Raw genomic sequence first — 72,089 nt, forward strand, 5'->3', positions numbered from 1 at the left:
CAGACTGCAGTGAAAAATAATAGCAGAGATAGCAAAGAAGCTTGTGCTATGGCTCCCCTGCAGCAGATTTATATACTTACATACAAGGCTTTTTAGTGCAATTTATTTGTATTTAGACAGAGAGATAGATACATATATTCATTTGTAAAGCCTTTGGCTTTCACAGTATAAATTAAGCACACTTAAATGCCACAATTCCATGGACTTCAAGACCTTACTACCACTGGGAAAAGAGAAAATTCACACTGCTGCAATGTGATGTTTAACAAGGCAAATGTATTTTTTCAGATATATTGTTGATATTTTTCTGTGAAATTACTGTTTTGGCATAAGAAAGAGCAAATAAGCATTAACACAAAATACTAAGCAACATTTTTTGCAGTGGAAAAAGCAGGGAGAAAAGCAGAGGTGGCAGGACATCACAGTAGGCTAAATTATTTGGATCTGTGAATTCTGGAATTCAGTTCTGTTAATAAGTTAGTGTATAGCTATTTTAGAGGCACAGTAAAATATTTCTAAATAAAAACACCTGTATTTCATATAGAACAATAGCATATATGATCACTAATCTGTAGTTTCATAAACCATTTACAATATATTGCAGTTGGTTTTGCAAACAGGTATGTCAAAGATTGAAGACCTCCCAGATTTTTTATTTCAGCCTTTTCCAATCTTCCTACTATTATTTAGCTTTCAGGCTAAAAAATAAATAAATCAAATTATAATAATAATAAAAAAATCTAAATTTGAATATTATTAATTAGCAAATAAATTAGCATACTGAAAGTGAATGCTTTTTTGTCTGTCTTTTTTTTTTTTCTTTTGGTTTCAAGTTTGCTAAATGTGATTCTCATTTTGCACAATGCCGAACATTTCTGTGTTGGCTGATCACGACCCATCTGCACTATGTAACTGTCAAAAGCCTGTCTTGGCCTTGGAGCACGTTGAAAGCAACTATTGTACAGAGGGTCACTTGCCATTTTTATGTAATTGTCCAGAGAATGTCCTAGTTCACATTTAAATGACTCTACCATACAAAATTTCTCCCAGCATTCAATCAGGCTTTTGTCTTGCTCTGAATGGATCCTATTAAAAAGCAGAAATGTATGAATAGAGAGATACCACACTGCCTGCTTCAATGTACATCTAAAAGATGTAACGTGCTTGTGAATAAACAATATAGATACATGTCTAAAGAGGAAGTGAAAATGAAAAAGTTTGGTGTGAAAAATAACATTTATATTTGGATAGGCCAGGCTGGTGTGGCCAAGTCAGTACTGCAACACCTATTCCTGAGAAAACTGCCACGTTTCTCTGATACCTTTGTTGTTCCTCATCCCTGAAATCTGGGTTGTTTGCTCTCTTATTACGGACTTAAATAGGGCATAGCAAGCCATGAACGTTCATTACCGTTTTGTACTGCAGGCACTAGCAGAGGGTGCCTGGGTCACACAGGCACTTTCAAACAGTGCTGAGGAGCCAGATTTGCTGGGGAGCCAGTTCTGCTGTTTAGGCAGGGCACTGCAGTAAGCCTGAGTTTATAAGCCCTTTCTGAAGCATGGTAACGCAAGGTGATTTTTCTTGCCAGGCCCTATTAGCTCAGAAATGGCCGCACTCCTGTGTAAGCCCAGCTCGCTGCCGGTGCCAGCCACGGTGTCCTTCCCCTCTGCAGCTTGCACGGTCAAGTCACACATTCACGTCACATGTTCCCCCACAACGCCGTAACTGGAAAGCACTCCCTCTTCTCTCCCCAGTTTCCACTTTCGTATTTAACAATTACATATACTATCCTGCTTAGAGATCGGATGAGAGACCGAAGGGTCAGACTACTCAGCGCAATAATGTAATTACAAAGGTGATTTTTAATGCCAACGCCAGCTCCTCTTTTCTGCCAGTCACCAAGACCTGGAATTTTTGTAAAAATCAAAATTCAGCAGCCAGATCTAGTAAAAGGCTTGGTAAACCTGGTAGATAGAGCTGCACTGCATACTTATGTGCCCATACTTCTCTTTTCCAATGGCTTTTAGGTGATTTTTAATCAGTAACATAAATCAGGCTTTGTACTCTAGCTGTAAGGCCTAGCAGCCTTACAGCTCCTAGCAATGAGCTAAACAGGAGTTCAAGGGAACGCAAAAGTTGCCAGACATCTCTGCCATGTTTCATACCTAATTAAAAGGTTCTTTTTATTCAAATTACAGAATTCCATATCACAGCTATCTGCAGCAAGTCACACAGCTTTAGTTTAACTAAGGGAAAACCATGCTGTTTTGAGAATCAGCCTTACTTGTGGGATCTTTTGGAAGGTCACATTGAGGAAATCTGTAACATCTAATTAGAAGAGATTTGCTACAGTTCATTCCTAAATTATTTTACCACAGGTATGCTGACATTAAGGAAGTCTAAACAAACGGATTATCTAGTTTGATTTCCCATCTGTCACTGACACTTAAACTATGTACTTGTCATTTGGGAAAGTTTCAGCGGTGGCCTCGGTGCCTGCTCAGAAGCCATGCCTTGTCTCGGTAAAGCGCAGACGTGCCATACCTTCTGAAGAGACCGTCTGAACCCCTGCAAGATGCAGTGCAGCCAGCTCCTTCTGTTCCTGCTCCTTTTCCTTTTTATTAGGTAATTATCCCTGTGCATCTTTATGATGATTTATACGTTGACTGCAGATTTTCAACTTCCTTTTTTTGCTATGTCCACATTAGCTCTCCAAGTAGTATTTCAATACTGGTCTCATTAAAACTTGAAGAAGAGGTAAAATTGCCTCTTTATACGCTAATTCTTTGTTTAGTTATATAAACACTTTCTCCTTCCCCTCCCCCTCCAGGGTCCAGCATCACAATCGTTCTAGGTCATGCTGTATAAATGCCTTAGCCTCAATCTTACTTAATGTTTTGTTGGCCTGTGTGTCATATCAGATATGGTATGATAATTAATTCAAAGTTATCAAGCACAGAACACAAATGAGTCCTCTTTTCTGCAGAACCCTACTATAAATCCCATTCATCAGTGAAAATCTGGGCATAATATTTACATAAATGTCACAAATGGCAGAAATACATATCTATATAAAGATACAGAATTTTATATGTATTTTTAAAATCTGCCAGGTCACTTTATATAAAACCCTCTATGGTCTGAATCATGGATAAAGCATATTGCTGCATTTTCAATCTGATTGTCATGGAATACTTAGTCAAAAGCCTTACAAGTTTCCATTAAAAAAATAAAAATATTTCTTTTTTGAAAATTAAATTCAGTAATATTTTGATTCAAATTGATTTTATTCCTACTTTTTAATTCAGAAGGAAGTGAATTGTATATCTGTTCTCTGTTATTTTGACTCAGGCTGACCAGCCTACTGTAGCAGGGGATATCTCAGCAGCACTAGTTCAATGCTCATGTAATTAGTTTTTTATTATACTATTTCCATATGTATCCTCTCAGTGCTACTTTTTAATAGATAATACAATAACATCAGATCTGTCTTTCTAGGAACAGAAATTCGTTGTAGAAACCTACTGTTTGCACATTAATTGAACATATGTCAGAGTATCTCTGGAAATGAAAAAGTGTAATATAGCCAACCTAGCTTAGCAAAAAACAAGGGTTGTAATGGGATTTACTCTTACCTTTTGCTCCAATATGCAAAAGAAGCATAGATCAGTGAGAGAGCAGGTTTATTTAAGATTAAGGAAACCTACCAAATGGGTCAGTTCAGAACTTATGAGTTCTTCATGCTTTTTTGTTTATGGTTTGGATTTTTGTTTGGATGTTTTGTTTTTGTAAAAATGAAGGTTGTGCATTCCAACCTGTTTTGCTCATTACCAATCTGGTTTCAGTCTAAGACAGTTCTGGGAGAAAACTCCCATTGCTTACCAGTCTGCTCTGAAACCAGAGCCTCAGGCTCCAGCGCAGCCCAGCCTCCCAGAGGGGCTGCTGTGAGCCTCAGCAGGTAGAAACTTGTGAACTGCAGCTATTCCTTGACATAGTAACTCTTATCCACAAGCAAAAGAGCTGCTAAGAACTGTAATGGTTTCTCAGCTGACAAGTTTCAGTGATCTCTGAGACCTGCAAGCCTCTGAGTTTTTGGGTGATAAGCAGGTCTTCCAGCCCATCCGCTCAACAAGAGCCCATCTACAGCCCACCTGCCTCCCCACACCCATGGGAAGTGCAGCTCTTCAGTCACACCTTAAAGCTTACTATCATGATGGCATTTCATCTTCTGTCTTTCCAAGCCTTTCTGTCCTGCAGATAATAACTCATTCTGTGGGCAAGCACCGTACCTGCTTGTACCTCCATTCATGATCCGCTCCTGATCACTGTGCTGGCAGTGCATTACTCTGCTCCAGCTGGAGCTCACTGCTTGTCTGGACTTCAGCTTCCTTCTGACTCCTCTGACCCTAGCTCTCTTTAGAGTCCCCTAGATCTTTTTTCTATTCTTAATTCTTCTTTGAAACTTGGTCCTACTAATACAGGGGATAGCTGGGCATCCCACTCCCTTGTCTATAACTCCATTTTTAGTTTTTTTAACCAGCAAAGTACCTTGTGGACCACTTTGCACTGCTGACCTGGATTGTCTGACCTTGGACTGAGTTTCTATTAACACTCTAATCATTAGGGTAGTGGTCATTCTGCACACAACATTAGCATTCTGCAGTAACAAACAGTACTCAGCCTTTCCTGTTTAAATTCCTGACAGTTCTTTCTCATCTAAAAACATTTCCTGTTTTTGTTCCCTTAGGCAGTTTTATCAATACAGAGTTTTCTAAATCTGGGTTCCTCAAATTCTTGCAGCAAAGGCTCACAACTCAGCTTTCGAGTTCTGCTTTAGTTAGGGAAATATCTGGATCTTCCAAATGCCTCTCATGAGAGAAGCTGAAAACAGCATCTACTTTCTTGGGAATAGATATATTAGCCAAAATTCAACATAACGGAATAAACTGCACAGAATAGTTTGCCAGATTATTCATTCAGGTGATCTTGCGACAGACAAGGAAGGGCTATTTTTGCATACTGAAGAGGAGAAGAAATTATTTTGTTAAGAAAGGTTTTATTTCTAGATTCTTTCTTCACACCATATAATCCTAAATTACAACGAAGTCTTACAGATACTGATGACAGCATTCTACTTTCCTTACAGTTGATCTATGATTTGGTATTAATAAAGTTGAATGTATTTAGCTAACATATATTATTTCTGTTGCCAACCATAACCTTTTCAAGACAAAATATTACTGAAAATATTTTCCTGTTATTTTACAAACAGATTTTATGCCTGTTTCAACATTGCATTTTTATAAAAAACATTGTTTGTGTTACTTGATTTTATCTTGTTAACACAACTGATTCCACAAACTTTATTCAAGAAAAAAAATCTTGTCAGAATCCTCCTCTGGTACCTGTAGGGGTTTTTTTTGTTTGTTTGGAGGGTTTTTTGTTTGTTTTGTTTTTTGTTTTTGTGAGATTTAAACATATCAACAGAATACTCCAAAGCAAAACTTCTTAGCTTTCAAAGGCAAGATTATATTCAAAATGTAATTTATAATACCAGGCACCATTAGACATAATGTATTATTCAGCTAAACACCATAATGGTATTCAATTCACCATGAAAATTAAAAATTAATAACTTTGTGACCATTGATTCTCTGTATTCTGTGCAGATGTTGAGAAAAGTGAACTAGTCTCCTTGAAAAAAAACTGCAGCCCATTATTACTATGAGCTTTAAGGACATTGAACATGTAAACAAACAATAGAATGAATAATATTACCCAGGCAACTTGGGCTAATTTATATAAAAGTGAAGCCAATGCCATGGTAAACAAAGGAGCACTGAAATATAACCAGCTACATGCTGGGTTTACTTGTTCCTGTTTGGAAGACAAAGGATGGAGCATTAGAAACCACTATGTCCTGCAATGAGGCTAATATCTGTTTTGCCCTGAGTAATTATTCATTTCATATAAATCAACAAAACAGAACCTATCTCGCCACCACAGTAGAGAATATCCTGCATATTTATCCACATTTCTGTGATGTCAGGAAGTGTTCTGCTTTTTTTAGGCAACTTAAGGAGAAACTTAAATGAGAAAATTACTCAGTTACAGAAACACAAAATTCAGAACGGAGATGGAAATTAACTTAGATGTTATGCTTCAAAGCCTAGACGATGAGTACATCTCTCCTCCCAAATAATTTAGTATCAAATTTGAGACAAAAAGTTATAATGACTTTCTTCATTTACCCAGTAAAAACAATGCTTTTGCAACACAGTAAGTGTCAGCACAATCTGCCTAACTGCATAGGAATTTTGAAAGATGCTGAGCACCCTGGCATTAAACACACGTATAACTTTAAGCACTTGAGCAGTTCCAAAAGAGAAAAACTGGATGAGGTACGGTAAAGTAATAGTGATGGTAATATTTCCATTGATTTCAAGGTACCCAGGATTTGAACCATGAACTTAGTAGTTTCTAATAAACTGCTTAAAACTTAGGTTTGGTGGTTGATTTAGATCACCAGTGCAACTAAGGGAAAAAACCCAAGCTTTAGGGCATACAAGCCCTTCTTCAGAAGCAGCAGAATTCAAAGCTAATTACAGGACAAGAGTAAAGCAAGGACAGATGAAAGAGTAACTCTGGATTGAATCTGGGACCTTGTATGGCTGAGAATGAACAGGAACATTTTGAAGATTCAGCATACATGGAAACACAAAGCCATGACAAAGGCCTGCCTTCACACCTGCTTCATGTTGCTCTCCATAACAGTCGCTGAAAGTAGGCAGGCAGTTTTACCACTTTGTTTCTTCTCCATTTTTTGTAACCAAGGGACTCTTAGACAGTCACAGTAATAGAATCTCAAGGTCTAGTATTACACTTTATGTCATCATGCCTGGGGAAAAGAAGGAGAAACCCACCCTGATATATATTTCAAAGTCATTTTACTTGGTATTTACTGATCAGTGCTCACACATTCAGCATTCTGAAATGGAATGACTACTGCCATAACCCACACATAAATATTTGCAAAAATAGAAAGGAATACTTACTAAACAATTATTTTTCATTTACATGTAAATATCATGTACCTTTCATTTGTTAGAAAATAAATATTTATTGGATAAGATGGTCATAATCCACTCCATCCAATCAATAGACTTTACCCGCGATTTATTTTGAATTTGCAATTATTGGAAAAAACTCTGAATCACTTTAAGTAATCAGTCCTATATTTGGTTTTTTGATATGCTTTGTTAGCAAAATGGTTGCTGGATTTGTAGTATACCTACAACTAGGAATTAAAACTTTGTATTAATACATTATAGAATCTATTTATCACAATAAGTAACGTTCATATGCAATTTTCAAATGCAGTAAAAGAAAACAGATTATTCAGGGTACCTACTCGTAAGAGCTGCCTTTTAGTGTACATGTGAAGACACTATATATGACAGTCAAATATTGTTACGTTTTCTTATAGTTACTCTGTGTTTATGCGAGAGAAAACTGGAATATTCCTGCAGTTATTTTCCCGAGTATCTCATTTAGTGTAACATCTTACATAGTTGTTTCACTCACTATACTTTCACAGATTTTGAATAAAGAGGTTTATCTTAAATTCATTTAAAAAGACACCAACTCATGATGACCTAGTATTGTAAGAGTGAACATTATGCTGATGTATTTTTTTGCCTACACACTGATGTTTACTTCCTACAATTCAAAACTGAAATAGTCACTACAACAAAGATTTACAAAAGCTTTATACAAATAGAATGACATCTACTCTGTAATGGTTGCTGATGTGACAGTTGCAGATGAATGTACATATTTATGTATCTAATTTTTACCCACATGCAGTAACATTTACCAGCACAACACTTAGTGGTTCACAGTGTCATTTCACACTTACTGTGAAATAATTTCAATTTATCCATGCCTACAAAGGAACAAAGAATAATATAACTGCCCCAGACCACATCCCAAAGAGGCATGTATTTCATAACATTGCATGTTTACCTGTTTTTTTGCACTTTATTTCATGTTTAATTAGTTTCTGCTATGGGTTTACTAAAGGCACTATATTATGAAGTTCTACAGTTTGTGCTGGCTTCTTAGCACTATGGAAACAGACGTGTATCTGTGTGTGTCTCTCTCAAATTAATAGAATCTTTATTAATAACATGCTCAATTTTTCAATGAGTTCTTCCTTGGTTTATTTATACTATGAACTCCATACTATGATTAGTTCATTTGCAGCTCAGGGTTAGAAATGACAGTAGATTATGTAGCTTCTTTTGCCAGAACTATTCAGAATTAAATCTAACAAGATAAATCTTACAAAAACATGCAGACTGCACAAAAAGAAATCTGCCTTGCTGAACATTTGCTTCTGACTGTCATATTCAAGGAGAGAATTTATCTACAGTGTTTTGAACATAGAAATCATCAGCTTACAGACACACAACTTTTGGAAACCTGATCTTTTGGAAGGGTTAACATAATATGAATTAAATGTCAAATTCCCCTCTGCCCCACTACTGAGCCTTCTCCTAGCAAAATACATGCAGTCCACCTTCAAGGACCTCTGGATTACACTGTATGTATACACAAAGCTGATTCCTCTCCCACATTAGTGTAATTAGCACTGCCTTCATTAACATTAACAGAATCCTTACTGTGTATGTCAAGGCAGCAGTGAGTACTAGGTTGTGCACAGCACTCACTGGCCTACACAGCGTATGGCTCCTCTCCCTCCCAACGGTGCCATCCTTGCACAATATACACCTTGTCATCTCCCAAGGCACTGACAATAATTACTTGCATCCACAATAACAAGCACTATAGGTGTTAGTATGCTACCAAGTTACAGCTTACTCACTTCAGTATTGTTCAGCTACAGCATTAGCAAATTTTAAAACTGAACTTGTTTTGTGGGTCCAACAAAAATTTCATTTTGAATTAAGCATACAAAATCTCTTAGAAAGGTCCTGAATAGAGGTGTTGCATGTGACATCCGAGATCTGCCCTGTCATTAGGGACGTTGCTGAACAGGGACATTATAATAGCTAATTAACATCTAAAGTATCCACTATCTATTAATTAACTACACTAACGTGAGAGCAGAATCAGATTCGTGCAGCATACAGTGTAATCCAGAGGTTCTTGGAAGGTGGACTACATGTACTTTGCCAGAGGGTTCAGCAATGGGGAACAGGGGCATTTGACATTTAACTCATATAGTAGATTTGTATTTGTTTTGATGTCTATTTTACAGTTCTTCATGTGCTTATAATTTCAAATAGTGCAATACAGTTTCTTACCATTGGTAATTAGTTAGGTATGATGCCATATGGGACCATGGCATCACATGGGAGGCCCCTAGTTAATCTGGAAAAAAATGGGGTTTACTAGAACTGTGAAAAAGTCAAGAAGCTGGCTAAAGGCAACACTGCAATATATACAGTTTAAAAGTGAAGCAGCAGTATGGAAGAAGATACTTTGTACTGAATCGTGGGAACATTTTCTTTTCTTAGCACAAAAAGAAATTAAATAAATTAGATAAAATGTTATTTTAGTTTAGGTGTTGAGTTATAATTATGCATGTAGTTACATACTTTATTCAAAAGCATTTTACTTTGGTCTGTTCACTTTTCCAAAGATAGAAATTCAAATTCTTGCCCATTTTCCTCTACTTCTTTCATAACAATTATATTCAATTTCTCATACATGACTTTGCATATTGTCTGGTTAAAGATGTGAGCAAATAAGGTGGCTGAATCAGATAAATTAAAATCTGGGGAAAAAAAAAGCAAAATAGAAGGCTAAAGGATTATCATTATCCCCACAAAACTGTATATTCTACACCAAACGTGAGAAATTCTATCTATTAAGCCCATGCAGTAGCAGCTAAAGATAATCTTACAGAGAAACGAGCCCAAGAGCAGGTGACGGGGACTCAAAAGGAGGTCATACTAAACAATGGCTATTTGTTGTTAAAGCTAGCAAAACAACAAAAACTCTTGAAATAATCCTCTTGCAGGAACAAGGCCACACAACACACAGAGAGCTTCTGAGCAACCTCCCAACTTGTCAGAGGAAGGGAAAAGCTGTATAATTCTAACTATAGGGATGAAATACACTACTTCATATAACCACACTGCTGTGAAGCAACTCTAATCAATGCATTTGAGCAAAAACACTCCTGACATTTTGAAATAAAACTGATAGATGGTGTACTGCCCAAATACGGACTGTATTTAACTATTCAACTATAGTTTCTTTCCTATGCAGTAGAATATATTAGATTATGGGAAAATATTGTAAAACATCATGGATTACTATCTATATTTACATATACAGATTACATATCTATACTAGCTCCAGATATAGGTTCAGGCCTCCACTGCTCTACAACTTAACATCGTAAGACAGTATTTGCTGCAAAGCACTTCATCGACAAACTTTGTTCTGAGTATTTCAAGTTTCCTGGCCACAACAGAGTTAGCACAATCATTCTTCACCCATCTTGGGCACTGTAAAAAAGATATGCCTCATTCCATGATCCTGAGCTTCTATCGATGTGAAGTAACTCTAGAATATAATAATATATCACCTGGGCCATTATTCCATAAGTAGAACTAAACAACTGATGTCGATGAACACAGTTTAAAAGATCTTTTATTGTTTCAAAGGACAGTGCATAAGGAAGTAATATTGGTGAATCATATGTAACCTGTAACAAGTATTTCTTCTACTCCTGTAAAATTAAAAATAAAAAATTAAAACCAAAAAAATGCAAATTGGCTGAAAATTTCAACACAAGTAACACCATGTCAGAGAAAACATATGCAAGCAAGTCTTCAGGATCTAGACCCTGGTTTTGGTAATGTTGTCCGTGTACATAAAGGTACACTTTATCCACAGGACTAATAGCAAAAAGGTAGAGGAAAAAGCCCTAATTATGAAATAAAGTGTTTTTAAGATAAACAGGACTAGAAAGAGCATGAAATCTGTTTATATTTAAGACTAAATACGTAAAAAAGCAGACACTATACAGTTCTGTTTTCCTGTTACAGACTGACGTAAAAAAAAAAGGGTCTCAGGCCTATTTTAACCTTTATACCTCTGGGTGTAGTGACAGTGTTAAAAGGGCAAGAGGGCAGAGACAGAACCATAGCAGACACTCTTAGTCGAAAGTATAAACATGTGTGCACTAGGCACATGATTAAATGAAACAAAAGCCATGCAATGCTGGGGTGTCCTAGTTGGTAGCATCTACAGCCTTGTAACATCTACCTCTCTCATCACCACATTATTTTCATCTACCATAATCTGTTTACTACTTTCTTATTCGCTAATCTGCACTTTCATTTGCCGATACCCAAACCATGTGTTGTTTATCTCAGAAATCACTCTTTATTTCCAAACCAGAAAACTATCCCTTAGCTTATTAAATTTTCTGCTCCCCTAACTCCGTTCCTTCCTGAGCAGCGGTCTACATCGCTACCTCTGCTACTTTGTCACAGGAGATACCAGGAACCCTAAAACAAGACTAGCCTCCCATATGTCAGATCAATTGTTCTGTAAAAACTCTTATCCCATGGTACCAGTGTTGAAGTCTGCTCAAAAGAACACAAAATGGACTGCATACATGAACCTCTCAGGAGGGTAGATGACTGGTGGCTAAGAATCAAGTCACAGCTCACAGCTGCCCAGCCATTCTCCATAGCAGTAGCACAATGAAGATGGCCAAATAAAATGTCTTGGAGGTCTAATGAAGTCTTAAGAGTTAATGTTGTTTGAGGTTTCTTTAAGAAAGGATTTTATACCATGTTTTGCTAGGGTTCAGTGCATGCTTACCAACCAGAAAATGTTAAACTTATTTAAGTCACAGTTTAATTGAGCATTACTTACATCATTTTACTTCATTACTTATGGTTTATTCAGCATGAGCAAAGATTCCTGTAAAGAAAAATATCCAATAAAAAATGAATATTGAGTACACTTTTTCATCAAGATTAAGTATTACAGGAAAAAACTTTTAATTTTCCAAGTACAGTAATAGCTGAGTCTGACTTGAAGTCTTTGTACTCTAATGCTGAAACACCTCCTGTATGGTAAAATTCTGCTTTTTGAGCTCATTCTGAAGGCTGAAATTCCTGAGATCCTATAGAAACAAAAAATCCCAAGGACTCACTGGGGAAAATGAACTTTAATTTAACAGATTTGCCTCAGACTCTTGTGTCTTATGGTTCAACTGAAACTTTTTTCTGAGATTCAGTTTTATTTCAGGCGCAGGCTGCTTTACCTAAGAAATTCTGTGAAGCCTACTTTGCTTCAAACAGACTGTGCTCACAAGCTGGGGCATGGTGGTGGATACATCACCCAGAAGCTCAGCTGACCCTGCTTTGGGGCAGGAGGTTGGACTGGGTGATCTGAGGACCTTTCCAACCCGATTTATTTCTGTGATCCTATTATAAGGTAATAGGATCTTTCTTTTGTAATCCAAACAGTTCAACACGTGCACGGCGGGGAAAGAATTGTAGCAATTGCATCTTAGCATGTTTTCTTAGGGGGTTTATGTTAAAAGAACAGAACGAGCAAGCAACAAAATAACCCATCGGCAGATGGGATGTGGACATGCAGACAGCCCTACACTTGAGCTCTCAGAAAGCACGCAGGGCACGCGAAAACTGGCTGAGCGGTTTTGAGCCGTGGGGTGGGATCGTCTCACTCGGCTTTCTTTTAGCGAGGGAAAAAATGCTGCTGGCTGGTGAGTCCTCAGAGCAGAGAGCCCCGCTGCAGCCCCAGGCCACCCCCCGGCCACCCCCTCCTGAGGGGACAACCGCCCTGGAGCCCACCAGCACCCGGCGCCGTGGGGGCTGGACCCCGAGGCCCTCTGACGGATCTCGGCAGCGAAGCGGCGAGTAGCGAGCACAAGGCAGGCGTGGACACCGTTAGCAGACGGCGAGGCTGAGGAGAGCGCTCCCCTCCGCCGGCTCCCGCTCCCCGCCGCGCCGCAGGACACCTCAGCCTCCGGAACCGCCCCTGCGGGCGGTGGTACGGCCGCGCCCAGCGCTCCCCCGCCCCGCCGAGGGACGGAACCTCCCGCACGGAGCCGTTTAAATCCGAGCCCTCGGCGGCTGGCCCCGCCACAGGCAGGTGTGCAGCGATGGCACCTGCAGGTGACGGTGCCGCCCAGGCCCCCCGCGCGCGTTTCCAGCGCCACGCGCGTCCTGCTTGCCTTGCGCTTCCCCCCGCCCTCCGCAACGGCTCGCGGCCGCCGTGCGCACGCGCGGCCGCCCCGCCCTTCCCGCCGAGCACGCGTTCGCCGCTCTCCTTCCCCCGCGCCCCCCACATCCGCGCCGCCGTGTGGGCGGCGCGCGCGACCGAGCGCCTGCGGGGGGCGGGGGCGGTGCCGCGGGAGCGCCAGGGCCGCGGCGGCGGGAGCAGCAGCCTATCGGCCCGGCGGGCAGCGGGCCCTGCAGCGTGGCCTCCGCTAGCGGCTCTCCGCCCGCTCCCTCTCCGCGTTCCCCGGGGGACGGCTTCAGGCAAGCCTCCCCTCGCCCCCTCCCCGTTTTCTTCCTCTCCGGTTGCTTGCGTGTGAGGTAAACTCTGCGTGTGGTGCCTGCGCCGCCGTTGCGTTTCAGGTGAGGGAGGGGGGGGGAAGAGAAACAGAGCGGGAAGGCACTCACTCCCCCTCCCTCCTCAGCGCCTCTCCGGCGGCCCCGGGCGCCAAACCCCGCCGCTCCCTTGCTTCTCATCTCCCGGCGAAATAAAACACCCCCCTTCCCAAAATGGGCTGCACGCTGAGCGCCGAGGACAAGGCAGCGGTGGAGAGGAGCAAGATGATCGACAGGAACCTGCGGGAGGATGGCGAGAAGGCGGCCAGGGAGGTCAAGCTGCTCCTCTTGGGTAAGGGCTCCAGTGAGGCCAGGGTCCCCCTGAAGTAATCCCCCTTTCCCGCCGAAGCCCTGGGGTGAGGTGCCCCCTCGCCTCCCAGCCCGGAGGCGAGGGCCCTTGTGTGGGCGAGGGCGGGGCAGGTGCCCACCAGTTCCAGCTAATGTGAGGAGGGGGGGCCGCTCCTCCGGCTTGGAGGGTGGTTGGGCGGTGGGATGCGTTCCTGGGATAACGTGGCTGGAGGAAAGCCGCCCGGCCGTAGTGGGGGGTGTGCTCGTGGCCCCTCGTAAGTTCTGGGGCTGAGGGGAGGCACAGCAGCCCGTTAACGCAGGTGGGCGTCTCGGCTTCTTTCGGGGTTACAGGCAGGGCCGCTCTGGGGAAGCGGCACGGCGTAGTTTGTCCCGGGGCGCTTGTTCAGACCGGGCCCTAACTCCCACATGAAGGGGATAACATCTGAAACTTAAGACGTGGATTCTGTGTATCTCTGCTTAGACGAAGGAAATTGCTGGTTGGAGGATGTTTGCTGTTAGTTTCTTGTAGACCCGGACATATAAATTGTTGCTACAAGAATAAAGTGCAGAAAGCATCAAAGGAACAAAAGGCAAAGCACCATTTAACTTCTCACAGTTTCATTTTTGTGGAATTTTCTCGTGTTGCTGAAATCTTAACGGAAAGTACAACCTTGATGGGGATTCTAAACGTATAATGACTCACATAATATGTATCGTGTGTACTTGTGAGCACAACTCAGGAACTTGAAGCTAGCTTTTTTGTATATTTTGCGATATGTTTTTGTGTAAACATAAGTAAAATCAGACTATTTTAAAAATTACAAGAAAAAAGTGAAGGTTTTAATTAGTAATACCTTTGTGCAAGACTAAAATGACTGTACAGCTTGCAGACAGCTGAATGCTAGAAGATTTGCATTGTATTAATATTGTAGGGAGTTCGGCAGTATATGCCGTATAACTAAATGAGACCGGATCCTTCTAATCCGGTTTTAGATAGCTGTTGAGTTGCAGCTTTCCCTGTTACTCCCTTCCCCTCCCAGACCTACAGTTTCAGGCAAACTTTTTAAACAATGCCCAGTTTCTCACTTTGCTCGACATCGATTATGCTAGATTCACTACAGACATTGTAGTAGACCTCTTCAGCAACAGAAAGAAGTTACTTTATTCTAAAATAGCTCCAGAAGGGTGCAGGAAACTGAAGCACTTCCATGTGTAGATGAAGAGATGAAACAAACCTAGTATGGGAAAAACAAACGTCCTAAAATGTGTTTGTAGACCTAAAATTTCACTTGGAAAAGAAGCAATTAAAGCTTTTATTTTTTGTTTTCCAGAAAGTGTTAGGCTTTGGGTTGGTACTGTTGCCTAGTCCTGTACACCTTTGGAATCCTCGGATTGTTGTATGGAAAGGTTATCCCGTTATGAGATCAGTAACACTTTCTGCAGTGCTGCTATTGTCTCTTTCAAAGATGACAAAGTAATGCTTTGTGGTTTCTGGCAACGCATTTAAAATTATTTTTTCAGTGCCTTGCTGTTCTGTATGGAACTTCTAGGACATGTAGTTTGGTGGTCGTCTTCATATCTTTCATCATACTCTCTGGGTATGGATGAAGTCCATATCTATAGAAGTATGCTTTAAACTTGAGAATGAGTTCTGTCACTGTTCTCAGTTTTTTTAATGCTCTTATGTGTAAAGTACTGTGCTATGAGTTTTGATTTTTAAATTTCACAAACTGTGTTTCTAATACTTTCCTCAAAAGCTTTTCTGTATGTTTTTTCTGCTGGAATCTCATGAAATCTTGGGATATGGAACTAATGCTCAAATACAAGTGTTTTCTCATAGTGTTCTGAGAAATAGCTCAGTTGGTTTAGTATTTCCCCCTCCCCTATTAAAAAGAGATAGGAAAACTGTCAGGCAAACTTTTACTACCAGTGTTTGAATCATTATTTAAACAAAAATTACATAATAATCTACTGAACTCACGCTGAGGTTTTGTATATATACCCTTGGATGTAATTCTGTATATCACATGTCTTGGAATTAAAGTTTTTCAGTTACTTTTCCTTGCAACTCTGTCAGATGTCTTAAATGTTATATGAATGCTTTATCTGATCGCGAAACTATTTATAAAGTTACTTCCACTAGAGTCACTTCCTTCTCACCACTCACTGTCCCAATTGCTTGTTTTGCCCATATGTCATAGTATATAATCTGCTTGCTTGTACTACATCTATTTATGGGATTTTTCTGTTAAAAAGATACTGAAATAAAAGGAAAAGTACAAATTGTGGTCTGCTGCCAGGAAAATACAGTGTGTGTGAGGCATCTAAAGTACCTTGCTTATGTAGAAAAAGAGCATGTAGCTATATACCTACTGACCCTATAAGACAGATTTCTTACAGTGTCTATAAAATTCATATTTTTGTGTGGTGACTAAAGAGTTCTACTGAAGCTTCAGCTAGAATGCTCAGTTGAGGGGAGGTGTGTTTATAAAATTAGTCTGTATCTAGCCTTTAAATTTAATTTATTCCAGTATATGCTTTTTAAAGGTTTTTCTAAAACAGGAAATAACAGTGATTTAATTGAGATAGATGTGACACAGCTGTACCTAAACCATGACTTCGTAAACAATGTCACTGATCCATGTTATATTTTGTTGTCCTGTCTTTATGAGGAAGCAGACATACTTAAGCTGTGCAAAATACTCTTGGCCTGGATTATCTAGCTTCTTTCATCGTTATCTGTAAATTGGTACATCATTTTGTACAAATTTGATGGCAGGTCATTTGGAACAAAAATACTGGGTTTTGACCATTACCCATGTATAACTATTTTATCCTTGTAATTCTATGCACTCCAATGTGCTATCCCAACAGCAGGATAACCTTTCCTGAAAAATTTCTGAGCACTATCCTCATTATTAGTAGTAAGCTGAATTTGAGCATATAGTTTGTAATCCAAATGGAAGATGCTTGTTTATACATGGAATTAGGTTATTTTAATTTAAAAAAATCAATAAATAAGCAACTTTCTTTCATTTAAAATTATTTTCAATGTGTGACCTTCCCATAAAATTTAAGTGCAGTCTAGCATATTGTCCAACACTAAAATCTAACATGCAAAAGTACTTTTCCTTAAGCACTTTAATATTTGTGTCAAGTTGACAGTTCCTAAACTTCTGTTTTCTAATTGTTTGAAGTAATTGTTTTGGGTGTGGGTTTTTTTTTAATTTTTCACATGCTTAAGTGTGAGTGAGATTTTTGAAAAGCAGTGTATATTTTGGCTAGCTTCCAAGCAGTGTAAGCAGTAGACCCATGTTGTTTTTCTCTTTCATGGTTCCTCATCTTAACTTTTAGTATTTATCAAATAAAAAATCCAGTGGTGCTTGCCAAACGAGTGTAATTCTAATCATGTTGGGAGATGGTGGTTCTTATGTACTGGGTTAATATACATGTGATCCAGATCAGGTGTGGATTTGCAAGTACATTTCTGTTGAATTAGCTAAAGCACATAAGACTGAATTTATGCCAACTGCAGGAGAACAGGCAGTTCCTCATTTAGTAGAAAGCCTTCTGGTATGAGGTTAACTCATCAGGTTTTATGAATATATTCAAACCGGCAGCATGAGTTTATAGGATTAGCCCTTTGTCTTGTGGATTATCACATTCTTAACCTAATATAGCAAATTCAGTGAAAGGAGCAATAGATATGTCTTAAACGTCTTCAGGAGTGGATCCTGGGATCCAGGAGGTCACAGGCCATATATTTGACAACTTTAATTATCTGTCTATTTTCTGGATAATTGTTTGTAGATTTAACTTCAATGGATACCTTTATTATCATGACCAACAAAGCCACTTTTCCATTCCTGAATAGATCCTTGTAATTTGTACTGGAACATTCTTAAAGATACCTGGTTTTTAATTTCAGACAGAGTACTGCTCTTAATCTTTTTCTTTCATTGCAGTTCTTCCTATTCCTTAGGGTAGCAACTAGAACAGTTCTATGAAGTTAACTCTTTTAAATCTTCACACTTCAAGCATCTTTTTCTCTACTGCTTTTCTTTTGTTATAGAGCTGCATCTTTCTGTCTGCTTAGTCAACAGACTCCCACTGCATGCGCATCTTTTCAGCAGCATGATCCTTGTAGTCCTTGGCAATACCTGCCTTCCTCAAGACCAGACTGCACATTGGACTAAAAAATAAAATCTATGCTGTTTGTACTGTTACTTCTCTTGCCTTTCCTCCAGAGTATTCTCTTTCACCATGCTTGCAGACAAAAAAGGCTATAGAAGTCTGAACTTACGGGAGATCTCAAGAAAGCCTTATTCTCACAAACAAGCATTGCACACTTAAGAGATGTTGACCTCATCTTTGTTAAGTTATGCAAGCCTAGTCTAAAACGTATCTGACAAAGTATTTCCTGTCTCGCTTTCAGAGGCAATTATCTATAGATATTTACAAAGTTTACTTCCAATTTAAAAGCTGTTTTGTGATACCTAAAAGAAGTGTTTAATGTTAGGGGTTTTTTTTGCTTGTTTGATCTTGTCTGTCTGCCCTCTGACTTTCTGCCTGTCTGGTTAGATCTAGCAGGAGTTCTGAACTGGGAGCTTTTTTTTCTCTTGCATTTTAATATGGTACAGTTGGGCTCCAGCAATCAGGATGTTATTTATGAGGACTTTTATATCTGACTTGGTAGTTAAGTCAGTGAAATCCTCAAGCCTTTGTACTAAACACAACAATAATTTCAAAGAACAGTCAAAATTACTAGATTCCCATAGTGTAATAATCCCCCTTCCTTTTGTGAAAGGAGGCTCATGGATATACAGAAAACACAGCCATTCAGTTATGGTTGTGTTTGTGTAATTGCAGTTTGTGTTCTTTTATGCTTGTCTCTTTCTATTTGAATGTTGGTGTAATAATTTACAACATTGTAATATTGGTGTCTAATGTGTATATAGACTTCATCACCGCAATACAAATTGTCTTCAGTGATTTCAGGTCAACTGTTGCATTATTTTAAATCTTCATTTTGGAAGTTTCTTCATAAAATCAGCATTTATGATATCATTATTTTAATTTCCTAATGTTCTTAGGAAAAAATGTATTTTGGTATGTGTTTTAGAAGGGGCTGAAGACAAATGGTACATTTTGTGCCATGTTGTGATAACAGTAATCGCGACTTTGCTTTTTTGTCTGTTGATGAAAAAGTGTAGTTACGGATATATACAAATTACTGTAACTTCTCTTGCATTAGGCATTAAGGCTTTTTAATATTTTAAGAGTTAGAAAACACTTTACAATTTAAAAAATATTTTCCTTTAAGTTGTCATTTAAAATCAACGTAATGCTTCTTCCCACCCTCCCACCAAAACCAGAGACCAAAAAAGCTCTGGTTAATGTACCTTTTGGTCATCCATTCACTCCCAGCATCAGTGGTGGCTCAAGGCTACACTTAAGTTCTGTAATACGCTGACTTAATTTGTTTCTTCCTACATTTTCTGGCAGCACAGTTTATTGTATTGTTATTGTGCTGCTATGACAGTTTACTTCAGCCCTATGGATTATATTGCTGAAATGATTGTGTATTTAAACTAACTTCCTCTTGTGAAGTTATTTTTAACTCACTTCACAGTATAGCTCCTTGCATAGTTGTTGGCACAACTTGAGCTCAGGCTTTGTGCTGTGAAGATTTAGGCTGTGCTGATTTATATAATCATATGGCCAAAGTGGATTGTTCTTTTGCTGCCACATTTTACCCTTTAGTTGTTTTGGTCCTCTGAAAAGGAATAATTGAGTAGTCAGCATATCCTAAAGTCTGGCTAAATATTTTGAAACCAGGCCATGAGTCTGGCTTCAGAAGGCGTGAAATTCTGAAGTCAGCTTTTGCTGCTGAGCTTGATGGATGTCTGCTTTCCTGTAATATACTATCTGGCAAATTTCAAGGTAGAAGATGAAGTAGAAAAGAGGTATTTAAGATGTTCTATTAAGTGTGAAGTTTTTCTGCCATGGAACACTAAATATATATCTGAACTGACTTGATAATTATCTATTAATAAGGTCTTTTTCCAAACTGTGTACAGGAGAGCCTGTATTGATGAAAACTCGCTATTCTGAGGTGGAGTCTTAGTCACTGTCCGGCTTTACTGAGGTCAGCTGTTCTATTTATTGCCCTTGTTTGCTCAGTGTCCTGTTACCTCAGGCTTTGTGTAAATTACTGTTTTGTTATTCTGTAAATGGAACTTAGTTGGTTTCACCTGAGAGATTCTGTATCCAAAAAGTATTTAAGTTGGTAAGGTATAGAGAGACCAGTTAGAAAAATCAGAACTTCGAACTTTTGAAAGCAGTAGGTTTTAAGTGCAGTATTCAAAAAAGGCAAGAGTTTTTGAAGTGATCAACTTGGTGACATTTCTGAGCAGAAGGATAATTAAGATACTGAAATTTATTACACAATCACAATTAAACCAAAAACTTTGGTGAGAGACTTGTGTACTAGAACGTATGCTTTTGCAATAAAAGATTTGAACTCATCTCTTAATGCTAAACTTCATTCTCCTTGTCTATGAAGTAGGAGCAGACAAGACAAAATAAGATTTCTTAATGAGAATCAAGATGGGAAATGAAGGAATGATATGATGTCATAGACTATCTTATGTTTGTGGCTGCTTATAACCCTTTCACAGTATAGCTGTAAGAAGTGTTAGGGTTGGGAATTTGGAAGATGTTTCCCATCATCATGGCTTTGCCCTTGGAATTTGCAAAGCTGTGGAGCCAGAGCCAGCTTCAAAATCTCTGGAATTATCTACAGCTTGAATATGTAACAGGAGGTAAAGTATCATGTATCTCGTCATGCTGTACCAAGCAAAATGGCCTAAAAATCACTTGGTGTCCCAGATACCTATATGTATTATTCCTTGAGCATGTTATCTGTTTAGTTCAATTTTTGTCTTCCCACATCATTTTTGTTTAATTAATGGCCAGCCCTTCCTTGAAAACTATACTTCTGTGTAATCTTTAAAATTTTCTCATGATAGTATTCTTTCAGGATCTCAGCTGATGGGGTAATTGATGTAGAGCATTTAACAACCAGTTCTTAAAGAGATTTGTTGTTAAGTATTACAGGCAAATAAATTGCTTTCCTTGCCTGGCTTTGGTAATTAAAAGGTCACTGAAGCTCTGAGTAAGAGAATTTCTTTTATGTTTAGGTAACAACATAAATCAGGTAGCAGTGTTGACATCTGTCTTTATGTTTATATGGGTGCTATGTATTTATGTTTAGGGATGCATGTAAATGCAATATTGAAATTAGAAAATACTTCCCTGAAGCTTATTTAAAGGAATCAACAGCATTCCAATATACAGTACTTCAATTAATGAAATAAACTGTACCTCATTACATTCTCATATATGCCTTTTAGAAATGTAGGATTGCATTTGAAGTGCGTAATATACTTAGTAAAGGTACCTGATTAAATCTTCAGTGAAATATAACAGTATCTAGGCAACCAGAATGGACAGGAAGTCTTTACAGAAGCAGATTGCTTCTAAAGAAACCAAATGTACTGTAATGAAAATCCCTGTGAATTTTCTGTGAAGCAGATTTATAATTCTTAGTATCTTCTACAACTTAATATGGTCTGCTTCTTTAAATGAAAATACTGTTGGAGTCAAATAGCTACCTGTATCCCATTTCCCCTTTGCAAAGTTGATAAAATAATTTCTTGCATATAAGTATATGTTGTTTTTTACATGGATAAAGCTGTTGTAGTCGTTTAGTTCGTGATATGAGTTGTTACCTATCACAATCATAAGAATGTTCTGTATCTGTTTTGTTTTTTTTAATAGTTTCACTAAAACTCAAGAGGTTCTTGCCAACTTTCTAAATCCATATTGGAATATGGGGAATTAACAGTGCATGTTGTCTAATAAGCAGTTGAGCCATTCCAGAAGCTTTGTTAAAAGGAGAGTGTTCTTGCAGCATCTGGCTGAATGGTTTTGCTCTGACTCTGGCCCTTTTAAATGCTTAATTCCGTTTTGAGCTTGTTTAATAGTAAAATTGGCTGTCCTGTTTAGACTTAATTTGTTTCTGGAGTGGTTAGTTTCACTGGTATTTCATAATCACAGAGTGGTTTGGGTTGGAAGGGACCTTAAGGATCATCTAGTTCCAACTCCCCTGCCATGGGCAGGGACACCTTCCACTAGACCAGGTTGCTCAGAGCTCCATCCAGCCTGGCCTGGTTGATGGCCAGGTAATGGTCTGGTGAGGACTTGAATAAAACCATTGATGAGGAGCAGAGATAAATGCCATATGCAAATGAGTACTGGAAATGCATAGTGCCGGGTGGAGGGGGAAGTGGGTGCAGAATAGGATTCTTTCTGTTTCTGCATTTCTGTGCCACAGTTTACTGTAGAATTGGATTAGGGATAATGTGAAATTGTGTTCACTTTTGAGGCCCAGTTGGTAGACAGAATAAGTGGGTTTTGAATGGAGTTTAAAACCTCGTTGGTGGAATAGGAGATGATGCCATTCTTAAGCAGTGTGGTGATTAGGGCACTTGATTGGAAGATAGGGGTAGGAGTTTGTTTTTGTTCCAAGTCTAAGGAGTCTCACACCTGTGTTTCCTTATGCTATTTTAACTTACAGGTCATAGGCTTGAGCAGGAAGGATCTTTTTCTACCTAACACTTTGAGGAATGCAGGATGGTAGTGGACAAGAAGCATAACTGCCAGCTTGGTGTCCAAACAGTAGAGAGGAGAATGGAGATGCTGGTCTCCAGTTAAAACAGTAAAGTTGTACTAATATTATAAACAGAATACAGTATGAATGTAGTATTGGAATGCAATTTTAGAAGTTGCTATGACTGGAGATAAATGCCTTGCAGTAACAAAATTGGGACAAAATAAGACAATTGTTTTGAGTATTTATAGATTTTATTTAAGTTATTTTGCATACTTGTTGCTTTCAGAATCTGCCAGGGGTGTACTATACAAGGGTGAACTGAAGATAAGCTAAGTATCATTTAATTGTTGTCAGGATTCTTGATGCATTAAAAATTTCTTGAAGCATTTTGAAAATGCATTTCTCAGCTGTATGCAGTTCAGTTACTGATAGTTAATAAATCTGGTAAACTCTTAGCAATACCATTAAATGCATTCTAAAGCTCTTAGACGTTGACAGGGATTCCTTTTAATATGCTTTAGTGCCTCAGTGTTTGCTAGCAAAGGCTGTCATTTAATTCCTGGATGAGAGACTACCTAAGTTGTTTTCTCTGTGCTGTTTTGGAACATAGGACCTTTTGGGGTTAGATTACATCAGACTTTGACAGTATACTAGTCTGAGGCCTAACAAACTACTATATGTGTAGGTATCTATCTTAACTCTTGCTTCTGGGCCTGTTGGGTGTGCAACTCCGTGTTTGAATAGGTTGATATTTTTGTATACTTCAAAGCTTTCTCAGCTTAATTTGAGACCAGTTAAATGCAAAGTCTAAGTAGCAACCAGAAAGAGCCATAATTTTGTTTTAGTGCTATTAACCACAAATAATATTCTACTTGTAGGTAGCTTTGCGTGGAAAATGCATGTAACAAAAGAATATGGTTGAGTGCACAACTGAATTTTCTTTCCTGGTTCACATACAAATAACAGTTCTGAAAATATTTGCTTTTGAAAAAGATGAGGCTGGATAGTTAGGTCTTTTTCATATAACATTTCAAATCTGTGTCACTAAGTACTGTTTTTTAGTAGAGGTGGAGACATTTTTGTAGTGAATTTAGGTCAACCGTCAATATGCTTATTCTCCTTATTTTTGTGGATTGTAGTTCTAGAGCTACAAGATGAAAAACACTGAAGTGAGGCGTGGATGAAGACTGGGAATTTATGTGAACTAAAGTTCATGTAAAACCACTACTTCTACAATAATGAGCGAACCTTTAGTGAAACTGCATTTGTCCTGGTATAAACTTTGAGAGTACCCATTTATCTCATTTGCAAATAATGTCTTGGTGTTGCATGACAAGTAGGGCTTTGAATAAAATCAGTTGAGATTTTTGTCCTATTGTGATAGGAATGCCCATACTTGGCTTTCTAATTTTCCCAACTCTTTGTATAGTTACATAGGGACAGTCGGCTCTGTAACAATTGTAGATGATAACAGTAGTGTTGTTCTGAATTGCAAGTGGAGTGTGATGAAAATATGCAATGAATTCCATTCCAAGTTAATTTTGTTTTATCTCTCCACCAGAATAATCCGCATAAAGTATGCCTCTGTTGCAGTGTGGGTTTTTTAATAAAGTATTTTTGATTTTTATTAACGATAGTCTGCTTACTAGTAGAAGTTCTCTGATATCTCAGTCACTGAACCTACCGTTTTTGCACACCGTATTTATAGCTCAGTGAATAGTAAAAGGCCACGAAGGCCAATCACGCTGTCGAGAAAAATGTTAGGGCACTCTGGATTTCTAGAGGTTTATTAGATATATATTTGGAGTCTGGATGAGACATGCTGTACTGTGGCAGAAGTTAACTGTCTTGGTAAACCTTGTAAGACCAAAGGAGGTGCTTCTTTCTGTTGGAGCACTCAGCATTTATCTCATGTAGTGTGGTCATACACAACATCCACTCAAACTCATGTTCTAGAAGGTCTTTAATCATGTTCTTTTATACTATGGTTTCAAACTATGTAGTGATTGTTTCTGAGCATACTACAAGAAGATAAATCAATCAAGCAGCTCAGTTATTTGCTATTAGTGAAGTTCTATTAGAAACACAAACAAGTTTCTGGACTTCAAATTTTGAGGCGATTCCCAAATCTCTTAAAGGTAGTGTGGAGGCTGGCCTTTGATACCTTTATCAGCTGACTGCTTAAATGTATCAGCGCTGACATGTTAGATAACCTGGAGCCACAAGCATTTTAGCCACTGGTGGTATGGCGTATAGTTGTGAGGCAGCAAGCGTGATTACTATCTCTAAATGTGCATCCATTCCCTCATTTGATTTCTGGCATAAGAGGTTTTATTTCCAAACCTTTGAATCTCAGCTTATGGTCCTGCTGTGTTTGGCACCTCACACAAAGGAAGCTATGCCTATATCTTAGTTGAAGAAAATGCCTCAGATTTTAAAGTAAAATGGCGCTGTCCCTCTATAAGGCAGTGATATTGTTTTAAGACACCGTGTACATTCTCAGAAGATTAGTCTTTTTAAAGTAGATTCAATTCTAAGGTACTGTATTTCCTTTTGAATGTTTCACAGAGTTTCTGAAGTATGACACTTGGGATTGTACTGGTGCGCTGCTTGATAGTGAGACAAAGAGTCTGCAACTTGGTTATAGTGTAAGTGATGCACATAATGATGGAAGGGTTCCTCCTATATAGCAGTAGCTGTACAGCCAATAGCTTGAAACATTTGAGGAGTATTAATATAAGAATAGTCTTGAAGAGCTAGGTAGAATTTATATTCAAAAGCTGTGTACATTCAAGTGGGTTGTACATAAAATTTCTGCTATGGTGTCAGTTTATGATGTGCATCAAATTCTAAGCAAAAAGACAATTTCATAAAACCATTGTCATAAAAAGATATTAAGCACTAATAGAAAATTTGAAATAGCTCTAAACTCAATTTATACTTCAAAAGATAAAGATGTGAATAAAAGTTACCAAAAGGTTTGCAAAATGGAGTGTGTGCTCTGGTTGTTTTCACCATAAGCTTTGTTTTTTTAGAATTCAGTAAGTTCCAGAGGTTATACAGAATATAAACTGATACTTTTTAATTGTTGTTTCCATATTAAACTAATATAGTCTTATCACTTAGGTGTTTATTATAGTAATGGCCTAGGTATCTAAGAAGCTCTAAGCAGTTTATTAGAGGTCTAGACCTGAATAAACAAGCTGACATGAGTTAATAGGCAATTGCTTCTTGAGGTAACATTTTATATAAACTTTCTAAAATTATTTTATGTGTGATGACTAGTTTGGGTACTACTGATTTTGAACATCTACTAAGAGCAATACTGAAGACTTAGGAAAGAAAGGATTAGTTGTAATTCTTGATTTCTTAAGAAATTTACAAAACTGAACAGTGGCTTATAGGTTTAAATGGTGCTGCTTCTGTGGTATTAAGCTGGCATGCAGCTACTGAAGCATTGAGAATTATCTCAGATTTTTTTTCTGAGTCAGTGTCATTTCAGAATCTGTCACTCTTGTGGTTTCAACCAGTGATGTAATCTGGGATTCACACTCTATTACTACATGGCTAACTTACTGAAATATTTTGTTCCAGATATTATTCACACAGCTTCTTTCTTAACTAATTCAAAGTTTCCTGGCACATTCAAATTCCAGTAGCTGTGGAAATTCCAAGACTAGTGCCACTTTATAAATAATGAGTACTATCAACCTTTGGTTGTCTATATGAAAACAGTTGAGAAGGGGAAAAGGAACATAAACTGTGTCAGTGGCAGCAGCCACCCCAGAATTAGGAGAATACAAGATGGTGGTAGAAAAGAAGCATAACTGCTGGGTAGCTTCAAAAAGGGTGAGTGGGAACATGAGACAAAAAAAAAGAAAATAAATTTTGCAGGGAAGTAGTGGTGTAGGTGCTGCTGTCAGAATGTTTCATTTAGTGGTCAGCCTGTTTAGAAGTGTAGCAACAAGTGTCCACTGTGCGTTTCTTGTACTAGCATTGATGTATTTTGAATACGGTAACAGTGTTTAGCAGCCTGAATTCATACTTAAGTCTATGTCTGGTAATGTCATGAGGTGATATTTAAGAGATTATACTTCCAAGCTATCTGCTTGCCATGTGCTTTTGTAAGAGATTACTGGCCCTGTAGCAGATACAGTAGAAATCACTGGGCATTTAGCTTGTGCTGTGACCAGTGGCAGCTGAGGAGCCGGCACCATTAATCTCGAGCATTCTCCTGTGAAATGCTAACATCTGACAAGACTGGATAGGAGAGCTGTGGGGACTTCACAGTAGGTGAATCCAACAGTTTAAGAAGTAGTGTTTTATTTTGAACTTCACATGTGTCTCTAACCTGGTACAAGTCTCCTGTTGTACAGTCTGGAAAACTGACAGGCATCCACTGAAATTTGTTCTATTTATTTAATCCATTAAATGGTATTAATTATTCTTGTCTGTACTTTAAGTCTCTTCTGGCAACATAAGACTATTGTACTTGTTTATGGGTTCTGTTCCTTTGTCCGATTTAGTTGGTGGTTCAAATCTGGCTCCATTCTACTCTTCAGTTTTTATCCAACTCTTAATCTAGGTTGGGGGGTTCCCCCAAAAAAATTTAGGCTACATTTTTTTTTTGTTAGAGTGTGAGGAATATATTTGTGCTATTAGGAGTTGTACTTGACAGTTGGTTTCCTCCAAAGAGGGGTACTGTGAACTTGAAGTGTGCATTGTTTTTTATTTTGGTATTGCGTTAGCTTCTTCAGTAAGCAGTTAGTAAATGCTTCACTTAGAAATGTTACTGTTAAAATCTCAGCACTTCCAAGCACTGAAACTGCTGTTTGTGTGCATAAAACATTTGTTCCAGAAATGTGTAGTTCTGGAATGCTTGCTATGTAGGCAGTGTGTGGGATAATAAATCATGAGACACCATGAGTAGTTTAACATTTTTGCTGACCTGTTATTTTGAATCAAATTATAAAATACTTAGTTCTTTTTAAACACAGACCTGCTCCATTTGGAAAGTAAAAGAATATTCATAGTAGTGAGTCATAGGATCATAGAATTATGTAGGTAGGAAAAGACCTGAAGATCATAAAGTCTAACAGTCTGTCTTTTTAATATTTTTTAGTAAGTTCTTGTGTAACTGGCCAGATATAAGCTTGGAAAATCAAATATTGCTTTAGCTGTTTAAGTTTATTTGAGCTTTGCTAGCCATACTCTGTTCCTTCAGACTAGTGTGAGGTTGCTCTATTAAATATTTTTTTTTTGTTTTTTGGAACATGAAGGTGCTTTGATTTTTCTCACCATTTCCAAAGTTGAAAGTTAAGAAGAAACCACAACCCTTTGAAAGAAAAATTGTAATACAAATTTAGTCCCTTTTATTTAGCTGAGCTTCAGATTAACTGTGCCATGGATGGTGCAGTAGGGTTAGTCATAGGCCTGGGTTTATATGCTCCGTATGAATTTACTGAGTGCTCTCATAACTCATGCTGGATCCAGGTAAACAGCTGCATTGGAGAGCACCAAGACTAGCCGTGGAAGTATTGACATGTGACAGTAGAGCCTGATTACTAAACTTTGAGGCAGAAGATCCTTCAGATTATAGTAGAATCTGTGTGTGTGTGTAAACAATGGTTCTGCTGTTTCCTGTATTAAATTGTGCTGATAAAGTTGGACATATTTTGCTTCCACACATTGTCAGTTTGCATAATGAAACATAAGGATCTACTTACTTTCTGGCAAGCAGGTGTAGTAAGTGTACTAGACTTAGCTGAAGTTATATTTCTACTGAACTATGTGAATAGAAGTTTTAAAACTGCTTTACATTGGATTTTTGTAAGATGTTACCCTTTTTTTTGGGGGGGGATGCATGAAGGACACAAAGCAAACAAGAGATGAAAACACTCATCAGTTTTTCAAACTCTTTTGTCAAAGTGATGACCCAAAAGTTAGCTCAGACTTTCATTTAAAACTAAGCAAACAAAAAATGCCCACCATTCTGGTAAATTTGGAACTGATGCACTGCTGTTTTTCTAGTCTGAGCAGAACTGTCATGTCTTTATTTATGTATAACATAAAAAATATTAATAGTAACTAAGCCAATGAGACTTTTTGGCAGTAGTGAAGCTGAAATCAAGTATCACACTTCAGTAGGCAATAAATAAAATCCTTTACAAGATGATTGAGGAATATACAATCAAGTCTGTCTAAATTTGGGTAGGGTTTGGATGTGACAGTACAGCTAGCCCTGACGTTTTATATGCAGCTGTCCCATGAAATATTTAATACTGCTTGCTCCTGTCTGAAACTTCCTAAAACAGAGTTCTCATTTTGCTGTATGGAGAACTTATTCACACTGAGATAAGGAGGAAATTTTACAAATGCATCCTTTAGAAAACCTGGCTGAGCTCTGCATTCAGGAGTACAAAATTAATCAATCTCCTTTCAATATTGGACAGTAAGTAAGGTGTAGCTTTCTTGCATACTTTGCAAAGATTATTAGGCAAGCTGCAGGATGCATTTTAGCATGCAGTTACAGAAAAAAACCAAACCCAAACACAACTGTTTCTATTTTCTGTTAAATAAAATTGGGGAGTTTCATCTTCCAGGAATTCATTGTTGATGTTTTAAGTACTCTGCAATACATAACTTTTTTGTGATATGTATTATGAGTGTTTGTGGTTATGTTACTAAGAGTGCTTTTATGACAGTTCTAGGTGTTCAGTACACATGAATTCTAACACCATAGAGAAACATGCATACCTGACTGGGGGGGGGAAGAGTAGAAAGTGTATTACAAAATTACATTTTGATACTGTGACTAGCCCTGACATTCATCTGCTAGGTTAGTCAAGTGTGGGGAATTTTTAACAGAAAGAGCACTTAACAATGTTACGTAAATTAAATGTCGTAGTAATATTTCTTAGTATCTCCAAAATTGCTGTTGAATGCAGGGGCATGTACTTCAAATTGTGTGCATAAAAATATTAACCCAAAACAAATTGTAGTAATTTCATAAATAAGTGACAAATTTTAAAAATTAGCTTTATTAGTACTTAACACTTAATCTGTAAATATCTAATTATGCACTTAAGTTTATAAATGCTTCAGGTGTCACAATAACAAATTACTTGTACTGGTGTCTCTGTTTTCTGTTCCTATTAACATACTGATACTGAACTTCCATGGCAGCTCAGAGTCTGAAAACTATTGCTACTCTATATAAAGAAACTTAGAGTTTATTAAAAAAAGGTATTTTACTTGGACACGAGCTAAAGATGGCACTAAGCAATCTCAGATTGATGTTCACAGGCCTACTGTATTCCTCAGCTACTTAATTCTGCAGCACCCTAGGTACTGTTGGTGCTAGCACTTGTTCTGTATGTTGAAGGAAGTGAAGTCTAGCCACAGCAGCAGCAGTGCTGGAGGAGGAAGTGGGGCAACTTTTGGCAGCCAGTTTTAAATTGGCCTTCAGCCTGTCGTGAAGCTACATATTTGGCTTAATTGAAGGAATGGCTCAAAGACATCACTATACAGTAGTGAAGATATAGAAGTATTATGTTAAACTGGCATAAAATAATATTTTAAGTTGGAAGAAACCTCTAGAGCTCACCTGGCTCAACCCTTGGCTCAAAGCGAGGCTAGCATAAAAAATGGATAAGGTTGCTCAGAACCTTGTCCAGTTGAACCCTGAAGATCTCGCAAGGCAGAGTTTCTACTTTCTCTATGTGCAATTGATTCCAGTGCTTAACCTCTTCCAAGGAGATGGGTTCCTTGCCCCCGCCCCTTAATATCGCTTCACAGCTTCTTAAATGCTTCACATCTTTTTGTTGCGTACCATGGAGAAGTTTACTTCTGTCTTCAGCTGTCTTGAGTGGGTTTTATGGAGAGGACAGCAATTAGACACACACACAGCCTCCCCTCTCCTCTTTCCCCCATCTTTGTAGCCTTTCCAGGATTAAAAAGCCCAGTTCTGTGTAGCCTTTTCTTTTATGCCATGTGTGCCAGCCCCCTAATCAACCAATTGACCTCCTAGTGGTTTTGTCTAGTTTTATCACTTTGTCATTTACTGGGCACTGAGGGGGGGAAACAGTATGTAGTGCTCGGATACAGCATCAGAAATGCTGACTGCTGGGAGTAACAGCTTCTTTTGACTTGACTGCAGTTTTACTAGTGCCGCAGTGGTAGCTGTTGGCCAGGGTCAACCCAAACACCCACAACTGCTTGAATATTCTCTTCCTTAGGATAAGGAGAAACTAAAAGGAATGCAAGAAGGTGTGTCGATCCAGATAATGCCATTTTAATAGGGAAAACAAAAGCTTGCACACAAAAGCAAAGCAGAAATAAGAATTAATTCCCTCTTTTGTATTGGGAGGCAAATGTTTGTCCACCTTCTGGACAGTGGGGCCTCAGCGTGCATAATATTTGTATGGGAAGAATCATGGAATCATTTCGGTTGGAAAAGACCTTTAAGATCATAAAGTCCAACCTTTAACCTCATACTACCAAGTCCACCACTAAACCGTGTCCCTAAGTGTCACATGTACATGTCTTTTAAATATTCCAGGGATGGTGACTCAACCACTTGTCTGGGCAGCCTGTTCCAGTGCTCAACCACCCTTTATGTGAAGAATTTTTTCCTAATCCAATCTGAACTCCCCTGGTGCCATTTGAGGCTGTTTCCTCTTGTCCTATTGCTTCCTACTTGGGAGAAGATACCAGCCCCCACCTGGCTATAACCTCCTTTCACATAGCTGTTGAAAGTGATAAGATCCCTCCTGAATCTCCTTTTCTCTAGACCAAGTACCCCAAGTTCCCTCAGCTGTTCCTCATAATGCTTGTTTTCTAGACCCTTAACCTTTGGAAGGGTGGTTATGGTAATGACAAACAAAGGTTAAGACAAACTTCATAACCACAGATGTCCTACCTTCTTCCTCCTTTCCCTGAGCTTTTACTGCTGAGCATGGCATCGTATGGTATGGAATATCCCTTTGGTCTGCTTGGGTCAGTAGTCCTATGTCCCTTCTCAGTCTCTTTGTCCATCCTCAGCCTCCTTGCTAAGGTTGAGGACAGGGTAGAAAAGAGAAAAAGCTTTGATGCTGTGCATGCGCTTTTTGGTAACAGCAAAAACACTGGTGTTACCAACGCTGGTTTAGCCACAAATCAAAAGTGGCACCACTTGGGGTGCTGTGAAGAAAGTTAACTCCATCCCAGCCAAACCCAGTGCAGCAGCTGGATATGTAGTTGACCTTTACTGCCACAAGGGACCATTACTGACTCTTCAGGTTGCTGATACCCACGTTTTTTTCCCACAAGGTTGTTCCCTAAATCGTTAGTTCCAGGACTGCATTTGTCTCCGTTCACTGTCATGAGATTCTTGTCAGCTCAGTCCTCTAGCTTGTTGAGGATCTTCTGAATAGCACCTCTTTCTCTAACACTGTGATTGCTTCTTGGCCTCCCAGGCTGATGTCACCTGCAGGCTTGATGTAGGTACATTCCGTCCTGGCTTTCAGGTCATTGATGAAGGTGTTAAACTCTATTAGCCCAGTATCGTCTGAAACTTGCCTCTTTTAACTGGCTTCCGGTTAGATATTAAAACAGTGACCACAAGCCTTTTAAATCTGTCTGTCTAGGCAGAATTTCAAACACCCTGAAGTTGATACTTGCCCAGTTTGGTACAAGGATGCTATGGGTAGTGGCATCAGAAGCATTATCAGAGTCAATGACATCCATTGTTGGTTTTTTGTCCCCAAACCCAACTGTTTCTTTCTGAAAAGCTATCAAGTTAGGCATAGTGTGCACTTTGTAAATCTATGCTGACAATTCCCAGTCACCTTCTTTTTGTTCATGTGCTTGGAAGTGACTTTCAGGAATATTTGCTGTATGGTTAGTCTGAGGATCAAGTTGAAGCTTACAATGCCTCAGATAGCTCTTCTTGCCCTTTTTTGAAGATGAAAAAAATACAGCCTTTATCAGTGGTCACAGTGACCTCTAAAGAATAGAGTTTTCTTTGGCTGTATTGGAATTTGACAACTGGTGATCTGTTTGCATTAGAAACACCTGCAGACTCTGTGAAGATTATACTTGCTTCTGCAAAACAATATTGAGAAAGAGTAAATACAAGAGGGAGAATTCTAAACAAGGCACAGACAAACTGTGGGAGCATGCTGTCTAAAGGGATTAGTTCACAGCTCTAAGTTCCATAATTTCTTCAGAGAGGGGCAGAGACTAAAGGCAGTGGAGATAAACGAAGGTGGTTGAAACAGCAAAAACTGCATTGTATTTTTCCTTGTCTGCTGACAGGCATACTAATTGGTTTTGTAAGCTTTGTGTTTTAACATAGTATGCTTGCTTTTTTTTTTTTAATTTATTAAGCATTAATCATCATTGATATCAGCATGTCTGGCAAACCTCATGCAATCTGTTCCAACAAAAAGTAGTCTGACCACGTTGGTTAATTCTTGCAAGGGTGAAAAGGTGGTTACAAGGACTAGAACCCTGAAGACTTTGAAGGTGTTCATTTGCGACACTGAAGACCATTAATACAGTGAGAAGAACTTACAAAGGAGGTTTTTGGTTAGGTGTTGATTAAAAAGGTGGTTGGAGGAATTGCGCTTCAGACCCCTTTGAAGTTGGAAAATGGATCACCTGTTTGTGTTAGAAACACCAGCAGACTGTGTGAAGATTAGGCTTCCTCCTATAAAAAGAAAACCAAAGAATCTGCTAGAGTTGAAGGATTTGTTCTTAAAATGTCTTTATTTTGAAACTTTTAGCTTGAGACACATTTTGATATTAAAAATTAATTTGTAACAAATGTATTTTTAACTATTGAAGGTTTTTAAATTGGTTAGGTATTTTAACTGTAGAAACTAAATGTATTTTAAAAGATTAGTGAAAGTTGTTCTAATGAATTCTCACACATTTATTTTTCAGGAGCTGGTGAATCGGGGAAAAGCACAATTGTCAAACAAATGAAGTAAGTATGGTGAAATATTAGGATTGAGAAATATTTTTTTAAAAATTGCGTAGAAAATTTATTTTTTTTATCCTTCCATAGGATTATCCATGAAGCTGGTTATTCGGAGGAAGAATGTAAACAGTACAAAGCTGTTGTCTACAGTAACACCATTCAGTCCATTATTGCTATCATTAGAGCAATGGGGAGGTTGAAGATAGACTTTGGTGATCCAACCAGAGCTGTGAGTATTGAAGTACACACACAGCTATACAGCTGAAATATCTATTAATTTTCAAATTTTGTCTGTTACTATTTCCTGACATTGTCTTTGGAGAATACAAAGTTTGACTGAAAACTAAATGCCATTGGTCTTTATGTAGCAAGGTGACCTGCAGAGCAATCAGCACTGGGTTGATTTGCAACTATTTGGTGTAGATACAGCTCTCCAAATTCTATCTGGATTTGGAGAACTGAACATCTGAGTCTTGGGGAGTTTTTGAAGAACTTTAAGCTATGCAGTTATGTGTGCTTTTATTTTCTTTCCATAAAAACCAATGTCAGAATGTGGAACACTCACCAGTACAGTTTTTGAAGCAGGAACTAGCCACATTATGACTGTCTTTCAGGAAGATAGAGGAAGGTTTTTTTGCTATTCATGTATTGAAATAAGTATGTAAGGTAGTCAGAGGGTTATTTTGTCGTAATTAAGTTCTTTCTGTCATGTTAAAGTTGAGTTACAGTTTGGGAGGAGAAGAGAGTCTTGAGAAATAAATGGTTTGTAAAGTCTTAATTCATGACAATGTCTCATGCTTAAAAAGCAATTTATACATATTAGAGAGCATACTCACAGCAACCTTGTGAAATGCGTTATGTATGGTTGTTATAAGGAAGGCAAATGTTCATAAGATTATGTAAAGTGAGCCATAAAGCTGTATCTGAAGTCTAAATGTGAATGACAGTTATGAAGTATTAGATACTTTTCTTTTTGCTCTTTGATAGTAGTTATTTTATATACATATGTTAATTCTACCTGAAACCTCTTCAGTTGTAAACATAACTAGTAAAAGCTTTGTTTTCATTGGTTATTCCTCTCTACATTTGTTCTCATGTGTGCTGTTGTCCTCTCTTAAGACCAAAGTTTTCCAGGGCAGCAACAGTATCTTACTGCATGTTAGTTCAATGTCTGTGCAATGGAGTCCTCTCTGGAGTCTGGCAGTTAATGCTGGAAAGAGGCAGATGGTAGACTCATGTTACTGAATACTTAGAGAAAACAGAGGAGTAAATTTAGGTGTTAGCAGATAAAATGACTAACGAGAAGATTTTAAGGGCTGTTTTATATGATACAAATTTGAAGTCATCTGGGTTTCTCTGCTTCAGAGAGCTATATAAATGATGAGGCAAACTTTTGTCATGGGTAATCTTAAAATAGTGGCCCATACCTATGCACTTAGGCAGGTCTTGGTGGTCCAAGTCCTTTTTTCAGAGCAACACTGCTATGGAATGTCAGCACTAGATTTTTATGAATTGTAAAGTCAGAAATGGAAAAGGAATTCAGAGGCTGTGTTACACGTCAATCTTAAAATAACAACAAAACCCCCCAAACCCCAAAAAGTATGGTTACTCCTCGAGTTTTATAGTATAGTCTTTTTAATTTTATTCTAATTCATTTATTTCATTGTAACTTTGTTACTTGTTGGCCAAAAAAAAAAGCACTCAAAGTTGTAACTCCTAATAAAAATGGTTACGTTCAGACTGTTTTTCTTTAAATTTCAGAGGGGAATTTATGAGGGTTTTACTCTAAATGGCATAAGTTTGTTTGGAAAATCGTATACCTTCATTTCTGTCATAAGACTAATGGTAAAGCAGCAAGTTGGACATTTTCAGTTATTCAATGAAGGGAGCACAGATCACTCCAGCAGCTTCAGTGGTGGTCAGTCTCAAGACCAGTGTATCTTCCTGTGTCCTGCAGGTTGTTTCAGTACTGAAGTAGAAACTGTCTTGAGAGACATTTAGTGAACATACTTTAAAAGACTATGGACCACTTTCTGAATGTGAGATTTACTGTAACTACCTAGAGAGATGGTTAAATTTGTTTCTTTACATTATCTCATTTATGAAATCTGGTATAAAAGTAGTAACACCTAGAGAGGAAGCTGCCTCATTCCAGTGTAATTAAAGGAAAGCATCTAGCATTGGTTAATTATTAAAATAGGACTTGATCATTACATACTACCTCATTTGTGTATTTAGTACTCGCCATGCTTCGAAAAGCAAGTATGGGAGCAACAGAGACCCTTTTTTCTTTTAGTGTTTGGCTTTTAAAAAGCAGAAATAGATTCTCTTGTTCCATGTCCACTTTCCCCTCCTGCCTGTTCTAGAGCATGTAGAGATTAGACTTGTTTGGAACAGAGTAAATTTTGTATGTTTGAGAGTCAGACCATGTTAGGTATTAATGGCATAATCATTCATGAAAAAATTGACTGTTGGTTTCTAAGCTGCTTCCATCGTGTGTCTTAACATATTTGGTCTTCAAAATCTGCTGCTTCTCTGAGTTGCACATCCTTGGCATTTGCATCCACAAACAATATTCAAGACCAGAATTGATATTCAGGTTGCTTTTATGCAGGCAAATTGCTCAAAATACAGTCTATGAGATGTGACTATCCAACCTTTTGATCTTTACTGCTCTGTTTTTTATGTAATTATTGGTGCAATACACTGACTTTTTATTTGTTTTCCACAATTTGTTCTGTGTATGTGAAGTAATTGGTATGCTGTTGATTGGTTTGACAGGTGTTCATTTTTAGATGGTGTAACTACTCTAGCTTTCAAAAGACTTTTTGAACTACATATCTGATATCCTTGTTTATATGTATATATACATATCTATCTATCTGTCTATCTATCTATCTGCAAGTTTGCCTTGAATTGAGTGAACTGCAAGCTTTTTGTTTTCAAGCTGTGAATATCAGCCCATCTGTATGGGCTCCATCCATCTGTAAACAATTTCCATGTTAGCTGTCATAATCTTTGATTATTTAAGCCTACAGTGGACAATATCTTTGGAACAATCACTACTTTCTGTGCTTATCCTGAACATATTTTTTTTTTCAGACCTTATTGTTTGAACAGCAAAGATGAAGAACCAGACTTTTCTATAGATTTGCATCTGTACCGTCACTTACTGTTTTTTAAGAATAACCTTATGTTGCTTTTTTTAATCCTCTTCTTCCTTGAAATACTTTCAGTTCCCAGCTGATGTGCTAAAGTCTCTCTTTTCTCCTTCCTCCTTTCCAGTATCACCTGTTCTCTTTCTTTTAATTATTGGACAAACAGTACATGCTGGGGTAGTAGTTACAAGCCACAAGTGTGCTGATTTGTCTGACTGACATATCTTGGCATTAGGTCACATACAGCTAATACCCAAGATCAGGCAGCTACCCACAGGAGAGTACTAATACAGATCTGTTTCTTCTACCCAGCTGCTATCTTCTTTTTCCAGTGCCTTACAGGTCTAATATTTTGAAGTTTCTTTCCTCAATCAAAATTGGATGAAGGTAGCCAACTAGTCAAATTCTGTTAAAGGAGACTGGTGGATTGACATCCTGTACTCCTTGAGCCCCACTCTCAAAGGCAGTCTTTATATATAGTCTTAAAATCCAGCATTTTCTCTCTTAAAAATCTTGATGTTTGCTTGATATCACATTACCAAGAAAACTTGGTCTCCATATAATCATGACTTGTAACTGGATATTTGTAACGGGTTTGTCTGGAAAGGTTTTAAGAAGCATTTTTCTATATCCTGATGCACATTTTGGGAAGAAATTATGATTTGTCACTTCCAAAGTTTCTTGAAGCTTAAGTCGTTAATGTATTTTCTTCAGTCAATCAATGTACATCTGCATTTCTGAAGGTTCTAGTCTGTGTTGTAACCATTCTGTTCAGTTTGTAGTCTTTGATAAGCAATTAAGGTCAGCTTTACACTTGAGCACAAAATATGTTACTACTTCTGTTTATAGAAGCTTAATTCAAGTTATAAACGGATCATACATAAAAAGCCATATCAGCAAATGACAAATTTGGTTTGCTAGACTCTGGTGTTGAAAAATGTGGGAATTAATATCCTATGCAGAACATTAAAACCAGCTGCTTTCCTTCACATTTTTTTTGTCTGGTTACATTCATGTTTATCAGGTTAAGAAAGTAACTAACTTGCTGAATATGGTTCTTGGATGGTAATACTTCTGTTGTATGTCTTAGTGTTTATGTCTCCACTTTCTGTTTACATCCTAAAGGATGATGCTCGTCAACTCTTTGTGTTAGCTGGAGCAGCAGAAGAAGGATTTATGACTGCAGAGCTTGCTGGAGTTATCAAGAGACTGTGGAAGGACAGTGGAGTTCAAGCTTGTTTCAACAGATCTAGAGAATACCAGCTTAATGACTCTGCTGCCTAGTAAGTACTATTGTGACAAACAAGATTCTCTTTGTCTTGTAAGCAGTAGCTAAAAGAATGTAAGGGAAGTCTTACCTTTTGAGGAGTTTGCTCACATGCAGATGGAAAATTTAGAATTATCTGGACAAAGATACTGTCTACGTGGGTCAAAAATGCTCTAGCTAGGCTTTAAGGTTGAAAGAGAAGAGTGTGGTCTAATTGAGAATTTGAGTCATGTTCTGAACAATTGTGGGTTGATCCTGGCTGGATGCCAGGTGCCCACCAAGCTGCTCTGTCACTCACTTCAGCAGAATGGGGCAGGGAGAAAATAAGATGGAAAAAAACCTTATGGGTTAAGATAAAAGTAGTTTAATGAAGCAATAGCAAAGGCCATGCATGCGAAAGCAAAGGAAAACAGAAGATGTTCTCTCTACTTCCCATCAGCAGGCAATGTTTGGTCTCTTCCCGAAAAGCAGGGCTTCAGTATGTAGCAGTTGCTCCAGAAGACAAATATCATAAATAATATGATATTCCTCCTTTCACTTAGCTTTTTATATCTAAGCAGACGTTATATGGTATGGAATACCCCGGTGGTCACTCTGGGCCATCTGTCCTGGCTGTGTCCCCTCCCAAGATCTTTCCCACCCCCATCCTGCTGCCGAGGGGGGGAAGGCTGGAGAGGCAGCCTTGGTGCTGTGCGAGCCCTGCTCAGCAGCAGCCAGAACCCTGGTGTGTTAGCACCGCTGTTCCAGCTACCAGTACAGAGCACAGCGCTGCGGGGGCTGCTGTGGGGCTCAGCCAGACCCAATACACCAGTTGTTTCATTCTCTTGAGGAAGACAAAAATTGCTTTTATAGCATTTTTGTTACAAGAACATGACTCAAGTACCTGTTCAGTATCTGAACGTGTCCAAGAAACACAATTATGTGATGTAAATCTGTATTACCGAGGATACTACTTCCATGTTCAAAACAGTTTCTCCTATGATTCAGCATTGCTGCATTTTCTGTGTTAATTAATTTCTGTTAGAAATGTGTTGAGCAAAGGTAACAATCAACATAGCGTCTTGTATGCTAGGGTACTTCATAAAAAAATAATAAGGAATCAAGGGTCTGAGAAATAAGATGCGATAGCAGCAAGTAATGGTAAGTCAGTCAAAAGAGTCCATTGAGGGAGAGGTAAGATGGTAAAGAATGGCAGAGCAGTGATACTGGCCTTACAGGACAAATTTTTAAAGCTTTATCATTCTTTGTAGTGTTTGAAGTTGTTTTTTTCCATTTTCCTTAAAATAAAGTACTTGTATTCTTTAGAACAACTGTACATAAATAAACAACATGCAGGTGAGGTAACTGTGAGAAGACTACAGCTGGAGTACTGTAATTACAGGTGTGCTGAATGAACAGAAATGTGATCAAATTATATTGAAATAACACTGATACTTCCAGCATGATTGTTACTTGTTTCCTGAAGTTCTTCAAAGAAGGTAGATGGCAACAGGCTGAGCTCACGATGACACATCTCTTGACTTAAGAGATAGCACTTGTATAAACTTTCTTCAATATAGAGCACTTCATTTGGATGATTGCTTACTTTCCTCTGGTAACCTCCTCTGTTCTATGTTGTTGTTTTAGATACCTCTGCCTCCAATTTTGTAAGAAAACTGTTCTTCCAGCCATACAACTGTATTCTCAAAATTGCTAACTTGGGGTTACCCTGAAAGAGGAACATAATGCCTTCCTTATTTACTATGGAAAAAGTACAAATAAGATTTGTATGATTTTTAGAAAGACTGAGCTTCTTGGCCTGCATTACAAGAATTTTGACATTAAGCATTTTCTTAAACACATAATTCTGGCCAAAACTCTAAGCTGTTCTTTTCATACCTATTATCAAATCCAGGGTTATTTGGGGCTTTGATTATAGTTCAAAGCAACTTGTAATTCAACAGATTACAGAGATAAAGATGTTCTTCTAGTTAGTGCAGATAACATTGGTGTACGTGTTCCATTTTGCATTTGGGGATTTCAAAAGAATTCTTTGTTAGTGGAGTCAGTTGCGTAAGTTCTTGTTCTTCTAGGGTGAAATATCTTTGTGTCTCTAAAGCTTATTTCAGAAAACCTTGGAAAATTGAGAGGACTAATGTGACTTGGTTTTTGTCTTATCAGAGAAAGATACTTTATAAAAGTCAGGTACAATATAATGAATGGACCTAGAACTTCTGTAATTCTTTGTTATTATTTTGTTATTATTTTATGAATAACTGAAAGCAGTATTTATTTTTACCTTCAGTTACTTGAATGACTTGGACAGGATAGCACAAACCAGCTACATTCCAACCCAACAGGACGTTCTCAGGACTAGAGTGAAAACTACAGGAATAGTGGAAACTCACTTTACTTTCAAAGATCTTCATTTTAAGTATGTAAATCATGCTGCATGTTCATCTGTCTGTTACAGTTTGTGTGAAATTCTAGAAGACGGTCTTTTCAATGACATGATTTAACAAATTTGTCTAATACAAGTTTGGATCTCCTCCCCCCCTTTTTTTTCCTGAGAAATTCCTCACGCATGGCTCAGTTTACTGAAGGAACGTGGGAGTTGCTGGAACTCCTGTAGTAACTCAGAATAAATATGCAGATATTAAGTAATAAATTCTTTGGGTTTATTGGAAGCTTTTTGTAAATATATTTTATATGTAAACTGAGTCTCAGAATATTCCATTTTTCTGCTGTATTAAATAGCTGTTCTGTCAGATTCTTCTTTTTAAATTCAGTTGGAGAGCTGGAGGCTTATAAATGTTTGCTTTTTTATGAAAAACTAAATCCATTTTCCTGAAGAGCTGAATTCAAATGTGTGGTACTTTAAGGTAGTACTTTATTTAGTGATGAAAGAATGCGACATGTTCCCTGTGGTGTAGGATTTACAAAATAATGCTAATACTCTGAACATTTTATGTCTACAGACATTCATGATGAAAGCATAAGATAGTATAAATGTAGTAATACTCTACCTTTTACTGATCGGGAAGAATGAGAAGAAAACTCAGTAAAACTCACATTGCATCTGCATTTAGATTGTTGTCAGCATGTCTATACAATGTATTTGTTTAGTATCTTCATGGAAAGTATTTTTTTCATGTAAACGCATAGCAAGTACTGTAATATGGATGCTTCAGGGCCATCAGTACTGTGGAAATATATTTTGTTCCCTTGTTTTAGTGTTTAAGTATACGAAATTTGTATTCATCCATAAAATAATAGCTGCTAAATGGGAGTGATTCTCTTGCAAACCTAAGGAGAGTAGTCCTTAGCCAAGCCTCAAGAGAGGTCTTCACTATTCTGAAGAGCTATCCATTGTCTTGTTTCCTAACGTTTCATGTTCAGTTCCCTATTGTAGATGGGTTTAAATTCTTCTGCACTCTGAGTGAGTTTGTATGCAGGTAGCTACTTCCAGTCTGTACTGACTATTAGGACTGTTATAAGGTCTTTATGAGTACAGTCCTCTAAAGTGTATTACAATGACCATATGATTACACTTCTATAAAATGTATAACTTTAGACAGGCCTTTGGAAGTATTTGTGGTAACATTGTACATTTAAACACCTGTACAGCAGGTGTTTGAATTTTATCTGCCTTAGTGAAAACAGGAAAGGGGGATAATAGAAAATACAGATCAGTTTTAATAAGTGTGTAATATGTGAGACTTCCCAGATAAGTATCATATTTTTGTAAATACCGTTTAAAAAAAAATATTGTCAAATTCTAAGTCTTTTGCAGGGCTGGGGACTGGAGTGAACAACTTGTATACCCTTAAAAAGGAAGTGAAAGCAATCATAATAAGTATCTAGGGTCCTATTGGCCCATATCACATTTTGCGTGGGTATTGGAAGAATGATGTTTTTTGCTTAAATAGTCTGAAAGAAGAACAACATAGCAAATCTGGCAACGCTAGCTTTCAAAAATATATTGTGTTAATGGAAGGATCTTGCATAAGTCCTTAAATTAGCATAATTGCAGATAAACTGTTCAGAAAGCTCCCCATTTAACACAGCTAAGTAACATGGCTTAGTTGTGACTGGACAAGTGTCTTGAATGCTTTACATTTAGTTCAGTGAAGTAATTTGTCTTAACATGGCATAGTAACCTCGTAATCTCATTGGAGAAGTCAGTTTTGTTTAAATAATGGAAAGGCATTAAAGCATTTCTCTAATACCACCTTCTTAAGATAAGGGGGGTGGAACTGGCTGTTACAAACTTCAGTTTGTTCAGCACTGCCTTTTTAGTCCATTGTAGACTGACTTAAAAAGTATTTCTTACTAGTTCATTGTAGACTGACTTTGCATAAGCAACTTGTGGTTCTTTTGAGTCATACCATGGACGGTACTATGAATTTTAGCACCTAAGGCAAGTGCTTAAAAGTTGGACTTGTACACAACGCTGTGTGCACGTCCTGCCATATTGGAAGGTGGAATCTGTAAATCATTCTTTCAAAACTTCTTCTAAAAGTTATCTGCATACTTTTAGAAAAGTATCAGTCTTTTGGGACTGTGACCTACCAGGCCTCAGTATGACTTCTAACAGGGTCAATGGAAAGCTTATGAACTTTAAGACCACTGTTCAGAATGGCTAATTTTTCTGGAAGATTCTTGCAGCCTTTTTGGTTTTAAAGAATTTTTTATGCCAGATAGTTTATGGCTTTTTTCTCTATATTTCTCTGTACTGATATCATGTGGAGAAGAAGCTTCCTTATATAAACCAATCCATCAGGTTCTTATTACTTGCTGTTGAGGTGTTCACTGTGAAACTGCGGTGCCCAAACCTCAAAGATGAGTGCAGAAAGATGGTTTGCATAAAGAACTGGGAGTTAGGTGCAGTGGTAGAAAGACATCCCCCAAAAGAGGCAAGGATCACTGGGGAAATACACCACTGGCAGAGAGGCCACTCTTAACTGAAGCAAACATTTCTGGCTAAAATCAACATCTGCAAATAGCAACTGAAAATTAAAATTCTTTTATATTCTAGAAGTTGTCTTCTGCATTTTCCCTCCCTTCCCAAGATACATGCTGTCAACATGTTCTAAACAAGACAAAACAATGAAATGCCTCCCGACCTATTTTCTTTACATATTTTTGCTGTTCTTTGAAAGAACTACAGTTTTTTAGTTATATGGAAAGTTTTGCCATTTTTTCTTACACCTTTCAGTTACCATCTTACTAGTAGTATTTTTGCATTGAGCAATACTAAAAGATATGGAATTAAGTGAGATCCATGTAGATTGATATTACAGTACTGCCATCGGTATAAAGCATTTTAATTTCTCATCTTCCTTAGAAGCTGGTGTCCACATAAAATAAAAGGAGCAATTTTCTTGTTTAGTTTTTCAGTTAATTTTTCTGTGTTGTATTCTCTTCTGTCTTGCAAAGAATGAGATGATTTGTTGTTCAACCCTACGTGCCCTGCTGTCTACCAAAAGCCCTCAGTGTGATAGCCTTATTACTAATACACTTCTGAATACATTTAGGCGATTCTGGAATATCTTTACAAGAATTGTAACTGCAACTTAACAGTTGTTGTTTTGCTCTGGATTTCTCTTTCTGCTCATATGACATTTTTACCCAAAGGCTTTTGTGATAGAGCTGGTCATTCTACTACTTGCAGCAAAGAGAATGGAGATAATTGGTCTGTCCTCTGGTCTTTCTCTTGTCTTCCTCCTCTCATTTGAATATTTTCATATCTATTGAATTCTAAGCTTTTTTTTTTTTCTTGACAATGTAGGGAAAAAGTTAAAATTACTTGTGAAAAGTCCTAAAGACAAGTCAGCCCTCTTTTCAAAGGAATAATTATATTTGCTTGTAAGTAGGAGGGAAAATTTAATTTTTTGACTGGTGGAATATTGACTTACACAACGAGGGAAGTAATATGTGACATATTTGCATTGTTCTGAAGCTGTAATTTGAGGTAACAGGCTTTTTTTTCTTTTTTTTCTGTGATAGGAAAGGGACAAGTGGGGAAAAATTTGTGTTATCTCTCTTTGAGAAGATCCTACAATATATATATCAGTTAATTTTAGGATACCACTGTTTGTCTGTCTTCATTTGTTCTTTGGGGGTAGTTTTTTTTGTTTTTTGATGGATTGGGGGGGGGGGGGGTGAGGCGGGGGAAGGGGTGTCCAATACCCCCACCCCATGATTCACAATCCATTATATCAGGATGCTATTTTATCTGGCTTGCAAAATACTTGAAAGTTCCTGATGATGTCTAATGAAAGCTTTGTCTTTCAGAGAGCTGTAGCCCATAATAGTTAGTAAATGGTCATGTAAAGCATGTAGTAGAGAAAAGTATATCCACATGCTGTGCTGATTTCCTGATGGTCTGCTATTACATTGTGGAATGTGGTCTTTTCCTATTGCTCTATTTCTGCTAAGCTAAGAATTCAAAAGAAGCAAGACTCACCTTTATAGCTCAGTTTTCCTACTTAACTGCATTTCCAAAACATGCATTTATTAGAGAGAAAATTATTATGATGATGATATAATGCTTGTTTTGTCTTTTTTGATAATTTTGAATTTGATGTCTCTTTAAAAAATGCCCCATTTAAATATGGACAGCTGAAAAAAAGATCAAGTTGCATTTTGGTTTAGGAGAGAGAGGAGCTGAAACTCAACAGGACTTAGAGGTTCCAAAATAAATTTGAAAAAGTGAAAATTAGGTTTTATACATTTATATTCAGGATACTAAAATGAAAATAATAAAGTCAGTGTTATTTGTATCCAGCTTCCTTAGTATTGCATTATTTCAAGGTACTAAACCAGACACCATTCTGCTGCTCTTAGAAGAATCTTACTTTGTTGATCAATACCTCTTACTATGTTAGACTTTTTATTCATTTGGGCTAAAGGTTGAATAATACTTTGATCTAGTTTACATTTAATAAGGCTAACCCTGTGTATTTTTATTTTTCATAGATTACAATTAACTTCGTTAATGAAATACATTACTGTAAAGTATTAGTTTTATTAAGCTTTTCTCTCACATTTTCTCACGTCTTGTAAAATGTTGTATAGGAAGGCTTTTAAGGCCTTTTTAAAATGTTATTTTTTATACTGAGACACTAAATAGTAATAAAGGTTGCAGATTTTTATGCCTTTTTGCAAACTTCGTGATTAGACTTACACAGCTGATACTTCCAGATTTTATTGGTTATCATTCAGAAAGCTAGAAATTCCAAAGTTTATTCCCTGCTTTATGGTTCTGTTTTGCAGAATGTTTGATGTCGGAGGCCAAAGATCGGAGCGGAAGAAGTGGATTCATTGTTTTGAGGGTGTTACAGCAATTATTTTTTGTGTGGCGTTAAGTGATTATGACTTGGTCTTGGCTGAAGATGAGGAAATGGCAAGTACTTTAGTGTTGAAGAAGGGAATAGTTGGCTAGAAACTAAACAAGTTTGAAAGGAAAGCCATAAATACATCTTTTGGAGTATTGCTGCTTTATAATATTTATGGGGTCTGTGCAAAAGGTCTTTCTTAGAGAGATGGTGATAGAATTCATGCTTTTGGGTTTCAAAGTATTCCCTTGTATTCTCAGAAGGGATACTATGAGACAAGTATTCTTTTCAGTTATACTCTTTCATGTTTTAAAGGATGCATAACTTAATGATAGATTGTCAGCAATACACGTTTTAGTCTGTTTTTGGATGCTGGAAATATATAATAAGAAATTGCTTGACTACTTCTACTTCAGCACGTTTTGTTTTCCTTGCCTTTGTCAGGCTTCAGTTTTTGTGTCTTTCTAAATGTGTTTCTCTGATCTCTTTCCTGAGTTGCAGAAAATTTTCTCTTCCTTCTCCCTTCCAACCCCTTCCACTCCTTTCTCCTCTTTTAAGGTGTGACTCCTTTCGTATCAGTATGCTTTTTACTGTCTGAGTGGTCTAAAGTGATGCTCATCTATTGTGTGTGAATCATTAACAGACTTCTGTGCTCTTCCTCATGTTCCGCAACCTCTTATGAAATATAGTTTGGAGAGAAAAGCGAAATAAAAATAACTTGCAAGTCAAATGTAGTCAAAGAAGGTCATCCTGCTGCCTAAATGACTGGAGCTTGGCCACATTGCTTAGGTGTTGGATAATTTTTCTACAGTTAAAAATTATGGGTTAGAGGAAAAAAACATGCTCACTTAATTCTCTAGTTCTATAGAGACTTTTTTTTTTTTTACTTCTGCTGGGATCTCAGCTAGGTGCGGAATTTAATTTTCAGTTTCCAGAAGACCTAATCAGTATAAGACAAATTCAGGTAACTCAGCAACTCTTGTAGAGTGTCTGTACTGCAAAATGTCAAAACATGCCAAAATTTGCTAAAATATTGAAAGAAATCAAACCTGAGAATGAAGGAAAAAAAAAACAAAACGTAGTTGCTTAAACTCTTATTGTGTGAAAGTGTTTTTTGTAATGGTCTTGGCCTCTCTGTGTTTCCCTGTGGTAAAATGTGATTCTGCATGCTAGAAACTTAGTTTTGTAACTTCTCTGGTTCATTTTTATCTAATCAAAAATATGTTTCCTGATTTTACTACTAAAGTCTGAATAAAATACAATGAGGTGTGTTTTCCAATTACAGAATCGGATGCATGAAAGCATGAAACTGTTTGACAGTATCTGCAACAATAAATGGTTCACAGATACTTCTATTATTCTCTTCCTGAACAAGAAAGATCTTTTTGAAGAAAAAATCAAAAGGAGTCCTCTCACTATCTGTTACCCTGAATATTCAGGTATTGGAGGGGGATGCAGGTGTGAAGTAGTTTTTGGTTAGACTACCTCATTTTGGATGCACAAATCAGGAGGAGTTTAATAACTTCATTTAAATATTTTAGATACTTAGAGTTTAAGCTGCGGTGGGGGGTGTGTGTTTTCATGGATCACAAATAAAATAGTACTAAGTCAGTTTCATCTTTTTAACCAGCTGAAATAATGCTGGTCCATTGTTGGCATTTACATGTTACTGCTGCAGCTCTTTTTAGCCTAATTTATTTAGCCCACATCTTTTTCCTGATATCCTCCTATTTTTGTACTTGGATGCAATCTTTTTTTTCCATTAGCAGGAATCACTGAGGATACATGAGAGCTTATTTGAACAGGGAGTGTACACAGAAGTTAGAAGTAGGTGGCTTATTCAGGAAATACATAGCAAAAGAAGGTGATTTCATTTAAGAAGTCTTAGTCTTTTTATGTAGCATTTTCATTGTAACTTCAGACTATTCTATTGTACAGAAAATAGCAAGTTGGAGGTGAAAAGCTCAGAAGAAATGGGTATGCCAAATGTCTTTGACTTTGGGAAGAATCCAAACCTTTTATAAACTTAAAAATTGAAAATTAAGGAAACAAAATAGCCTAATCCTGGCTATAGTGATGGGTCGTCAATGACCTGCTCCATCTGCCACTGAAGTAAATGGGAAGATTCTTCCTGCAGTTGGAACTGGAGTCCTTAAGTTTTCATTCTTAAAGTGTGTCCAACAGGTTTCCTTCAAGATTTATTTATGGTATCTTAAAGCAATGGCTGTGCAATTACTCCTCTTCAGGTTTAGGGTAACTGTGTCCAAAGAACTACTTCTTTCAAAGATACAGGATGCATCTTTCTCAGTTTGAAACCTGTTTACCTGCTTACGGAGCACTTCTCTCCTTTTAGGGTCAAACACGTATGAAGAAGCGGCTGCTTACATTCAGTGTCAATTTGAAGATCTGAACAAGAGAAAAGACACGAAGGAGATCTACACTCACTTCACATGTGCCACAGACACAAAAAATGTGCAGTTTGTTTTTGATGCTGTAACTGATGTCATTATTAAAAATAATCTTAAAGACTGCGGCCTCTTCTGAGAACAGACAAAAGGTTGTTAAATGGTAAATTACGTGCCTGAGAACAGGATTTTATGCTCATGCTGTGTAAAACCTGCATAGATATACTTAATTCTCTTTTATTTTTTTCTAGGTTTGGAGAACGACTTCGCACAATTTTCATCTGATTCTTTTCAAGGTGAAAGAAATACAAAATACAGTGTGCTGAATGATAGATCAGTACTGTACTTGCCTGTTTTAACAGCTTTATTTATGTTTGTCTTGTAAATTTAAGTAATTAGTTAACAATGAGATGTCAGTTGATTGTATGTAAACTTATAATTGTAGTAATGTATTTGTATAAACGTTGAATGGAATATTTTAGTAACTTGATGTCCTCTAAAATTTCCATGTTTTATGAAGATACTCTTAGAGGAGACACTTTTTGCCTTTGAATTATTTAAACAACTTGTAAAATTAAATTTTCTTTTCATCTTAAGGGTGCATGCAGCCTTATTCTTTACTTTTGTTGGTAATACTGTATATGGCATTAGCTTTTTTGATATTTAAACAGCCTGGTACACCTGTCAGACTTAACAAAACATAACAAATAAAACTTGTTTTTTGCCTTAAGTTTTGAAAAAATCTTTTTATAAATTTAACATAAAGGCAAAGATTATTTTTTAAATTTAAATGAAATCCACAGTTTATGAAATCTGGGCTTGCAGTCTTTGCAGTGCAAATGTGGCAACACTGAGAAATTGAATTTTAAGGTTCAACTATTATTGAAGGTGATGTAAGTGCAAAAAGGAAGTTGTTAAAATAATCATATCAATAAAAAGTAAGTTTGAAACTGTGGTCTTTACTCAGTGGAGTGAATGGTAAAATTACCTTTGGAGTTTTTTTATAGACCATTAACAAAGGCTGGACTTAAGAGTCATATTTTTTTTCTGCTTTCTCAAGAAGTAAAATGTTCTCCTTTTTTTCTGTTTTCTGGTAATAAAACTAGTTTGATAATTTATATCAGGTTCTCCCACAAGACATGGCACAGTGGCTTCACAGATTAAAGCAATTTCCCGTTGCATATAAAAAGAATCTTCAGTGTTTCAGAAGGAGTGTTCTAGTGACTTGCAACTGCTGATTCTTTGATTTCCTCTGTAATTATAATTAGTCTCACAGTTTCTTTACATTATAAGTTAAAGAATATGATTTTCTTCTGGTTATGCTTTCATTATGTGATTTGCTGTCTTAGCTACTTATCATCCATTGCCTTATGGGTAGTGCCAAAACTGATTTTTTTATACAAATTTTAAAATTAGTAAGCTTCTATTTGTAAATAAGTTCATGGATGGTTGTCTTAAATGTATGTCATCTAGAAAATACAAATGTACCAAACTTGGAAACATGATTTTCTATAATTGTTAAAATATTTCAGGCAGCTACAGTACACCATAAGTTCTTTGAGAAGTAAATAAATCTTTGAACCTGTTGCTATTTTTCTATATTAGCTTTTATGTTCTTAGGAATTTTCAACAAAAATATTTAAGTCGTTGTTCTGTTGTTTAATTTTTTATTGTGTATGTGTTTCATCTAGGCCTCAGATAGCTTGAGTAGAAATTACCTGCACGTCTCATCCTTTATTGCTTCCTTTGTTAGGTACAGAAATGTGTTTCAAATCAGATTAGAAAGGAGATAACTTATTACTGGAGGTTGTTAACTACATTCATACATTATGAGCTCTTTCAGCAGTTATGGTAAACAATCTGTATATCCTGGGCTGCTTTTAATTGTGCTTTACAGTTCTGGATACATAACTGATTTTAAATCTCATTGAACTACTTTGTGGAAATTGTATTTACACCTACATTCAAGTTGATTTTTGTACTTCATGTGAAACAAAAATTGGGATTAATCAGATTACATAAATAAACCTAAATTTTGTGCCTTGCTTGAAAGAAATGGTTTTTATTAAATGTGCTGAGGGAAGTCTTCTTTGCATCCATCCTGTGGAGATAACTAGGTAGTAAAAATTAGACAATGCAGAGTTCAAGAGTAAATTCAAAGACTTTATGCAAAAAACAATAGAATGAAAATGAGCAGAAATTAATGATCGTTGATTAATTCTTTAACCATTTTTCCCAGTACTTTCATTTGGAGAATTTTTGGAATTCCGTAACTGGGGTTTTCTGAAGAATTTACATCTTAACACAGAACAAAATTGTGAAATACTTTTGCTTGCTAGCCCGGGCAGATAAGCTTGTCCTTTTTTGCCTCTCAGACAGCAGGTATGTTTCCTTGTAGACCTCTGTACTGAGCGACCAGTCTTTGTCCTGAGCTGACAGTTGTCAGCCTAGGCCACTGCTCTAGGAAAAGGTACAAGAGGATTTCTGTTCAGTAGTGGTGGTAGGCGCACACCTATTTCACTACAGTTGTAACAAGGTTCTGCTCCATCTCTTTATTTTATCAAGAGGCTGCTTCTCAACTGGAGCACTGGAGAAAATGCAGGAAGTCCTGCAGGTCTGCCGCTGTCGGAGGAGTCTTGTCCCTCAGCATTCTGAGCCTCTGTTCTTTTCCAGTTCTCTCATTTCTTCACGCAGTATATCCAGGCAGACTACTTTTTCTAGCCTTACACAAAGAAACTCCCTCTACTAATTTAAATATTCTTTCAGATGATTTTAAATATTCTAAATTTAGTATTTGTAGGGAATTAGAACTTATGGAGGCATCTCCAGCCCCTGTGGTATTGTGAGCATTTTGTCTGGTTGAAGTCTCTCAGTAAAATGTAGCCATCGTGAAATAGGTAGTTATTGTTAAAGGGGTTTAACTGTGAGGAAGTGTGGTTTGGAAAACTTGGTATTTGTCTTCATGATGCTACCTATTCAAATGTCCTCCAAATTCATGTTAAACGTAGTAACTTCTTAGTAGCTAAAACAGGGTCCAGGATCATAGCATGGGAACAGCATAGTTTGCTGGATTGCAGTTTCTGTTTTCATGTACATAATTAGAAGCTTTGTGATTTAAATTCTACATAAAATCTGAAGGAGCAAGAGAGATGGATCTGCAGCAAGCTGAACAGCGTGATTGCTAGTATGCGTTTAGAATTGGCAGCAATGGAAGGGTAAGTTTCTATTTTAAATGAAGCAAAAAGGAAACCCTACCAAAATACTGGCTGTCCTGCTGTGTGGATGTCTCTTGAAGTTGTTATACTTAATAACTAAGAGCCTGTGGGACAGAGCAATGCCAAGGTTGTAAACTTCAAGTCCTTGACTGCTTCATTTTGAAGAAAGCGTAGAAGGTGCAACAAGAGGCTGAGAGCAGCTCATCCTTGAATAATTCATAGCCTGTGAGAGTGCTGTTACCTGACAGCGGACATCAGGGTTATTGAGTTTTATTTCAGTAACAGTTTGCTTGGCCTAAGGCATAATTCAGATTGTTTTTTGAAGTGCAGGCAATGGATTGAGATCCATATGGAAGAGTGTAATGCTATACCATTTTTGGTCACACTACTTGCTGGATTTTAAGAAGGGAAGGAGTTGAGCGCACAGTGTAGAAATAAGAGTTCTGTAGTAGAATTTTATTTCTGTAGTGCAGTGCTTCAATTCTGAAAGGGATTTCAGAGGATCTGTTACAGAAGAAGGGTCTATGTATGCAATATGTATCCTGATCAGAATGTGCTGTCTGAAATCTGACTGTTCTTAATCGCAATGGAACAAAAGATGTGTAAGACAAAATACTTGTTAGCAGAAGTCACTGCAGCTTCAGAGAACTAGCTGTTCCCAGCTACCTTTATTCCTCTTTTCTGTCCTTCCACTAATAGAGGAGGTTGGAAAGGGGTGTAGTCGCTGGTTTCCACTCACAGGTTGTGCTGTTGTGTAGACATCTTAAGGAATGGGTACCTTGAACCCTGCAGAATATGCTGATCTTTCATTTCTTTTGCAGATAAAGAACATACAGATGTCTGTATGTAATGTAAGAATATTATTATTACGGTAATGTAAGAATGTGCAGACTGATTAGAGAATAAATATGTGTACTTTAAACTGCATGTGTTCATGTTGAAAAGCATAAAAAAAAAAAGTCTAGGAAACCAGGAACTTGAGCAGGTGAAGCTTCTCAGTGATGTAGCTTATAGTTTCAGAGTGATATATGGTCTGATCAGACATCCTTACGGTATGACACAGAGCACGTCTCGAATACCTCCTATGAACAAGTAAGTGTCCTGATTTCTACAAAATCGGGATGCATTTTGGGACGGTACAGTACAAATGGCTGAGTGCGAGGCACATTTCAGATAGATACCAAGATACTTCCAGAAGGGTTTGGCTCTTTGTCAAAGTAGCAGTGACCTAAACTAAAACAAATGAGGAATCCATCAGTTTTGCACATAAACTCAGGTGTAATAGTTTACCTCAGGAACCGTAATGTCTTATTCTGAAAGAAACACGCTGAGGTATAGTCACAAATTCTCATTCTTCCTCTGTTCCAATGTAGTGATTCTCTTACGATGTGATAAAAACCCTGTGAAATCTGTGCTAAAAAGCCTATGAAACTAAGTCATCCTGACAATGTTACATAGTTTTGATTGAAAAAGGCTAACACTTGTTCTTTATGTTTTAACCTACCAAAAAAAATCCTAGCAAAGATGCAGCTATTCATGTTTTGATATCAAAAAGCACGAACCTAAAATACTTTGCCAATCTTTCAACAAGAGCTTTGTTATTAAAACAAAGATAACTTTCCAATGACAATAGTATTAATGGTGTAAATTGCTAAAACTTACATTTCTTTAATGAGAATTATTGGTGGATTTATTAAAATAGATAAAAACCCAAAGTTACCAACAGCATAATTTAGAATATAGAACTGAAAAACAACAACCAGAAAAAGCATTTCCAAATTATATTCAGTGACTATTGTAGCAAACATATTTGAACATGTGTTCAGGATGTGATGTTGTCCTGTCTTAAGATGCCTGTAAGTCAGCAAGGATAGTTGATCACATCCAGTTTCAAATGATGTTCTTTCTACTATTTTTAATCTTTAATGGTTTTAATCCTTCATACTCCCAGAAACTTTATGGTAAAAAAAGTCTTAATTTGTTAGATATTGCACATGGAGATGAGTACATTTGATCAAATTCTGAAACCGTTGTTTTATAGATTTTGCCAGTGTCTTTCGTAGTCAGGTTATGTTGGTTTGGCTTAAATGTTAGTTTGCCCCATTTTTCTACTTACAGTTTAGTACTTCATACTTGGTCTTTGGCCTTCTGACTCTAAGGGATGGAAGAAAGTCGTAAACTGTATCTAATCTACTGAGACAAAAAGAACGTTTTCAAGATGTTTGTAGTCAGTCCAGCATATGAGACTGATGCTCTGGGAAAGCTTTAAAGAAAATACTCTGTGATGAACTTCACAGCTGTGTCCAACACTTAAGAGAGCGACTTTGGGAGAGTGATGTGGCATAATGTTCTTTCTTGTGTTACGGTTTGTTTTTGTTGTCTGGAGCTCTATTTGTGAGGAGATGACAGTGAGGTATGTGCAGCTGCTCGGCTCCTTACACCTCTTTCCCAGGTGAGGCTGTTAGATGTCTGTGTGTTAATGGTCCAGGCAGCCTGATCTTACAAATACTGAGGAAAATGCTTGCAAATTCCTCAGTAAAAAGAAATGGGCAAGAGGCACCTTGATTCTCCTGGAGAGGAGAGAGGACTGAATAGAGGTGGAGGGGGTGGGAGGTGGCTGCTCTTCTGATGTCTGGTAAGTTTATGTTTTGAGTCCTCTGAGGACTTAATACAATTTTACAAGAAGAGATGATTTATTTGGGTGTTATGGGGAGAAGGTTGTTGGTATGTTGTATGCTTAATCTTGAAATATCTTGTCCTATCCAGATTCTTTGCCCTTGAAGACCTATCTTCCACTAGTTAAAAGCCATGCCAGAAAGAATAAAATGCTAATATAGCTGCAGAGTAATAGTGTGCTAGTCTTGAATGAGTTTTTTCTTCAAAACCAGAATTTTTAGTGTTATAGAGTCTCAGATAATCTGAAAGATAAATCCTGAGGCTGTTAAGCAAGTTTCCTAGTGGTTTAAATATTAAAGTGCAGGGATAGGGACACACTATTTCATTTCACTTTATTTTTTCCCCAGTAAATCTGTGAAAGGAAGATTAATAGAACAGTCAAAGTGCTCTGTGTGAGCCTTCCCGAGACCAGTGCTGAAATACAGTGCTGTGAGAGGGGCAGAATCTTCCGTGGAATTGCAGCAAGGACCTGCTAGTGCTTCCTGATAAATCCAGTACATTGACAGCTGACATCCTTGTTGAAGAGGAAAGAAATATTAAAATAGCGTCAATGATCCAGGACCCTAAACTACCGGAGTACAAGTGTTAAGGTCCTTTGAGGCCAAACTGATGACTGCTGTAGAAGGGTTGTTCACATAAACTGACTTTCAGTGAAAGCTTTAAAAGGAGTTCGCTGTTTCATCACTTTCAAAAGGACTTCAGAAAAAAATGAGCAGTTCTGTTAGAAATGGGATAATTTGCCTCACTTTAATGTTCAGCATCTCAAGGGCGTTAAAACAGTTTGTCAAGTGCTCGCCTATCAGCTGGCATGTGGTAATGGTATGTTTTCTTAGCTTTGGCAAATGCAATGTAGTTCAGTTTATTTAAAACACAATTACACTTTTACATCTAAAAAGTAAGGAAGACACAATCGCTAAAGAAATAATTTGTAAAATTAAAATTGCCTATTAGGTAACCAAGGCTTGCATTCTTCCTGTAACACTTAATACATATAATCGTGTTGTATCAGCATTTCAGAAACTCATTTATGCAGTAGATCTATGTTTTTGGAGATAGCACTTCTCATGCTATACACAGAACGGGATGGTGACACTGATGGCATTTTCCATAGTCCAGCAAGTCTATTCAGCTGGTAACTGGGAAACTAAGGTTCAGACTCAGCCTGATTTTTGAAATAATTTGGCCACTTAAATCTGAGAAAAGTGCCCTAACGAGTGGGCTAGTAAGTACTCAGAAACAGTTATGTTTACCATGTCCTGTTACATTGATTTCGCTTTACGTTATGCTGACTTCTCTCATTTCTGCAAGGGCTAGAATCTGTATGTATCGCAGTTACCAATCCTTAGCATTCATTCTTTTGCAACAAATGTCTGTATCTTGTATGAAGTAAAATAAATTCAATAGAAGATCCTTAGACCTTTATGCAGATCCTTACTCTAAACCAAAGCAGATGCAGAACCTATTTGCCTGTATCCTAGAGTATCCTGGCAGTATGTTTTGTGAGGCTACAGCTATGTCCCTCCTCTTCACTTTGAATGGCAAAATCATACTTTTAGACCTTTTTTCCAGATGCCATCTTATTTATAACAGTTTACAATGTCTAATTCAGTTTGAAATTAATGAATCAATTATTTTTTGGGCTACCAGCAAACAGGAAAAACTTAGAGCTCACTTAAGACTGATGTAGTTATCTTTTAGCTGTTTCTTTGTTGAGCTAGATGGATTCAGCCTGATGAAACTTTCTGTACAGGGCATGTTTTTTTAGTCCATTCATTCTTGCAATTCTTTCCTGCATCAGTTTCCATTTCTCCTTGTGTATCTTGAATTGCAAGGCTATTTATAAGTGAAAAGGGTTTAAAAATGGAAGGCTTTTTTGGTTTTGGTGGTTTTTTATTTTATTTTCCTTTTGATAGGATGGATGGAGAAAGAATATGAAATGAGTGGCTTACAAAAAAAATACCAGTTTGATCACATCAACAAGTTTCAAAATTTTCCATCCCAAAGCTTAAATATTAATTCAGAGGTTTGCGGATTACTAAACAACTTAATACACTTAAAAAAAAAAAAAAAAGGCAGATTGAAAGCCAGAAAAATACATTATCATAGGCTGAACTAATGAAAACCCTTTCTGCTGTTCCTGGTCAGACTAGAATAATTAATTGATGACTTCCATTAAGTCATGATGGTGTTAGACCAGGGACAGATAGACAAAAATGAGAATACTGTGTTTATTCTGGAAGACTGCAGGGAGCGTGTTGAGGAAAGCCTGTCAGTGAAATGGGACTGCAGGAGCAAAGTCACGCAGCTTCCCTGCACGGTGGTCGTGCCTTGCCTCTTTGGATTCTGACTAAAGGCTGCTGCTAAAGCATTTCTTGCTTTAAATTAAAGCATTGCCTCCTTGCCAACCCGAATTCTGCTCTGGAGCTGTTAGTCTGACTGCTGGATGCAGGAGGAGGTTCCTAGGAAGTCCCTTTTTCTTTGCTGTAACTCTCTTAAGCCCTTAGAGGACGTTTATGTTCTTAGGTGGGCAATGGCCCAGGAGCTATAAGCTGGACTTCTAAGGCAGATCTTCCTTATGAGCTGTATTCTGGAAGGAAAAATAGTGGAGTTAACATGTCTCTACAGACTTCTGTGCTTTACACATGGCAAATTGATGTCTGTAGCATTTTGTGATACAAAAATAAGGTACGTTGTTAGCCATTGCATCAGCACAGCTCTTCACTTGTATTCTGAGTAGGTGTCCAGTGGTGTTGCATTCTGCCTCTGCACTGAATTTTTTGAAAGAGAGATGACATGAGAAGTATGGTGTAAAGAAGCTAACCATCGTTTACCTTCCTGTATCTATTAATCTTTAAAATCTGAATTAATTTTTTTATTGCTGTCAAGCAACATGGGAGGGCGTGCCAAGGAGCATGGTAATCGTGAAGCAGCATAATCAGAATGTATTTTGAGTCACAAAGATGAATTTGTTTCTAATGCCAAAGACTGTAGGCAATGGAGGACTAAGATCCAAATCGCCGAACTCCATACTTCTGTAGGGTATTTGAATAGATTTGCTCAATGGATGTTTGCTTTAGATTTCGGCTGGCTGCTGCTCTTTGGAGGCTCTTGAGCTCAAGAGGAAGGTGACTAGATTTGTGGCCTTGGTGGTTTGTGTTGTTGCAAGGTGTTCCATCATAACTCTGCCTCTATTACAAAGCTATGATCTCATGCAATATATGGAAAATGCCTCAAATAAGCATCCTACAGCCCTGTCCTCATTACCCTATTATGGGTTTAAGGATTTAATGGGTCAGATTTAGAGGAGGGTCGTTGGGGTTTTTTGTCTTTGTGGGTTTTTGTTGTTTGGGGTTTTTTTTGTTTTGTTTTGTTTTGTTTTTTTGGTTGGTTGGTTTTTTTAATTCTCTGTTGTTGCTCTCTCTTTCCATGTTCTGTAGCACTACAGCTGTGCTAAAGATCTTTAGGGGAAAAAAGCCACAGGTACTTACAATCTTGGTGCTACAGTGATTATTGTGGACCACAAGATTAAATGTTTCCTCCACAGTTTAGAAATGTCATGCATGTTTTCTTGTTCTGTTTCGGGACTCCACCTGAAGGTTTGAGTGCTTTCTACAATTACTTTTTAGTGTTGGCTGCCTGAAATACCTTGGTAGCCTAACTTGGGCCATTAGCTCATGAAAGAGACCTTGGTAAAGCTGAGTAGCGTAACGAAGCTGTGAGCCAGTGCACCTTTCTACTTACAGAGGTTTTTCCCCCCCGATAGTCATTTATCTATGGGTACAATAAATGCACTTGCCAAGTAATGCATTGATTTAGGGGGATTTTTATTTGCAGAGGGAGGTAACAGGAAAGGCAGCGGAGTGGATCTTGGGGAATAGGAAGCAGCTGGGGATGCCAGTGGCTGTGGGATTTGTTATAGCTGAAAAATAAGACTTCAATGTCTGTTGTGAATGCTATTTTTAATGCTCTGGAGAGGAAGCAGATGGAGAGAGACTATCAGATCTGTACAATATGGAATGATAAAGAGTAAGCACTTCTAAAGCAATATATAATCTTTACGGGTAGATACCTCTTCTGTAAGTCTCCATATGATGATCATATGGACATAGACCTCTGGCTGTCATCCATGCTACTCTTGGACTCCATGCCGTATGTGGGATCAAAGGAGGTTTTGGCATCTGTTTGTGAGTGCTTGCCATGTTGTGTTTTTAAGTTCTTTGTGCACAACTGTATTATGTGTGTCTCTACTGGGGCTGGTGGAGGAAGAGAACTCATGGCTGGCTGCTGTTGCAATGGTGGTAGGCACAGCTGGCGAGTCTGATGCAAGGCAGTGGAGTGCCAAGTATGGAACCAGGCTGAATTAGGGATGAAGCAGTGATAGTACAAGAGGATTTAAAGAACTGCCACAACCAGACTTCATAAATCTTTCCCATTTAAAGTTAACAAAGTTAGCCTGAATTGGAAGTTGCCTCATTTCCTAGGCAAATTACCTGCTGTAACCAAGAATGCAGAATCTTTTTGGCTTTGTTTCCACAGATGGTCATTTGAGGTGAACTGTCTGGAATAGCATCTTATGGAAATAAGGCATGGGTAAGATTCAATTCCCCACAGTTAATTGGGACACATAAGAAGTCACTCCAGAAAGTGAATCACAGCTGAAGGAGTCTGCAGCATGTGCAGGTGACATCATGCTTTACTGCCTGGATAGGATTTTACTGCAGTAAATAAACCTGAGAGATTAGCCTGGTCTTGAGAGGGATATGAATCTTCTTTAGAAAAAAACCCACAAATATCAGAACACTTATCACACGTCATCCCTCAAAAAACAGTGTCAGAAGTAGGGAATTTCTCTCAAGGCACCAGCAAAATTGCCAGTACTGTAATACAACAGTACAATGTACCTGATGGTGCTGCTCATCGCTTTGCTGCCAACGTGGACAGGGGTTTCATGTTCAGTATTGTCTATCCCACACAACGAAACCACTAAACCCTGCTCCCACCGAGGCTGGAGGGTGACCAGCTGACATAATGCTGAATTACCTGTGATGACCACAAACCCCCGTGCAGGCTAGTAAGTCAAGTGAACAGTCACCTTCTCACATGGCAGTACTTTCAATGGACGTAGTCTGATGCAGGATGGTTTAGTAGCAGTACTTTTTAGCAGGATGTTTGGTATCCAGCAGGCATTTAAGAGGGTCTGTGTTTAGTCTGATGCAATTACATCCAAATGCTGGCATAAACAATAGCATCATATAAAAACTAGCAACAAGACTTCCTTTGTTAATACTATGTTTTAATGAATCCAAATATTTCTACTATGTACTTTAAAATCCCACTTTTACTCTGAGTTCAATTGCTTTTTATTTATTATTTGTGAGTATATAAACAATACCATGTACAGTACAGGTAAGGATGGTTCTCATAGCTGTAAAACAGACCCTTTTCACGTAGTAATTGCTGTCTTGTGCTGAAGATATTTTCTGTAAGAACAAACTGGAAGTTCTTTTCCACTGATGGAAATAACAGGGACTATTACTCTATTACCGAAAACAAAGGCCAAATCTGACTTCAGTTGAACCTCTCAGAGACCATTTCCTGGCATACCTAATTCACTACAATAAATTTCTTGCTCTAAGTTGCACGTGAAGTCTGTGGTACAGCAAGAGAGTACGAGATAATTTTATTCAGCCTTACTCTTTAGGATGTCTCTGAAACTGCACTGTTAGCCCTCAGCCATTTCTGAGATCTGGTTCTCTGGGCTGCAGTGATGCAGTATGGATGGTTTATTTAGTATTTAATTATCCTTATTGCCTGGAAAGGTACTGACCTTTCTTTAAATACATAGGATAGGAAAGTAGTCTAAACTTCCGAAGAGACAGAGTAAAACGCTACTTTAGAAATTTGGTACGTAAACTTTTTCTCGTGTCCTTTTAGAAAGCACGTTTACCTGAACCTTGTCTTAGATTAGCCTGTTTATTATGTTTTCTCTGCCATAAAAAATAGCTGACTTCAGACCGGGATTAACTTCTTGGAAATACATTCCATAGCTTCTCTTCACATTTTGTGTGCTTCTCAAATGTAAGATAGTAAATGTTACTAACACTGCTTACAGTATGATCTGTCAGCAGTCCTATTACAGTAAAACTGAACCTTTTCTCAAGGGTTGGTGAAAACATACTAAAACTAGTTTGTAGCTGAAACTGAAATTACCACACCTGTTCCAGCTTGCTGTGCTTTTTATACCCATTAGAGAAACAGAACAGCCCAAATGCACCCTGTGTATAGAAGGAAACTGAGGAAAGTTGTGTCTATGCTAACTTTAATAGGCATTATCAGAGAGTGCATTTAAGTCCTTCTTCCAAATGTTGCAGACCGGTTTACGACCATAGTGTGCCGCCATGCTGTGCTCCACAGTGGTTGCCTGGGCTGTGCCATGGTTCAGCTGCAGCATGAACTGTTACTTCTCCTGGAATGTGTCTCTAGTGTTCCCCATGCTCGTGAGTCACTTGTCTCACGCTCATCTTGGCTGTAGCTGTTGGTAAGCAGTGCAGACCAAGAGAAGGAGGTTTGTTCATGTAAATTTCCTGTTTCTAAGATGCAATGCACAAGTTCTGTGTGTTTCGGGGGATGTTACTCTGAACCAACTGCTCTTTAGGACCCAGTGCCCCTTAGCAGCTGGAACTTGGTAGGATCAGATAGCGCAGAACTTGTCTACAGTGGGAACCAGTGAGGATGACTAGGAAATCTGCTTCGGAAGCATATTCCTGATGAAAACTAAATGTAGACACACCTTATGCTATTCACTCTATGTAAGAGTCTGCGCACATATGCTTGGCCACTATGCATCACTGGTGTAGAAGGAGGCAGCTACCTGCCCGCAATTACCCTGCCCAGTGCTCTTCTTTGTGCTGAAAGGGCATTTGGTCTCCCAGGAGCTCATTCCTCTGGAAGAGAGCCTTGCCATTGCCCTCTGGATCCTGGAAATCTTTCACCTGCACTGGTCAGTGAGGAATCAGATCAAAGAAAGACAACCATCTGCTGGTGGCCTAAGCTTGTGATGCCACAATTCACTTCCAGTGTGGTTTGGTCCATAACGGTTGCATGCCTGGGGTTAATCAGTGCTGGCGGTGCTATCAGGGTTCTCTCTGCTGAAAAGGAGGACACATCCCTGTTTGCAGCTTTCATAATACAATTACAATTGCTTTAAGTTATTATTATAATTCTGTCATTTTACAAGCCCTGTGAATCATTGTGGAAGATCAGTGGTTTCTGTGATCCTCTGCAACAGCAGCTTACCGCTACAGGCTTCAGGGCATTTCTCCCTGCTGCTGCCAGCCTTTTATCCACGGAGATAAAGTGTTCCTCCATAATATTTCTCCTGTCTAGCAGCCTGCATTTCTGTATCAACCCTTCTATGTGGGCTGCCTTCTTGGCAAAAAGCTTGCTGTTTGGAAGAAGAGTAGGAGCAGAAAACATTGAAACAAACAATTTTTTAAGATTTATTTTTACAGTTTTGGTGAGGATCCAGCATGTAGGGAGGAGACTGGGAAGAGATTGCCAACAGCCTTGGTGGCAACCTACTTGGCCTCCACCAGGGCAGCTTCCTGAACACCTGCCATTCCTCTAGAGCCAGAGAAGTGTGTTGCCATGGGGTCTTCTGGGTGTGGAGTCTCAGATTAGAAAGCACGACCAAGGAACTGCTCTTTTCTTGGTAACCATGACCTTCCTTTGAACGCAGTCCATGAGACAACATGTATTTCTGTTGTTCCTTCTTCTCTTGTTTGCAACATTTTGACAATTAACCTCCTAATGGATGACCCACACTGATTTGTACGTGCCAGCCTGGGAACTGGCGAAACTAAATTCTCCAGTGTTTTCATGGTGAGGAACTGTTTTAGTCTGAAGACACTCACTGTGGCCCATATCTGTACTTCACTTACTGGACCTCAAAACAGAGTGTTTAGTAAGAATGTTCAGTTTGCTATCATACCAAGAAAAGACTTCTTGGAGAAGGGCCTTTACTGAGATGACCTACTGACTACTGCTAAAAATCCTTCAGTGTGGAGAGGGAGAGGATGGCAGTGCCCTCCATGCAGTCTGGATGATCTCCCTGTTTTGCTGGTAGCCTAGAGATGAGAACCTGGAATGAGCTTTTCTGTAACTGTGGGAAACAGCAGTTGAGATGGGAGTGTTGGTCTGGGGCTGCTGTGTGAAGGGTTTGATGCTAATGGTCTGTCCCTGTTTTTCCTTGTTGCCTGCTCTGGAGGGATTGGATTGATTCCTTTGCATTGCCACAGGGATTTGCTCCATTGTGAATTACAATAGCCACAGCATCCTTTGGGGAGACATCCTCTGGGAGTTGCTGTTACTCTTGCTGCTTTTCAACCAGATAGATCTGGGATGCAGACTGTGTGATCTGCTTCTCTTCGTGGTGGCAAAATACCTGGAGTGGGCACTGCAGGAAAAGCTGCTGATGTTCCTTCTCCTGGGGAGGTCAGCATCTGGGATCTGTACCAAGGAAAGGCTGTCCTTACAGAGGCCAAGCAGCCTTAGGAGCTCAGAGTGGTCTTGTGGAAGAAGATGGAGCATGGAGGGCAGGGAAGATGGCAGTGGGATAGTAATAAGGACATCCTCTGTATGGGATGATAAGCGTTTTGTGATGTCTATCTCCTAGGTGCCAACAGCTACTTGATTTCAAACCATACCATGTGTCCCCAGTGTGCAGCCTGTGTTGGCACATCCTCCTGCCCCCGGCAAGCACAAAGTAAAGCAACACAATTTTGCCTTACCATGAAGGACCTAGGGGTAAATTATTTATGACTGAGGCAGAAGAATGGGCGATAATGTTGTATTTAAGGCCTTCTATGGCCTTAGCACTCGCAAGGGTGGTGAATCTATGCAGTTACAGAATATGGACTACTTAGGATTTCCCAAACCCAAGGAAAGCTACCATGGAGATGGGGATTCTGGTACTCTGGGGTATAAAATGGCAAACCTGAAGATCTGCAACTTCTGTCTCTGTCTCTTTTCAAGAAATACTGTTTTAGAATTGAGTGGGGTGAAGAAAAATCCAGCAAAATAGTGCAGAATTCCTGTCAGGAATTTTATGGTAGATAATATGGCAGAACAGATGCTGTTGGACTAGGAAGAAAAGGAAAAAGGCAGGTTTGCTGCTGGAGGTCAAACTTTCTGAAGCTGGTCTGCGTCTCTACCACAGATCTCAATTGTATGGTCTGAATGTTGTAATACTTTCATAACTGTTTGTTATGAAACTGTTTGTCAATCGTTCTGTTTGGAAAAATAAGCTGTCATCTCAATTTGTTTTCTTGAGTATTTGTTTTTTAATATTAAAATGGTAATAAAAAAAGAACTTAAGATTATATTGCTCTTTCCAGTCTTTGGTGCCTGGTTGCATTCTATAAATCCACCATTGCAGTCTATTTAACTTCGTTCTTCAGAAACAACAAAACAGTTGCATCAGTGAGGTTTAGCAATTGTGCTGGTTGCTTACAGGTCTGCTCACTGGTGGAAACATTCGAGGATGTTTCTAAAAATAAGCATCCTCTTCCTGCAAGGCTGTGGACACAGACTGTCAAACACATCTTTAAGGGAGGTACGTGAGCTAGCAGGAAATCAGGTCAGTCCTATTTCAGTTTAATAGTGCTTGGGTATGATGTCACCTTTCTAAAACAAGGGTTGGGTCCTGAGAATAAAAGTAGTAATCTTCATTCTTTCACAATCCTATGCTTGAATGAAATGATCTCTGGTTAGCTCTCTGGCTGAGCCAATATGCAGTGAAGAACAGGAAAGTAGGGTCATTTGAGCTTTCTTCTGGGACACCCATTTTTATCTTGGAAAAAAGTATGTACATTCATATACGCTTTTTCCTTAAGTGATGAAGCCAGTGATAAAACTTACATATTTAATGTTGTGTTCTTTATGCCAATACAGTTAAGGAAATTGTGGGTTTGCAGGTTCTTATTCTCTTCATTTCTCTGGTTAATGAAATCACCCGATAATGTGTGAGACACGAGTTAGCACTTCATTTCAGCTGTCAGAATTCGTATGTGTTACTTAAAAACAGCAAAACTGAACAACCACAAAGAAGAAGAAAAATGACTCTATTGTCCCAGTAAAGGAAGTGCAGGGTCTGCTCAGTTACGTACTCTCCTACTTTCTAGAGAACAATGGTAATGGTTTTAGCAGATGAAAACTGTTTCTTCTGAAGTGCCTTGACTCAAACTATAGGTATTGGTTTCAAATGAAATTTGTAACCCATGAGCTTATTTAAAGTGGTTACTTCAACAGCCAATTATATTGTTATGTTAGGAGAAAGATTTGCAATTATAACCTATATTCCAAATTTCAGTGAATTTTCTTACTTTTGTTGGTTTGGTTGGGTTTTGGTTTGGTTTGTTGTTTTTTTTTTTACTTGGTTGTTGGCTTTTTTTTTCTCCGAGGGGGGTGGTTAAGTCTCTTTAAATGTGTTAATGGCTGCACACTAGACTCCTAGCAGAAGTCAAATCTCAAAAGTTATTGAATTTCAGTGCTGAAGAATCCCATGTTATTTCTTGCTTCCTTTTTTCAAGTGATAGAAATTTTTGCTAGTGTTTGAAGAGTTTGCTCATGTGTACTTTGGCACTAAGAGGAGGGATTGTTCTCATTGCATTAATAATTTACAGCCGCCTTTTGCACTGTGCTTTCTAAAAGTCTTGTGGAGTGTTTTACCTTAGTGCAAACATTTCATCAAGGTTCAGATGAATGGTGTCCTTAAATTCTTCATAAATAAATATGTTACAATTCGTACATTACAGAAATTATTCATAGCGCAGTGTTGCATGATTTATTCATATGAATATATTAATGTTCATTCAAAGTGCTTTATTAAAAGAAGTCAATGTAGTTATTCCCTTCCTATGAGCTGGAAATGGAAGAAGAGAGTGAAAAGAGTCACTGGGGCAAAACATCAGCCTACTGTTAAAATCAGAAAGATTGTTCTGTTTCCAGAATCCTGCTTAAATGCATCCCATACCATCCACATAGGTGGTATGTATACCTACCACATAGGGTGAATCCAGTCTTCACAGGCAAAAATAATACATTCAAATACTAAGGGCTGTCACTGTTCTATTCAAAAGACAAACATCCTGCAGATGATGGCAAGTTTGCAGAGCAAAAAGCCAAAACCTGAAGTCCCCAGAAGTGTGTGACTCCCTCTTTGGGAGGGCTTATTTTGGATATTTGAGCTGTTTGTGATGTTACCTGTGTCCTGTCATGTTGAATATGGTCAGGTGTCATTATATGTAATATTATTTCCTTTCTCTCTTAAAACAAAGTAAAAAGTGAAGTTCTGACTCTGTTCTGCCTAACACTAGGGCTCTTAAGAGTTTCTGGATGTCAGACGCTGACTCTATTCATCTTTTTTAATAAGTTACTTTGGCCCTGAGTGTCAAAAGCAAATGAACATTTACTCTTTTAGAAGCTGCAGGAATGAAAGAGAGGAAGAATCTCCCAGGGTGTCGGTGTTCAAATCTTAAACAGTGGAATAATGAGTATCCAGTGAAGGCCCCTTTATCCTGGTAGATCTGAGCTGCACATGCTGTTAACATGGGGTGCTTTTGGTTAAGTTACCGAGACGGATTCAACATTTGGGATTTGGGATCCGATATTACCAAAGCAAAGAATATTCCAGGTTTGTTGGAAACTTTCTTCATTCTTTGCAGCCCAATACTTTCAGTAACATTCAGAGGTGATGCAAATACACGTGCTCTTCACTGGCATCCTTACTACTTTCAGGTAGGTTTGCTTATAATTCTGTCCTCAAAATATTATATTTCTGGATTTGGATGAATCTAAGTGTGTGTGTGTGTGTATCATACGGCTAAATCATGTAACTAAACAGTCATCACAGCCAAAGTCTAACAAGGGCTCCCAACAACACATTTCTGTTGCTTGAACAATGCAAGCTGGTGGTCTTTTTCTTTCCTAAAGAGAATGCTGTCTTGAAAGCAGTGTGAAACCACTTATCTGTTGGGAGAGGAATAAATTATTTTTTTTGCATCTCAAGAGTAATACAAAGCCCCAAAACCTTGTAAAATTTTGCAAGACTTTCAGTAAATGGGGATTCTAGCTAAACAACCTCAAAATTACTTTGCTAAATATGACTGAGATCTATGAGGTGTTAAATGTTTTTGAAGACGAGGATATCAAGTCACAGACAGAGTTTTGAGAACTTTTCATCTTCTGTTTACTGGGAAAACAGAGATGATCTAGTAGCGAGGGAAAGACAACCAGTAGGCAGCACTTGTACATACCAATGCTTGTGGATCTGGCTGCACTGGTATGCAAATGGTTCCGTTAACAGCTCAGGCAAAGTGCCACATGCTATAAAGAAAACAGCTGAATGGCATACAGATTTTGTGTGTACTGCCGAGGTTTGCTGTATATATATACCTGGCAGTTTCTTTGGGCTGCAATGTGTAACAGTAAGGGAGGTGAGAATAAAATGAGGAAATGGCCTTCTGAGACCTCTCTGACATGTATCTGGAGCTTAAAGTACAACAAATGTTCAGATCATTAAATCATTCGTAATGAACAAATTCAATGGCTTTCAATCTAAAAAGCCAGGCATACAGAGATACTTTTTTTCTTCAATAAACAGCTTTACAGCCTGATGTTAAGCCTACTAATGTTATTCAGAAGGCTGGAGTTGACTTTTGTATGCTTTGGATGTAACATTTTATAAACACAGTAATTCAGAGGTGATGAATCCCTTTTCTTTTAGGAAAATAAATACAGAAGTCACTTATGAAGCATTCACATATGTGACCAGGGACTCAAATATTCCTCACGACTTGATTTCCTTCAGGAAGTCGAGAGAAATAGACACTGAACAGCCAAAGCCATTACAAGAATCATTCCCCTGGTGTTTAACTCAATCATCAACAGATTTGGAAATGTGGTATAAGTGACCTTTGAAAAACATGAACTACTATCAGAATATGCATTTTTTAAGACATATCTCAATGTTATAGGAAAGATGGAAATTGTGTCAGTAGCCAAGAGACACATTTTCCATTTAAACTTAACATTTTAGGAAGGCAAATTGTCTATTACCAGTGGAGACAGATTTTTGTGTCAACACTGACTGGTATATTCTTGCTGGTTTATTTCATTCTGTCCATACAAAGCAAGCAGAATAAATTTTTTTTTCAGCAAAGTTTATGGCTGCTTTTCATCTTTGGGGTAACATAAAGCAGGTAGGGTATGTTAACAAATCTGGACCTATATTTTAACAAAGTAAAAGTAAATACTCTAGGCAAATATTTACCGTGCCTAGCAGTCAGCAATAAGAGACATAAAACACCTTCCAAAGTTCACATCTTTTTCTTTGTGCAACTGATCACTTGTTTTCTTCAAACCTAGATTTGCAGCAGCTTGTGTCTGTGGGAGAGGGGGGAAAAAAGCAAAGATCAAATGCTCTTTGGAGTATTCTAGACCAGACAATCCCTAAAATTGGCATACTTACCAATTTTGACATTTCAGGCTTTTGTGGATGACTTCTTTCTGCTTTCTCCAATCAATATTCTTTTTTGCAGTAACAAGGGAGGTGGTAGAAGCAAAATGGCACAACTGCACCAATGAATGCAACAAAGGAAACTGCCCCCTTTTTTTTTGTTGTTTGATACTGTAATTCTTCACAACAGACTTCCTTTCTGCTTTGGGTACTTTGCACACCTGTAGAACAACATCTGCTTTAAAAATTCTTCAATGCCACAGTGTGGAATGTGGAGCCGCTCCCTTTGCTGGTGATTAGAGAAATGGCACCGAAGATGAGTGGGTGAGTTACAAGCAACAGAGGTGGTCCTGTAGAGCTAACTGTCCTGTTCCCTCCGACGCTCCTGGGCAACAACACAGGCTCTTGCGATGAACCGAGCCACCTCCATAATGTGGATGATGTTACAGAGGAAATATTTTCTGCCCTCATCCTCTGTTTTGTGGAAGGGAGAGTCTGGTGGGCTAGGTGGAATCCAACCCTCTCTGCCTTTTCAGGCTTTTTATTATGTAGAGCTGCTGTGAGAAGACAACAGGCTGCCTTTGGCCCTGCTGGGTGGCCCTACCTGTTATTGTCATCAGAGCTTTGGAAAGCTGAGGGAGGGTGCTGCCTGGAGCATGGTAGGTGCTTTGAAAGCACCCCAGGGCCATGGATCTGCAATCCTCATCCCCTAACCCCTAACCCCTCCCCCCTCCACCCACCCCACCCCACCCCCTTTTTGGTCTCCTCCAAGCTGGATCGGGCATAATGGAGAGTCTTTTCTCCTGCCACCCTGTCAGCAGTTCTCCCAGATTATCCACAGACAATCCCGTTATTGTTATGATTTATGATGAATGGCAGAAGCCTACCATGGCCGCTTTAGCTGAACAGCAGCATGGACAGCAGTAGTTATCAGAAATAAGCGTTGAGAAGTCTCTCGGTGCCGCACATTTGCTATGCATTGTACTCTCTGCTACAGGCTACTGCGTTGGGCTGCACGTGGGAAGTCTGGAGTGGGAAGTTGGGAGTTTCCCACCTAGGAAGGCTGAAATGAAAAAGTAATGCGAAGATGCTGACACACAAGTGACAGGTAGCAAAGGCTAGTGAGTTGTTATATTTTCCTTTGGTCTAAACCAGTTTAATCTCAGAAACACGATTTAAATGTGGTCATGATGCTGACAGCTTGCTTCCTGGGGAGGTGTACACAACTGTGCAGAATTACGGGTGTGTGTTGTAGCAAGGGATTAAAATTACACATTTAAATTTGATGCTCATCATTGTGGGTCTTTTAAAGACATGGAGAGCCAAGTTGCTCAGCCAGGTAATTAGGTCTGGTCACATTAAATAACTGCATATTTATTGGGTCCTGTAAGCCAAGAATTTGGCTGAAAATCTGTTATCACCTTGAGTCTTGCAGTACAATATTGTCTATGTACTGTCATTTAAAATAACATGCAGTGAAAGTAAGGCAGTGGAGAGGGTATTGTCACTAAGTCACAAATAAATGGTTGAAAATAATACAACCTATAGCGGGCTTAATGGCTCTTGGCTGCTTGCCTGCCAGAAACCTTTCTTGGCATGTGATTTTCTTGGTTTTGCAGTGTCTATCACAGCTGGCCCCAGAGCAGTTTAAACAGAGCACACTGAAGCGTGCTTTACAAGGTCATTCATGTTGCCTTACTGCCCTGCTTCAGGAGGAGGAACACTAGACTTCTTCCTGGCTTTGCAAAATGATGCTGCAAAATACATGCAAGTGTTGATAGCTAAAATCTACTTCTGGATTTCAATCTTTGTTTCAGGTGAAAACACAGCCTGCCTCAAAGCAATGGAGGAATGAACATGTTAAAGCATAGAAAGAGATTATGATTTAGTGAATTAGTCAGAAACAGAAGCAGTGGGTATTTTTGCAAAATAACAATGAGTCAGGAGCTTGGCTGAGAGAGAATAGAAACTGGCCTTTCACACATCCACATGTACTCAGCGGAGCAGCTTAGCTAACATAAGTTACCACTGTCAGCTGAGCGGTGGGATTAACCACGTATGCGCTCCCAGGCAAGGCTAAATGCAAAGTCAACTTCCAACGTGTTGTCAATTAATACGCTTTACAATTGCATCAGAGTAGCAGAGTCGTCTTACCTGGCTCTGCAGGCAAGTGGTGACACACTATATCCCGTTATTATAATGTTTGCTCTGGTAGCATGTGTTACAAGTCCCTTAAAAACTTCTCTGAAATTTCTTGCATTTATCTGAAAATTTATAAATAAAAGATACGAACTGGGTAGGTGAACATCCATTCAGGGACCTCTATTAGGAAAGTATATTTTAAAATGTCTTCAATGTTTTTCCTCCTTTTTAACGAAATTTCTAAATGTTAATGTACAAAAAGTTTTGTTTAGCTTTAAAAGTCTTTGGGGAGTCCTCTCCTGTTTTTTTTGTTGTTTGTTTTTTTTTTTATGATTCAGAATGCAATTTTATAAAAAAAAAGTGTTCTTGAATAGTGAAAACTTCCCTATGAATTATTTCTGGCCTTCTGGTGTTTTATGAAGCATCGTATTTTGCAACTGAAATATTTTTAGCGTTATTTTAGCACATCTGATTTCCCAAAATCATTAAGACCCTGTCTTGAAACAGATGGAAAAAGTGATAAACACCTGTAGGGGAGGCTGGAAATAAAATGGACAAGTTATGACTGATATTCTGTGTCAGACCCCCTTTTATTAACTTCATCTCCTTTGATCTCAGACTCGTTCTACGCAGAACACTTGAAGCCTTTCCCCCTCCCCCCCTCCTTTTTTTGCAGGGGGGGAGAGGGTGGGGACTGCAGAGGGGAGGGAATATCCTTTGGGATTTATCAAGAATTCATCTTCAACAGCGGAAAGCAGAAAGAAAAATCTCTTCTGACTTGGTTATTTCATAATTTAGCATTATTATAAGTTTCTTCCAACCTCCTCTAAAATATTAATTACTCTTGCCATAGTCCTGGCAGCATGATTCTGTGTATGACTATCTTTGCTTTTTCCCCTACTTACAGCTGCATTCAGATGCATTTAATGACGGTAATTTGCCGAAATAGACTCACTGAATTTGTCCAGGAGACAAAAATAGCATTCTAAATTTTTTTCTCTGCTCCCAAAACACAAACCCAGGGGTGAACTGAGTCCTCGAAGAAACTGTCCCACCTCTCTTCCCAACTGCTCATGAGCTCTTGCTTGTACACCAGGTTGTTGTTGTGCATTTTTTTATTTTTTCCCCAAAAGGAATGATTTCTGCGTGGGATATGTGTTTGCTTCCTCAACATCTGTGTTGCGAAGACACGATGTGCATGTCACGGTGCTGCTGGGGCGCCGGGAGCGGGGCTGTGGTTGGATCCATGGCAGAGTCCTGGAGCAAAGCCCTGGGCTGGGGGTACAAGGCTCTGCCCATCCAGCAGGCAACACTGGAAAGCAGGGGAGTCTGTATTTCACTCTTCCCAAAAGATGCATTAGGATTAAAATTCCAGCCCTGTAATTTCTTTCTCATGGTCTTTTCTCTCCCACTGAAATAAGTGAAAACAGGATCAGCCCTGACAGCAGTAATTATTTCCCACTGATGGAAATGGGCACAGTGGGAAAGTACTCTTGCAACAAAGATCGTAGTGCCTGAAGCAGCCGGTGTCTGTGGTTGCTGGGGGACTGCCTTAGCCCTCAGCCCTCCGGGCTGGGGCTATCCGTCACGCTCCGTCACCGCAGGCAGCTGGTGCACAGCAGGCCCCGGCTTTGTTGCTGCAGGCTTTTGTGTTGCTTTAAGATTTTTATAAATAAATATGGAGAAGCAGTTAAGTACAACACAAACTAGACAGGATGTTTTCTCAGTAAATCAGCGCAGTTGCATTGGCTTAGTTTATAACAGCTAGCCCGCTGGTGGGCTGGGATCCTTGCTGGTCATGCTGACTGATATTATTTCGCTGCTCTTTTACACCAGCATGTGTGTAATCTCTCGATTCTTGCTTTGTGCTGAGGCTACAGAACTTATTCAAGGTTATGGCGCATCCTCTCTGTTTTCAAAGTAGTGTTCTTCACGGTGTTTATTGGTGTTATGACAATCCAAGTAACAACAAGAATAATAAAAGCTCCAGGGTGAATTGTAAACTGAGGAAGCATGATGTAGTGCTTGGAGCCGGGTGTTTGTCAGGCTTCCAGGAGTGGGGTCCGAGCTCTGCTGGGGAGCTGTGCATTAGGGGGTTGCCTGCTGTGATCCCTCAGTCCCTCAGATGGGGCTATAGCCTGATTTGCTCCATACAGAGGTGAAGATTTAGCAATGTTTGCCTTAGATTATCCTACCAGTTTGAGCAGGTTTGGCTGAAATCTTCCACTTGTTCTGCTCAGCTTCAGAGGTGGTTTTGTTTTACTGAGGGTATAGAAATGTATATCCAAGAAACAGCTTTGAGACAAAATGGTCTAATATCTATTACAGTGGGTGGCTCAATGATTCCTGCCAGCATAATCACAGAAGCCAGCGTCATAAATGAAATCATCATATTACTAGAACTGAGCTTTGCATAAGACTGATGTTTGGCTGACTGCACTGTTTTCCAAAGAGAGGTGTTATACAACCTCTCCAGGTTCTTTAACACATATGCATATATAAAAATTTAACCCTGTATAAGATAAAATGCATCCTAAGGATTTTCAGATTTAGTTTACTTTGATGTTTGTTGGTTTGGTTTGGTGTTTTTTTTGGTGTTTTTTTTTTTAGAAATAAACTTTGGCAGGGAGGGTTTTAGCAAGAAGCATTTGGTCCGTTCTGTATTTCTTGGTTAGTTATCTGGTTTTACAATTTTTATCAGAAAGTGTAAGACTGTTGTCTGTATTTATACTTAGACCATATTTGATCACCCGTGCTGTGGTGCCATTCTTACTGTGGCAAAGCCTACAGAGGTTTGACCGAAATAGCAAGTACCTCTCTCCAAGGCTCCCC

General features: G+C 38.4%; 1 protein-coding gene and 1 long non-coding RNA gene across 3 annotated transcripts in view; both read left to right on the forward strand.

The window, feature by feature from the left end:
• Window positions 1–13,445: 13,445 nt before the first annotated feature.
• GNAI1 (G protein subunit alpha i1) lies at window positions 13,446–49,764 on the forward strand. Of its 2 annotated transcripts, none has more exons than XM_027795362.2 (10): window positions 13,446–13,616; window positions 13,721–13,923; window positions 33,523–33,565; window positions 33,647–33,788; window positions 37,843–38,000; window positions 40,269–40,397; window positions 45,242–45,371; window positions 46,589–46,742; window positions 47,657–47,871; window positions 47,960–49,764. In XM_027795362.2, the coding sequence occupies exons 2-9, from the start codon at window positions 13,806–13,808 to the stop codon at window positions 47,845–47,847; spliced, it is 1,065 nt and encodes a 354-aa protein (XP_027651163.1). In that variant the 5' UTR covers window positions 13,446–13,616; window positions 13,721–13,805; the 3' UTR covers window positions 47,848–47,871; window positions 47,960–49,764. The 2 variants fall into 2 exon arrangements, with proteins under 2 accessions (XP_027651163.1, XP_027651165.1); XM_027795364.2 differs by having other exon boundaries at window positions 47,657–47,860.
• Window positions 49,765–66,838: 17,074 nt separating this feature from the next.
• The window catches only part of LOC114013879 (uncharacterized), a 21,691-nt gene continuing 16,440 nt past the window's right edge, over window positions 66,839–72,089 (forward strand). The window contains exon 1 of the long non-coding RNA XR_003557138.2: window positions 66,839–67,439. This is a non-coding gene — a long non-coding RNA (uncharacterized LOC114013879). The remainder of the gene's footprint in view (window positions 67,440–72,089) is intronic.

Source organism: Falco peregrinus, chromosome 6 (assembly GCF_023634155.1).
Source record: "Falco peregrinus isolate bFalPer1 chromosome 6, bFalPer1.pri, whole genome shotgun sequence".
NCBI lineage: Eukaryota > Metazoa > Chordata > Aves > Falconiformes > Falconidae > Falco > Falco peregrinus.

Bases quoted from the DNA above. Each gene is read 5' to 3' on its own strand.
- GNAI1 (XM_027795362.2), top strand. From the start codon at position 13,806: ATGGGCTGCACGCTGAGCGCCGAGGACAAGGCAGCGGTGGAGAGGAGC. The intron at 13,924-33,522 runs GTAAGGGCTCCA...TTTATTTTTCAG, and splicing joins GGTCAAGCTGCTCCTCTTGG to GAGCTGGTGAATCGGGGAAA. The intron at 40,398-45,241 runs GTATGTAAATCA...TCTGTTTTGCAG, and splicing joins TTCAAAGATCTTCATTTTAA to AATGTTTGATGTCGGAGGCC.